This window comes from Capsicum annuum, chromosome 3 (assembly GCF_002878395.1).
Source record: "Capsicum annuum cultivar UCD-10X-F1 chromosome 3, UCD10Xv1.1, whole genome shotgun sequence".
Lineage (NCBI taxonomy): Eukaryota > Viridiplantae > Streptophyta > Magnoliopsida > Solanales > Solanaceae > Capsicum > Capsicum annuum.
Genome location: NC_061113.1, coordinates 265,370,635 through 265,438,221, shown reverse-complemented (window position 1 = coordinate 265,438,221; position 67,587 = coordinate 265,370,635). Strand labels below are relative to the sequence as shown.

The 67,587-nt window shown below is 36.2% G+C and overlaps 5 protein-coding genes and 1 non-coding gene across 7 annotated transcripts; 2 read left to right on the top strand and 4 right to left on the bottom strand.

The window, feature by feature from the left end:
- The first annotated feature begins 7,482 nt into the window (after positions 1–7,482).
- LOC107861904 (ATP-dependent Clp protease adapter protein CLPS1, chloroplastic) lies at positions 7,483–12,157 on the top strand. Its single transcript, XM_016707286.2, has 3 exons — positions 7,483–7,827; positions 9,337–9,484; positions 11,569–12,157. The coding sequence occupies exons 1-3, from the start codon at positions 7,758–7,760 to the stop codon at positions 11,828–11,830; spliced, it is 480 nt and encodes a 159-aa protein (XP_016562772.1). The 5' UTR covers positions 7,483–7,757; the 3' UTR covers positions 11,831–12,157.
- Positions 12,158–16,132: 3,975 nt separating this feature from the next.
- LOC107861903 (protein ASPARTIC PROTEASE IN GUARD CELL 1-like) lies at positions 16,133–18,149 on the top strand. The gene has a single exon (XM_016707285.2). The coding sequence runs from the start codon at positions 16,187–16,189 to the stop codon at positions 17,819–17,821; it is 1,635 nt and encodes a 544-aa protein (XP_016562771.2). The 5' UTR covers positions 16,133–16,186; the 3' UTR covers positions 17,822–18,149.
- A 2,803-nt stretch (positions 18,150–20,952) lies between these two features.
- TRNAD-GUC lies at positions 20,953–21,024 on the bottom strand. Its single transcript has one exon. It is a non-coding gene; the product is annotated as a tRNA-Asp (tRNA).
- A 6,291-nt stretch (positions 21,025–27,315) lies between these two features.
- LOC107861902 (DENN domain and WD repeat-containing protein SCD1) lies at positions 27,316–50,212 on the bottom strand. Of its 2 annotated transcripts, none has more exons than XM_047410047.1 (31): positions 49,830–50,212; positions 48,595–48,688; positions 48,064–48,265; positions 46,940–47,081; positions 46,737–46,837; positions 45,560–45,623; positions 45,231–45,344; positions 43,060–43,280; positions 42,873–42,927; positions 42,706–42,789; positions 41,905–42,100; positions 41,665–41,794; positions 41,510–41,573; positions 41,381–41,425; positions 38,930–39,005; positions 38,733–38,806; positions 38,596–38,646; positions 38,021–38,178; positions 37,235–37,282; positions 36,276–36,333; positions 36,105–36,188; positions 34,745–35,006; positions 34,465–34,664; positions 33,823–33,887; positions 33,530–33,653; positions 32,873–33,054; positions 32,148–32,219; positions 31,905–32,065; positions 31,728–31,769; positions 28,414–28,622; positions 27,316–27,782 (listed from the first exon to the last, which is right to left on the bottom strand). In XM_047410047.1, the coding sequence occupies exons 1-31, from the start codon at positions 50,001–50,003 to the stop codon at positions 27,687–27,689; spliced, it is 3,648 nt and encodes a 1,215-aa protein (XP_047266003.1). In that variant the 5' UTR covers positions 50,004–50,212; the 3' UTR covers positions 27,316–27,686. The 2 variants fall into 2 exon arrangements, with proteins under 2 accessions (XP_047266003.1, XP_047266004.1); XM_047410048.1 differs by having other exon boundaries at positions 34,754–35,006; positions 49,830–50,211.
- Positions 50,213–50,817: 605 nt separating this feature from the next.
- Positions 50,818–57,563, bottom strand: LOC107864732 (serine/threonine-protein phosphatase 2A 65 kDa regulatory subunit A beta isoform-like). The gene is made up of 12 exons (XM_047410046.1): positions 57,154–57,563; positions 56,080–56,326; positions 55,117–55,229; positions 54,714–54,793; positions 54,312–54,453; positions 54,065–54,145; positions 52,804–52,908; positions 52,508–52,693; positions 52,074–52,166; positions 51,555–51,694; positions 51,415–51,481; positions 50,818–51,305 (listed from the first exon to the last, which is right to left on the bottom strand). The coding sequence occupies exons 1-12, from the start codon at positions 57,547–57,549 to the stop codon at positions 51,135–51,137; spliced, it is 1,821 nt and encodes a 606-aa protein (XP_047266002.1). The 5' UTR covers positions 57,550–57,563; the 3' UTR covers positions 50,818–51,134.
- Positions 57,564–59,918: 2,355 nt separating this feature from the next.
- Positions 59,919–65,842, bottom strand: LOC107865830 (serine/threonine-protein phosphatase 2A 65 kDa regulatory subunit A beta isoform-like). The gene is made up of 12 exons (XM_016712025.2): positions 65,445–65,842; positions 64,428–64,674; positions 64,161–64,273; positions 63,657–63,746; positions 63,348–63,473; positions 63,179–63,259; positions 62,126–62,230; positions 61,830–62,015; positions 61,398–61,490; positions 60,866–61,005; positions 60,716–60,782; positions 59,919–60,606 (listed from the first exon to the last, which is right to left on the bottom strand). The coding sequence occupies exons 1-12, from the start codon at positions 65,829–65,831 to the stop codon at positions 60,481–60,483; spliced, it is 1,761 nt and encodes a 586-aa protein (XP_016567511.2). The 5' UTR covers positions 65,832–65,842; the 3' UTR covers positions 59,919–60,480.
- Positions 65,843–67,587: the final 1,745 nt, after the last annotated feature.

Here is a 67,587-nt window from a genome sequence, read left to right as displayed (position 1 = left end):
AACAAAATCAATCTTGGGTTTGGTAGTTGAAAAATATCAAAAAAAAGAAAAAATAAAAAAAAAGGTTGCTGAAATCTAAAAATTTCATAAAAAAAGAAAAATCTACCATCTTGTTCTTGGCCGAGAAAATTGTGTTGTGTTGTTCTCTTGGCCAAGATTGGTGTTTGTGTGTTTATATCTAGATGTTGTTTTGTTTGTCTAGTTTGTTTCTTGTGTTGATTTCTTTCTCATCAATACAAAAGGTGTCTAAAGCTAAGTTGGGTTTAATATATTGACATTGCTATTGTGGACTTCAAGTGGTAGTATGATGAACTTGAAGTAGGCTGAGCTTGTGTGTTGTTGCTTGACTTTAAAGTGGGCTATTGTTGGTGAATTATGGTCGTGTTCTTGAAGTATTATTGCGGTGTTCATATTGATCTTCTCATCATCTCATATCTTAACCACTATAAAGACTAAAATAGATCCAAAAGGGTTGTAAGACAAAGTTGTAAAGTTGTTTGTGAAAAGACTTGCCAACATCACTTCCTTGACTTAACAACCACTTTTCCTTAAATTAAGGAGCCTTGTCGTGTGGAACTAGTAAAGTCAAGCCTCATCTTTTTGAGTTGGAAAAAGTTGAAAAGTTACAAGACTTTACTTTCCCTCCAAAAGCAAAGTCATCCATTACAAAATTGTGAAGATTAAGGCTTCAAGTTGTTGAACAAAATGTATGGACCCGTGACCAATTTCATGCTGCCACATCACCTTAATCATTGTTCACGTCATTAATAAAGCTCAATTTGGATATTCTAGTTTCTAATTATTGATTCTTAGTTTCTTCTAATTGACTCGAGAGCTAATTAGCAAGCTAGTACATTCCTACTAGGTTGTCAATTAGTCCTTTGAAGCCTTGTATTCGTGTCATCATTTGTTTGTTTGCTTTTATCGTTTGGATACGTTGTAACTCCTTGACTATAGTCCGACAAGAATTCTTTGAGTTTCAAACAAGAATCTACTCTGGACAAGAGCATACTCAAACCTTAAGGATTCATGGGTTACTAACCAATCTACAACACTTGTAAAGCTCGAGTGTGAGTGATCCGAGAGTGTGTGAGTGAGGAGAGGTTTTAAACTGTGTGAGTGAGGAGAGGTTTTAAACTAACTTATTTGTTGCTTGTGTAGATGATACCTTAACAATGGAGGGAACCACGTGTCAAACCATGGATTCTAATGAAATGGAGAATATGAGGGTCACTCTTGAGGCGATGACCCAAGCTCTTAAAAGGTTGAGTACGGAAGTGGGAGCCATAAAGGGAGCAGTGATGACTATTAGTGGGAGGTTAGAACAAGTGGAGAGTCAAAGGAACTCTCGTCCTTCTACTCCTTGACATGTTTCGTCAAGTGGACATGATAGAAATTCCTCCACCACCGTTACTCCCGAAACATGGCCACAATTGCCAAATCTTTCAAGCTCCACTAAATGCCGCAAGCCAAACCACTCATAACCCCCTAAATCGAGACTCCAATAGACCAGCCCATTCCCAAACTCTTCAAGTTCCGCAAGAGGGACTCAAACGTCAAATGCCTCCACAAAATCCGAACCCTCCCTTCCAAGCTCTACTAAACTAAAGACCACCACCTCCACAAAATCTAATAGCTCCAAATCAAGTTCCAAACGTCTAAAATCATCCCGTTCACTTTGAGAAATATGGTAGAGAGTATTATGAAGGGTATGAAGCCTTTAGCGATGCTTATATGAGGGAAAAAAGATGAGAGGGGGACGTGTGGTTTCAAGAAGATACCGAGGGTATGGAGAAAGAGAAAACCGACACCAAGAGAGAGACGTAGGCATCAATACCATCAAATTGAGCCTACCTATCTTTAAGGGTGAAAGTGACCCCAAGGTGTATCTTGCTTAGGAGTCAGCGTGTGATAAAGTATTTCAAGTGAATGATATATCGGAGGAGAAGAAGAGTTGTTATGCCATAGCTCATTTTGAAGGCTATGCTAACACATAGTGGAAATATGTCAAACGGTTTGGTAATGATTTGATTGATGGACAACCACCACCATGGTTCTGGTTGAGGTATCTAATGAGGCAACGGTATCTTCCCGAAAGTTATCGTCATGAGTTGCTTGCTAGGTTGTACAATTTTCGATAAGGGAATCGAAGTGTGATGACATATTATGATGAGTTTCAACAACTCATATTGAAGCTTGATCATCATGGAGAATAAATTAGCCATGACATCATCCGATTCAAGTGTGGGTTGAACAAAGAGATCTCCACTCATTTGACGCTTCACAAGTTTGAAGAAATTTTCCAAGCGGCTCTTGAGATTGAAAGGAAGCTTAAAGAGAGGTCGTCGTTCAAGGCAAAGGGACCATCAACCTCGGGTTGGCCGAGGAGCAAAGATATGGTTCAACCATCTTCGGGTTGGTCCAAAAATAGGAACTACCCCCCTATACAAGGCTGCCCGAGCCTAAAACAGTCCACAAATTTCCTCTCCGACAAGAAGCTCACAAGTATCCTAATCCTAAAGGGTTCCAATATTTCAAGTGCCAAGGTTGGGGACATAAAGCCAATGAATGTCTAAACTGACGCAATATGATCCTAAGTGAAGGAATATTGTATTACCTTGGTGAGGAAGTGGGTCTTGAAAAAGAAGAGAATGAGGTCGAGCCTCAAGATGGAGAGAAACCCAAAAATGAGCCACATAATGATGATGATGATGATTGTGAGGATGCTTATCCACAAGAAGAGAAGTGCGTGGCTCCAAACTTTGTAGTGAGGCGTGCCATGATTAGTAAGGTGATAGATGATCCTAGCCAATGGTAGAATCTATTCCATACTAAATGCCTTGTGAAGGGAAGTGTGTACACTTTGGTGATAGATAGTGGTAGTTGTGCAAATGTTGTTAGTGTTGCTATGGTGAACTTCTTGAAATTGCCAGATACACTTCATACTATCCTTTACAAGTTGCAATGGTTGAATAAATATGGCGAATTGAAAGTCATGAAGCAATGTGTGATACGGTTTAAGGTAGGAAACTACCATGACGAAATGTTTTGTGACGTAATACCAATACAAGTGTGTCACTTATTGTTAGGTAGACCTTGGTAATATGATAGGTCTACTAAACATGATGGGAGGTCTAATCGATATACACTTGATAAGGATGGCTGAAAGGTCACACTTCATCCACTTTTGCCTTCACAAGTGAACGAGTTGCATCAAAGGATGAGAGAATTGAAAGAAAAAGGAAAGAAATCCAAAAATGAAAAAAAAGAGGGGGAACTCGTAGGTGGGGTAATGGGGATATTCGGGGCTACCCCAACATCAAAGGGAAAAAAACATGGTGATGTTGGTTAGAAAGAAGGAGCTCTTCGTGGATCATGATAAGGAGACACCCATGCTTCTTTTGGCACATTATTTTAACACTAACCCCATTAATTCTTCTATTTCTCCTTTGATTTCTTGTGTGTTGCAGGATTATGAAGATGTTTTTCCCAAAGAACTTCCACAAGGAATGCCCCCATTTCGGGGATTTGAGCACCAAATAGATTTTATACCGGGATCACAATTGCCTAACAAATCGGCTTATAAGAGCAACCCAACGGATACCAAGGAATTGCAACGCCAAGTTGAGGAACTCCTCAACAAAGGGTATATCAAGGAGAGTATGAGCCCTTGCGCGGTCCCGGTGCTACTAGTTCCCAATAAAGACGGGACTTGGCGTATGTGCGTTGATTGCCGAGCCATCAACAAGATAATGATAAAATATAGTCACCATATTCCTAGGCTAGATGATATGCTTGATGAATTGAGTGGTTCGTGTTTGTTTTCTAAAATTGATTTGAGGAGTGGCTATCACCAAATCCGTATGCAATCGGGTGATGAATGGAAAACCGCCTTCAAGACCAAATTTGGTCTCTATGAATGGATGATTATGCCATTCGGCCTAACAAACGCTCCAAGTACTTTTATGAGACTAATGAATCATGTGAAGAAGCTTTTGTCAGAAAGTTTGTTGTTGTCTACTTTGATGATGTGTTGGTGTATAGTAGGTCCTTATATGAGCATGTAAAATATTTACAATGTGTGTTTGATGTCCTATGAAAGGAGAAGTTATATGCTAATTTAGAAAAGTGTTCTTTTGGTGTTCGAGAAGTTGTATTTCTCGGTTTTGTGGTGAGCTCAAGAGGGGTCGAAGTGGATGAATCTAAGATTGACGCTATCAAAAATTGTCCAACTCCCAAAACCATAGGTGAAGTGAGAAGCTTCCACGGGTTGGCTAGTTTTTATAGACGTTTTGTCAAAAGATTTAGCACCATTGACCGAAGTGACTAAAAAAGATTGGCCTTTCAAGTGGGGAGATGAACAAGCTAAGGCCTTCAAGGACTTGAAAGCTATGCTCATCTTGGCCCCTTTGTTATAATTGCCAAATTTTGACAAGACTTTTGAGGTTGAATGTGATGCTAGCAAAGTTGGTATAGGAGCTGTTTTAATGCAAGAATTGAAGCCTATTGACTACTTTAGCAAAAAGCTCAAAGGAGCAACTCTAAACTACTCTACGTACGATTTAGAGTTGTATGCCTTGATTAGAGCCTTGGCCACTTGGCAACATTATTTATGGCCTAAAGAATTCGTGATCCGAACGAACCATGAGTCCTTGAAGCATCTTTGGGCACAAGATAAGCTTAACAAACGGCATTCCAAGTGGATTGAGTTTCTTGAAACTTTCCTTTATGTTATTCTTTACAAAAAGGGTAAGGGCAATGTGGTTGCCGATGCTTTGTCTCAAAAACACATTCTTGTGTCTACTTTGTCTTCAAAATTGATGGGTTTTGAGATCTTAAAGGAATTGTAGCCCGAGGACCCTCACTTTGCTCCTATCTATATGGAATCCGAAGAATGAGGTAGGGACAAGTGGGATTTGGCTAGGGGTTCAAATCCTTATGCCAAGTTTGACAGTTACTTGTTTAAAGATAGACAATTGTGTGTACCCTCTAGCTCTTGAAGAGAGTTGTTTGTGAGAGAAACACATAATGGCGATCTAATGGGTCACTTTGGGGTTGAAAAGACCCTTGGAATATTGGAGGAACAATTCTATTGGCCAAAAATGCACAAGGATGTGTCTAGGATTTGCAGCCAATGTGTAGATTGCAAAGGAGCCAAATCTCGGCTCCAACCTCATGGGTTGTACACCCCGCTACCCACCCCTTTACATCCTTGGCTTGATATATCTATGGATTTTGTGTTAGGGTTGCCAAGGGCTAGAAGAGGTCGGGATAGTATCTTTGTTGTGGTTGATCGGTTTTCTAAGATGACACACTTTATTCCATACTCTACATGTGATGATGCACCTAGTGTGCCCTCTTTGATTGTTGATAATGTTGTCAAGTTGCATGGTGTTCCGAGGACCATTGTGAGTGATAGGGATTTTAAGTTCCTAAGTCACTTTTGGAAGTCCATGTGGGGTAGGCTTAGTACCAAGTTATTGTTCTCCATTTCTTGTCACCCACAAATCGATGACCAAATGGAAGTAGTAAATAGGACTTTGGGTGCTACACTACGTTCCATGATTAAGGGAAAATTGACTTTTTGGGAGGAACACCTATCATTAATTGAGTTTGCCTATAATCGTGTCATACACTCAAGTAGGGGAATGACTCCCTTTGAGTGTGTATACGGCCTCAACCCCCTTACCCCTTTGGATTTAACTCCTTTGCCAAGTGATCTTATGATTAGCCTAGATGGAAGAAAGCGGGCATATTTTATGAAAAAATTGCATGAGAAGGTGCGGCTTCGACTTGAGAAGAAAAATCAAGAGATTGCAAAACGGGCAAACAAAGGAAGAAAGAAACTCATTCTTGAACCGGGAGATTGGGTGTGGGTGCACCTTAGGAAGGATCAGTTTTCATCTCAAAGAAAGATCAAATTGATGCCAAGGGGTGATGGTCCATTCAAGTACTTGAAAGAATCAATGATAATGCCTACAAGATTGATCTTTCCCTGGAATACCAAGTGCACAACACTTTCAACGTGTGTGATTTTTCTCTAGTGGATGTGGTTGAGAATACCAAATGTCGAATTTCAGGTCAAATTTCTCTCAAGATGGAGATGATGATATGGGTGTACCAAGCTGTCCTACAAGTTCTACATGATGTCCAACAAGTTCACGACCATTCACACGTAGCCAAGCTCAGGAGTTACAAAAACTCCAAGCTATGTTCATGCAAATGGCCGTGTGTGAGTTGGTACTTGAGTCTTCCAATGGATTAAATATTTTTAAGTGTGAAGAGGAGCCTTGAAGTGTAATAAAGTTACACTCCAAGGCCACCCCTTGGCAAGGGTAGGATGGTCATTTGTTATCTCCCTTTGTGGACTAATATAAATAGATAGTGTTAGGGTTATTTTTGAGTTAATTCATTCCTATTATTAAGGAAACACAAGTCTTGTAATATTTTGAGAACTTCTCTCTCTTGTTCTTGAGAGTGAACCCAAAACTAGACAACGAAGTGTAGTAACACTTTTGTTGTTCTTTGGCTAGAAACTTGAGGGTCTTGAGGTTCATGAGTTCCTCTTGATTCAAGAATTTGGTGTAAATATCTTTAGTCTTAGGGTCCTAATCTTCATGTTAGGGTTCTTAGATTCTAGGATATTTTGTGTCAAGTTCTTATCCATTATTTTGTAATCTTGTTGTTTGTATCTTGATATAGTGAAGCCGTGTGGGGCTCTTTCTATTCACTATAGTTATTACAATCTTGTGTTATTTATCTATCTTGTTGAATATTGTCGTTGTTACCTTAAAAATCTAGAGAAGCCGAGTAGGGCCTTTGATTCTCAGTGATGTTGTTCTTGTTGTTCTCTTGATTCTTTATTGTAAGTTTGATCTTTTGTATTACATATTGAATTCTATTATGCTGACACAAATAATGAAGAAGTTAGGGTTAGAAAATCAAGCATCCACCAACCTAGACATAAAATCGAATCAAGTTAGATGAGCATCAATCATATTCTCCCAATAGGCGAACCTGTTTGTTCTCTAGTTTAACGTACTCTCAATATTTATAAAAATATTTTCTTAATAAAGTCTTTTTTTAGGAGTATTTTTTCAATTGAAAAATAGAAAGAAAAAGATTAATTAATTCTCCTATCATATATTTTAGGAGTCTCATATATTTTAGGAAGTCTAGTAGAAAGGAAAATATTAATTAATTCTCCTACAGTATATTTTAGGAGTTCCATATATTTTAGAAAGTCTAGTTAATATAATAAAAATTAATTAAATAATAAATTAAAAAATAGTGAAAAGACAGTTTTATCTAAAGAAAGTCTTTTAATGAAGGACAAAAAATTCAAATAACTTTTCTAAGGTCTTTACACTTGGAATATATTATATATATATATTATAAATATAGATATAGATACTATAAATTTTATAAAATAATCCCCTAAATAGTACCATTACCATCCTAAATGTGAGCATAATCTGAAAAGGACATTGACTTTTGACTCAATTAAGATAAGAAAATAAATAGAGGGTTGTGATTTTACTAAAGCTAATACGTGTCTATTTTCCATCTGTGTGAAGGACTTGAATCTTGAATCTAACTGTTGTAGTACCAACCACTCATTTAATTTTCTTTCTTATTTTGCACTGTATAAATTTTCAGGTGAAAAAAAAGAGAACGAATTTGTGACAGATTATAAAAGGAAGCTCAGTGATATTAGTAGCAGTATTGTACGCGTGTGGTGGGAGGTAAGAGAAATTATGGTCATGGAAACTGCCATTTGTAGCCGAGTTGCTCTTTCTCCCCATCAAATCCTCCAACCAAAACCTGGTAAAAAGATGCATATTTCTTTTTATTGGACTTGTTAATTGTTTGATTTTTTTGTATCTTTACTGTTGTTTCACCAAGAATTGCTCTTTCTTTGAGAGATTGTGGCTGTTTAATTGGGATAAGTTTGATTTCTTGAATGTATGTGGACTGGTTTCTGTTTGAAATGATGGATTGTTCTTGGTTTCCTGAGATGGAGTTCGTAAATTCTTGGGTTTTAAGTTGTTTTATGTGCATTTAGAGTGAAAAATGGAGAAAATGTTACGGTCTTTGAACTGGATTTGAAAACCCTGATAGCTAGTGATTACCCCAAAGTACTGGAAGACACACAAATACCTGTAAAAGGGTGTCAATTGGGGGCTGTCTGTGTGTTTGGAAGGGGTAGTGGTGGTGGTGAGGGGGGGGGGGGGTATGCTATTCTTCTTGCTGAGCATTCATAATACTCCCTCCCTTTCAATTTTAAGGAAGATTTTTGAATCGTGTAGTTTTAAATTACTTCCTCCGTCCAACAATTCTTGTCACTTGACACATAGGTTAAGAAACAATAAATAATAGGGGTAGTTTCACTATATTATTATTATATTTCTTATAACCATGGTGTTCAGGTCAGCTTGTGTGCACTTCGACTGATTCCACAGGATACGTGCTATCTCCCACCAGCAACATCACTATATTATTTTTTGAATATAATAAATTTAATGTTTTAGGAAATGCAGTGAGTAATGAATAGTATTTAATAGCAAGAGTAAAATGGATGAAAATGAGTAAATTATCCATTGATTTTCCAAACTAGATAAGTATTGTTGGACATGTATTTTTAGTAACATGGACAAGTATTGCTAGATAGAGAGAGTAAAGATATTTGGAATGTACCAAAATGTCCTTGTCCTTTAATCTTATGATCTTAAACATACCACGTGGAAAGTTGAAATTGAAGATTTGTCAGCAAAGGAAAGAGGCATTCTTTTTGAAATGGACTTAAATGGAAAGTAATATAAACAGATTGAAACTGAGGGAGTAGTTTAAAGTAAAGAGTGAAATTTTACTTTGAACTTTTACTAGGGCAGAAATGGGGCTGTTTTCTTCACTGAGAAGGAGTGAAATTCAGTGATAGAACTATGAGAGTTCAAGTTAAAGAGCTGACTGACTGCTTATGCCATCTTTAGCTGGTCAACCAACCATGGTTACCTAGTCATCATTAATATTTTTAGAAACTGTTGGTCATTCTTCCATTTGAAACTAGTTAAAGTTTCAAAGTTGGTCGGTTTCGAGATATGATGGATTTAATGAATATTATTTACTAGAGCATTAACTGGAAGTTCATGTATGTTATTTTGAATTTGAGACTTCCAGTGCATTCAGTAGTAGATTACTCTTTATCTAATGTTTATACAATTAGAATACGTGTACATAAGTTGGAGAACCAATGAATTGACACTGTATTCTCAATGAATCTCGATTCACATATGTTTGTAACTTGGCATAAGTGAATTGTCGGCTTATGCGATACAGGAGACAAGAAACCTCACCAAAAACAATGGGCAAATCGGAACGCGTTAATGACAATGCCTATAGCAGGAGTAGGCAAAGGTGGTGGGTTGTTGGAGAAGCCTGTCATAGAGAGAACAACTCCTGGGCGTGAATCTGAGTTCAACGTGAGGTATGGATTCTTCAAATGTGAACTATGTGCTTTTTCAATTGACTCAGGTTCTAAAGTTTACTGTTCTTTCATGAATTCAAAATTGTTTGGTTATTCTCTTTCACATTGAAGTGCTCCCTGCCAAGTGACATCTCAACTACTTCCAAAAGTGGAATACTTCCTATTCCTTTTTGTTTCTTATCTGTTAAAAGTAAAGTTGATTGGACCCATGATCATAAGTAGACAGTGAAATAAGTTGGTGGGTCATAAGAATAAATATAGAATTAGACTTTTACAATTGAAGTTAAGAAATACTAAGTCCAATCATGTTAATGTCAGATCATTGCCTCTCTCTTTCAACCCTTCTCTTTGCCAACGTTCTCCAAAGAGAAAAGGGAAGAGAATTTATTCTTTTTTCTTTTTGTGGGGTTGATAAAAGGAAGCACCCAAATGTGCTGATCATGTTTGAGTCACATCGATATATACAACCACACAGTATTTTTCATTCTTCAGTTGCTATATTTCTTGTTTGTTGGACCTGTTACTGCTCCCTTTCCTTGACTACATTTCCCTAAGTAAAAGAATAATAGGAACTACCCTGAAATGCCTTTTAATGAGGTGTTAACTTGGCAGTTATTCGTCAATTGAACAAGGTCATTCCATCTCGTTTTTCCAAATCAGGAGAAGTCTTTTAATGCTTCGTGCTCCTTCACTGTATATTGTCTTTGCAAACTGGCTTACTGTCAAACTCCAACCACTGCGGCGCATCCATATTCCAGCCTCATCTCTGCTAACCTATTTAATCACTTGTTCTTCTACCTTACAGAGAGAAAATATAATTAATTATCTAGTCCCAATTTCCACAGGGAGAAAACCACACCTCAGGTGATGCCATTCATGACCCAAATCAAAAGAATCCTTATGCTTTCAAATGGACAAATGAATTTCCAGCTACCTGGACAGTTATGTGATCTTCAAGCACCATAGACGTTTGCAGTACTTTTGGTGTTGCAAGTTACACAGACATTCCTTGCTTTTCTTTTTTCTTTTTGGTTATAACTGCAATGTATGGACTAGCTTGCACACTCTCAACTAATTCTGTAGGGTACCTGCTACCTCCCACCAACATAGGTACCGGATAACGCTGTCCACCAAGGTTTGGACAGATTGTAAGAAATCACCTATATTTTCTTGTTGCCGCTGCTATTTGATCCCGAGACCTCATGGTTATCAGCTCACTTCATTGGCCGCTCGACCACATCCGTTGGTGTATATTGCTTGATTGTTGTTCAGGTGTTGAATAAGTACTCTGTGCAACGTTACTAAGTTGGAAGATGGGAAACGAAACAGGAGAAGAAAAATTGGCAGTAATTTAAGGGTATAGGTGGAGAGCAGGAATAGAGCAAGGGTTTCCGAATAATGGTGATTGAGGGGAAAAGGGCAATCTATCTAGGATCATAAATCTGAAATATTTTCTTTAGGGAGCACCCGAGAATTTTCTTTAGGCAAGATGTATCTCATCCTAAGAAGAGAGGTGGTATTTATTTGTTTACTTGGTTATGGATAAGTTAGACAAGAGTTGAATATGGATCAGACCCCAAACAACAACAACAACATACCCGATGAAATCCCATAGGTGGGGCCTGGGAGGAGTAGAGTGTAGGCAGACAAATCTCCTACCTCATGGAGGTAGATAGGCTGTTTCCAAAAGACTTGCGGATCTGAAGAATAAGATAAGAGTAATAACAATGATACTGGTAAATAGACAAGGGAGCATGGTGCTCTAAGCTAGAGCTGCTCTCCCATAGGAAAGAGATGAATCGCTCTACTAACTACTATCCCTCTACCCTAATCCTCGACCTTCATGCTTAACTATCTAGAGTCAAGTCCCCGGTGAGCTGAAGATGTGTCATGTCAGGTCTAAGCACCTCTCTCCAAAGTAGACCAGAAAGTTTCCTTTTGATGAGCTGCATAACAAGAAAACTTCATCTGGTTATCTGCTAATATTCCTTTACCTTCTGAATTTCTGTTGAAATTGATACAAGATGTAAGATTGGAATGCAATGACTAATACTCTACTTGCACAACTTGTCTTCCTTTTCCAGAAAATCAAGGAAAATGTCCCCGCCCTACCGTGTGATGCTGCACAATGACAATTACAACAAGAGGGAGTATGTTGTTCAAGTTCTCATGAAGGTTATCCCAGGGATGACGGTCGACAATGCTGTTAATATCATGCAAGAGGCACATCACAATGGCCTGTCAGTGGTGATAATCTGTGCTCAAGTTGATGCAGAAGAACATTGCACGCAGCTAAGAGGCAATGGTCTGCTGAGCTCTATCGAGCCTGCCAGTGGAGGTTGTTAAGAAAATGAACCTGATGGGTGATTTCTTCATAAGCAGCAAGCAGCCTACTCTCTGCATAGATATTGTACATACATGTTGAGAATGGCATAGTACCTCATAACCTCTAGTCTGTTGAGCTGAAGTAGAACATATTACTGTAAACAGTATCAGCACCAGAGACCGCCGAGTTTGTTATACTAGAAACATATCAATCAATCAACCATGCCTCAATTCAAAGTAGTTGGGTCAATCCCCAAGTATGAATCCTCTATTTCTATTATGTTTTATCCACGCTAATTCATTCGTTTGCCCTTTATGGCTAATGAAAGGTATGGATTTCTTTTCCCATTGCTAAGCTAAGCTTGAATTTCTGTATGCTAGAAATAGGAAAAATAAAAGAAGTTTACTTCTGGCGAGACGAGCATTTTGTGATAAGATACTGAAGAGTGTTGGTAATGCAAAATGTATAATGTACATAGGGACATCCCATGCAGTAACAGAGCCATGGAGTTTACACGTGACCTGATAATCGGAACCAAGTTTCATGGGGATTTTAACGAATCATGCCTTTTGTTTTATTTATGCAGTTTCATTTTTCAAGCAAGTTAAACTTCCTTCTGCAAATGCCTACATGTTTTTAATTAACCTAGAGTTGAAAATCAACTAGTGATCTTCAATTAAATTTCTCTGATTACAGATGATCCAATGTGACTAAAGCAAGGAGAGCAGAGAAACTGATCTTAAGTAACGATATAAGAAAAATCAAATTATTTTTTATTATATAAATAAAGAGCTTATGTCTCGCACATTCGAAATAAAAAATTTCGGGCAAGTTATCATGATGTTGGATACTAAAATTAAAAGAAATAGTGGTTGATGCATATTAAGTCAATCTCAAAAAGCTGGAAAAATAATAAATAAATTTATGCTTAAACGTGTAAAAGGTCAATTCTTGGTTTGATTCAAGCATCAAGTTAATTAAAAATGATGAAAGAGTTGTACATGACTCAACTTGATTACGTAAGCACGAAGTCTTAACGCTCGCTTAGTGATCTCACTTTCGATACAAGATCGAAAATTTCATTATCTTTTTTATCATTTAAAATCGAAGAAAAGAAAAAAAAAAACAAAATATCCAAATAAAGACCATATCCTTTGCCACTAACAAAATTAGAACTTAATTCCTTACAAGGATATTTAACTCTCAAATTTCCTGGCAAAAGAGAAAACAAAAAATCCCGAATCATAATCTTATAGGATAAAATTTCATCTTCTCAAAACTTAATTCGCAATATTCATAGTATTAAGAAATTAGCAGTGACTGAAAAATATTAATAACCAGTATGTTGAAGAAGTAAAAATAGAGTGGAGGATCCAGGACGGATTCAAGATTTTCAGTGAGGGGTTCAATAGTACATATATGGACTAGTCGAAGGGGTTCAACCTCTACTGTTTATACATAAAAAAAAATTACCATATAAAAATAATATAATTTTCCAATAAAGGGGTTTATCCGAACTCTTTGGATCCTATATAGATCCGCCATCGGATCGCACTGCTTATAGGTGTAGTATAATATAATATGATTGATTTGGATTAAACAAAAAGAGTAGCTGAGTGGGGTGGCACAAAGAATGTTCTTGATGATGTTACCACAACGCACAAATGTAAATACCATAAAAACTACCCCTCCATTTCATAATAAATGAATTATTAGATTTTGACACATAGATTAAGAAAAAAATATTAAAAATATAAATTTAACATAACTTTTCATTTTTATTCCCCCAAAAAAAAAAAGTTGACCTTATAATACCTTTTCAAAAATTAATTGGTTGGCAAATTATAAGGGTAAATTTGAAAAAAAATTTTAATAATTTACTTATTTTAAAATATTAATAAATACCCCAACAATTCACTTATTTTGAAACGGAGAAAGTATATAGTAACAGTCTATTTTGTAAGTTGGATCACCCCCAAAATATCAAACTGTATAATTATCTCAAAAAAAATATTTGAGCATTAAATATAGCCAACTTCGACTATTGATTGCTTGAACTGCCCGCGGTCACTTATTTATTTTTTTTAAAAAAATATTTAATAATATTTATTTAATTTATGAAATTAATAATATTTTATTTATTTTTACTCATTTTAGATGAAATGAAGTATGAGTAATTATTTTGCTATATCCAACTACAATTATGGATGGGGTTGTAGCCTTGCAATTAATTTGACAGCTACTTTTGCAAGTGGAGAGAAATGAATAAAATTAAACACTCACCTCAAAATTTAATTTCAAGAGGAAAAAGTAGAAAGATTTTTTATTGAATAACAAACACCCCATGGAATAAAAAAGATTTTTTCTAGAAAGAGAAACCATGTTTCATGTAAGCCATTTGTTGTTTCGATATTTTCTTCACGAGTTTTGATTTGGAACAATGAATTTATTTGTCTGATTGTTTTAACTTTTAAAAATCTTTAACCATAAAATTATCATTTTATAATAATATATTAATTTAAAACTCTTTGTTTGTTAGAGGGAAAAATAAAAATGAGGAGGAAGGACGTATTTGAGTCAACATTTTTCCCTCAAGACGAAGTTTTTATTTGAATTGATTTATTTTAAGTATTTTTAATTTAAAATTAATTTTTAAATATTTTTAAATTATTTTGATATATTTAAAAAGTGTTTATATGTTCTTCAATTTTAAATTAAAATATTAAAAATAAGTTAAAAATCATAAGTTAAAAATCTTAACTTAAAATATTAAAAATAAGTCAAAAATTATAAATTAAAATTTCTAATTTATAATCGCTTACGGCTTATAAGCTAAAATTCAATTCAAACAGTTAGAAATTGAATTATTTACATCCTCTTCCATAAAACAAAGTGAAGATATTTTTTATGCCTTTATCTTTGAACGAGTCCCTTGGCCCTTGTACGGATGATTTGGCATAATTTGACAGAAAACGAGTCATTAAAGTAGACTTAAAATTTGATATGTTTGTCAAAATTTCAACAGGTTTTCTATATGAGCTTATCTTTAAGCTTTAGAAACTGTTTGATTTGACTACGGTTGGACCACAATTAGCAAATAATTGTCACGAGGAATAGTAGAAAAAAGAAAAGAGAAAAGCATAAATAAGGACAAAAAATGATACACATTAGAAAGAAGAGGGAAAAAGCAATTATTAATTAATTAATGGTGGCACTATTTATAGTTGTATATATAATAAAACAGAAAGAGAGCGCGTAACAGCAAGTAGGGCTGTTAAAAGTAATGGCTAAATCAATAATTTGACCTGTTAATCAAATAATTGATTGATTCAATTTACTGATTTAATGGGTTGATTATCAAGTTACATAACCCAAATTATTGTGCCATTGATTAGGTTCACGATTTGATTAGTTTTTTAACGGTGAATCGATAATTAGATCATAATTTATTAAATTACATTTTTAACTTTAATATAGAAAGTATTCTATCAAATAGATAAATTATATGTCGGAAGAAGAGTGAAGAAAATGTTATTCAAATTTGTATCAAAGTCGTGTAGTCTCGCTGAGCTAGTTTTATCTACTCTTTCTTTTTTCACCCATTTTTTTTCTAACGAAATATCCGTGTGGCTTATGAGTCTTTTTGTATGAGATCTTAGCGGTTAACCCGACAAACAACTACTAATAATCACTAACCGTTTAACCATATATTTTCTCACCCCTCCTTGGAAGCTCCTACTTTTTTGCTCCTTAGGTGACTCGAACCAGGGGTGGAGCTACAGTACCCTATGGGGTTTCGGGCCAACCCAATAACTTTTACGTATACCTTATATTTATACTACTAAATTTTGAATATGTGTATATTATTAGATACTACGAACCCACTGTCAAATAATGTTGCTTGCCCCAGTGGTTGTTGGGTCAGTGTTAAGTCTTCTTTGGCCCATAGACGCGAATTCAAAGGGTTAGAACTTGGAGGTAAGTGGTTCTTACCATCCTAAGATCTCTCTTTTGTCATCAATAGCTAATTGATCTATATCATAACGCTCTATAATGAACTTTCACGTCTCCAAACTAACAACTTTCAAAATCAAATCAAGTCGACGATACACAATTTAACCAACAAAGTTTGATGTAGTCTTAACGCTTAAAATCATCGTTATAACATTCATACCTCATAAAGTTGAAATCTTGATTTCACCTCCAATGATAAAATGCATAGATTTCTTTTGATCCCAAATAAAAAATCTCAAGCTTAAAATTTGATCAAAGCATTTTCTTCTCAAATACATGTTTAGCTAATATACCTAAATAAATACCAATAAGAATATCGAATACCAAGCAAAACGAGTAACAAGCTTCTTTCTCATTTTTAAATGCATTTGTTTGGATTCAACAAGTCTGACGTGAACCCCCTCCCTTCCTTTTATTTTCCCTCGTCTTTACCCTTTTTCCCTTCTCCTCCTCCTCTACTTATATTCACTTCTTACACTCTCTTTTCTTCTCAATTCCTTTCTTTTCATTTATCAATTTCCTCCCTACCCAATAATAAAAAAATGGCAAAATTTTGCTTATTTCTTCTTTTTATTTCTCTTGTTTCTTTCCCCTCTGTTCTCTCTCGTTCCTTGTCATCCTCTTCTTCACATCCACACTCACAAATCTTCGACGTTGCTACATCTCTTAAGAAAACTGTTCAAGTTCTCTCTTCACAAGATTTTCAACAAGAAGCAATTAAGAGTACCCATTCTAATTCTTCTTCATTTTCTCTTTCAGTTTATCCTCGTTCCGCTCTTGTTAAGCCCAGCCATAAAGATTATGCAGCTTTAACTCTCTCTAGACTCGAACGTGACTCAGCTCGAGTGTCTTCACTCAACATGAAGCTCCAGCTTTCGCTAAGTAACTTTACTCATTCGGATCTTAAGCCGGTTCAGACCATGTTACAGCCTGAGGAACTTCAGGCTCCTATTACTTCCGGAGCTAGTCAGGGGAGTGGTGAGTATTTTACTCGGCTCGGGTTGGGTGAACCGGCCAAGGAGTTCTATATGGTGCTTGATACTGGCAGTGATATTACTTGGGTTCAATGTGAGCCATGCTCCGATTGTTATCAACAGTCGGATCCAATATACAACCCGTCGGGTTCAAGCACATACAGTCGGCTATCTTGTGATGCAGCTCAGTGTTCGGCTCTTGATGTTTCGGCTTGTTCGACTCAGTCGTGTCTATATCAGGTCTCGTATGGAGATGGCTCGTTTACTGTAGGAGAATTTGCTACTGAAACGGTGTCGTTTGGGAGGTCTGGTTCGTTTCCTAAAGTTGCTATAGGTTGTGGCCACGATAATGAAGGGTTATTTGTTGGTGCTGCTGGCTTGGTTGCTTTAGGCGGTGGCTCTTTATCTCTACCGACTCAGATCAAAGCGTCGTCGTTTTCGTACTGTTTTGTCGATCGAGACTCTCCTTCATCGTCTACGTTGGATTTCAATTCGGCTCGACCCAGTGACTCCGTGGTTGCCCCGTTGCTACGTAACTCGAGAAGGAGCACTTATTTCTACGTCGGACTCACCGGAATCAGCATCGGCGGGCAGATGTTGTCAATTCCGGCGTCGGTGTTTCAGGTGGACGGAAGTGGAAATGGAGGAATAATTGTTGATTCCGGCACGGCGGTGACTCGGTTACAGAGCATTGCATACAATGCTCTACGCGACACTTTCGTGAAATACACTCAGAGTTTGCCGTCCGGCGGGCAATTCGCGCTGTTCGATACCTGCTATGACTTGTCGTCGATGAAAAGTGTGAATGTTCCGACGATTGCATTTCATTTCTCCGGTGGCAAAACGCTGTCGTTGCACCCGAAGAATTACCTGGTACCGGTGAGTTCGGCGGGAAAATTCTGCCTGGCTTTTGCTCCGACCGAAGGGTCGCTGTCAATTATTGGAAACATACAGCAACAAGGGACACGTGTCAGTTATGACCTGGCCAACAATCTTGTTGGATTTAGTCCCGACAAATGTTAAGTCGAAAATAAAATGTACTAAAGCTCCTCTACCTCGACAAAGTTTAGTATAGTATTAGTAGTTCGTAGTAGTAGAATTTTGCGTGGGGGTGAAAAAAATTTAGCAGCATCTCCAGTAACTGCTTTTTATCAATATCAATTATTATTGTAAAAATATTAAAAGCAGTACTTTATTGGAAGAGCCAAAAAAAAAAAAAAAATAGAAAAAGGAAAGGAGCAAATAAAGGGTAGGTGATGGATAAGAAGTTATTTATGAGCGGTAGGGTTGCTTTTTATTTTTATTTCTAGAATTTTTAAACTATGAATGAAATGGGTTGTAGTTTTTAATATTCACAGGAAATTGGTAAGGTGAGACATTGAAAAGTAGTTGGCAATGGAAATGGTTCAATGTGAATTTGTGAAGTTCTCTAGAAAGGGCCATCGACTGGTGAGACTCTTAAATACTAGTAATATCCAACTTCTACTCCCAACTTTAAATGGAGTAAGTACTATACTTTTTTAAATTGAAATTTTGTATATGGACAACATCAGACCACTTGGGGTGCATTTTGGAGGTATGTTGGAATAAAATAATTGTGCCTGAAATTTGGGGAAGTGCATCAGCATTTTTAACAAGAAGCTAAGTTTTGTGATCAGTCATGAGGTGGTCTCTTCCCAGTTCCCACTGTAGTCTGTGTGGTTTCTGACTTGTTTTTTTCTTTGTAAATGGGAAAAGAGTAACGAAACATGGACACAAGCCATGATGCCCAAAATTGCCTTTATCCTAGTTTTGTTTTTGCACTTAATTGTGAATTAGTGACTGATTCAAAACATGAATATTACTAACTTTTGAATCGAGATTTGAAAAGGTGGAAGCTCCCAGGGTTCACAAAAAAAAAATAAAAAAAATACAAATTTGAAATATATGTTCAAAGTTACTTACATTATTTCTTTAAGACACACACAAGTGTTATATGGTTAGGACTCCAAACTACCGAGTTCAGCTCTCACTATGCACAAAGCTTGGAAAATGATCAGATCACAAGAATTTATTATATGTAATCTTACTCTGCATTTCAACAAGAGATTGTTTTCACGGTTTGTACCCGCAATTTTCTGATTACACGGTAAATTAAATAACTTTATCGACTAGTTCAAGACTTTTTTTCAATAATCTGTCGCTTGCGACCACTCTACCATTCTTTCCTTTCATTTGGGGTGATATCATTAATGCTCAAGTTTTAAGTGATTCCACCAATAAGTTCAACTACTATAGTCTATATTATGGATATGTCCACAATTTTACATTTTTCGTATAGATGGACATGACCAAATTCTGCCACAGTGAGTTTAATTAGTGACTAAGTAATTGATTTTTAAACACAAGATCATCACTGATAAAGTCATCATAGAAATGGCAAAGTGGTCTTATTGGAATTGAATTGAGGTGGTTGAAGGGAGTTCACATGCTTAAGATTCATTATTAAAATATGGGATAAATACAAGAAGAATCTCTCCATTGGAGGAGACAATGTGTGGATATTGTCACTTAAGAAGTAGGCCATACATGCCTTTAAGTAGTGGGATCAGATACTATAAATGACTTGAACTCGTCGTCGGTAGCCTTTCAATTTTAATGTCTTAATCTGCTTTATCATTATATGCCCATGTTCAATCACAACTCGACATGTACCCCCAAAATTAGTTGGCAACGATTAAGACATGCATGAGAAACACTAACCTAGCTACATGGACCGAATGATGAACAGTTAAATATTCTCCGTCGAAAAATTATACCCTATATAAAGACAAAATTACTTTTCATATGTATGTATTATATTCTTAAATATTTTTAATGAAATTTTTGATTCCGCCATTGACAAGGACACCTTGCGTGAGAATCAATCCTAGGATGATATTTGTAGTCCCAAAACATGCATGTACTGTCAGCTAATCGTATGTCCATTCCTTCCTTTTTTTTTCCTGTCCATTATTTGCATGCTGTCAATTTTTGTCGATTGGTTCCCCTCGATCCGTGAAATGAAAAAGTAAAAAACAAGCCTCACAAAATAAAGTTGTTCGTGAAATGGATCATATTAACTCTGTCCATCATAGAGTAATTTGAAAGTCTAGCTCGAGTTATATTGCATTTCGGATACTTAAAAGATAAGGGTAATTCCTTCTTAATTAATGTAAAGATTAATAAAAACTCTTGTAACTTTCTATAATAAATTTGTGCAAACATCCGTAAGTCATAAAAATTTATAGGATGGGAGAGTTACTATCTCATAAATGTTATACAAATGAAAGTTTCTTATAAATGCAACTTTGTTAATGAAGAGATATTCGGAAGTCTTAAAAGTTATTAGTTTCATATTAATACTAATACTGTAGTATTTTTTCCAACAAAAGTAACTGTAAGTGACATTGAACACTTGAAAAATGATGAAGACAGCTTGATACACCACTACTAATAGAGTAAAAATCATTTGCACTATTCGTGTAAGATAAATTAAATGACTTTCAAATTAAGTGCAGATAGAGTGCTATGCATAAGATTCTACAGTTGTGCATCAAATTTAATTGCAGCAACTAGAGTACAAGTTTTGTGATAGCCATAGCAACATATAGCTACTTCTATCACATCCAAGAAGTCCATAACTGCACATTTCGTGTAACGTTTTAAAAATAGAACCAACATTTTGTGATATTTTTTTTTTCAAGACAAATTATGACAATTATATTAGCTTCTGTTTTTTCTTTATCAATTGTTATACACAATTTCTTCATTGTATATATTCCATGTCCCATCTTGAAGGTAAAATATTTCCTATCAAAGGTTCCTAATCATTTTCATTGTGCTTCTACAACAAGAACCTTCCTCCTAACCAAATCGTAACGAAATGTAGCATAAGTCCCAAATAGCTTGAGCAACACTAAATTCTCAGAATAAAGAAAATCAAACCAGTGTGGATGAATTTCTGTGTTTGCAAAACTAATAGTAACACAAGATTTAAATGTACATGTGAAAAAGGTAACTCAAATTATAGCAGAAAAAAATGTGCAAAAAATTTGAGAACACAAATAAGAAAACACATCGAGCTTTGATTAGAAAGAAATTCTAACTGTATATCGAGCATTTAAAAAGATAAACGCCGTTGCCGGGGATCGAACCCGGGTCACCCGCGTGACAGGCGGGAATACTCACCACTATACTACAACGACTTTGTTGTGGTGGTTGATGCTTAGATTTTATTAAAATGTAAGGCATATATGGATACCATTGTCTCTGCAGATGAACTTACTTGAAGGTTAGCACATTCAATCCGGGGGAGGATAGGTGTACACCAACCTTATTCCTAACATGAAGCAATTTGGAAATGAAAATAATAGAAATGAAAAAGTTGTGATCAAAGAACTATAGGAGTCATTTTAAATTCTTAACATGTAAAAATAAAATACTCATGAGATTTGACATAAAAAAATTCTTAACATGTAAAAATAAATTACTGATGAGATTTGACATAAAAAAAAAAAAAGTTATAATGAGCTATATAAATAATTTTACTTGGCGTTTGAGATATTCATTTGTTTAATAAATTGACATTTTTACTTTACAATGTTAAGTATAAATGATATCAACGCATGTTGCTAGCTAGTTAAATTGACATTTATAAATGATATCAATGCCTGTTGCTAGCTAATTGACTTCTTACAAAGAAACCAATATCACCGTTAATATATTTCCGTGTTTGGTTCCATAACTTTAATAGTTTAGGAAATTATGATGTTTTTCAGGAAACTTTTGTAGGTATATACTTTAGTGAAAAAACTGCTTTGTCACATAAGAGAAGTTATGCTTTCTAATGCTCTTAATTTTATTTTATCATAATTTTCTCTAAAGTTGAAATTTAGTTACTTGTTGGACATATGAGTGAAGTCTGAAAAATGGATATACAGTTCGAGAGATGTTTGAATTGAATATTTATAAATATAATAATAATAATAACGAGGGTCTTAAAAAGTCCAAAAATAGAGAAGTTTAAGAATGTGAATTAGATGTTGCGAAATTTAAGGTCAATAATCTTATTGTTGATAGGACTTGAGGATCAATTTATAAAAATATTCACGCTGTAAAATAAGCTGCAGTTAACATGACATCTCAATAAAATTAGTGGTCTAAAATTAAATTTTAAGAAAATACGTTAAATATGTATCATACGTACAAAAATAATAGACCTTTTTGTTCTTGCATATTACTTTCTTTTAGTATAGTATTTTTGTTCTTGCATATTACTTTCTTTTAGTATAGTATTTCTTAAAAGATAAAATTTTTAGCTTCATTATCTTTTGTAAAAGTAATTTTTAATTATAGTTAATAAGATATTAATTATTTGCTTGCAATACATTAACTTGGATATTGTTATAAAAACTTTATTTAGTAATATGAGGTTTAAGTTGTTTACTTCAAATTTCTAAAATATTTCTGAAAAAAATATGAAGGCTTAACTTTTTCCTTTTTTTTTTTTTTTTTTTTTTTTTTTAATATATATACTTTTTTACTTATTTGTTATCTTCACTATTATTTCAGACCTAAAACAAACGTTTTACTAGCTTCACAAGTGAGCAATTGTTAAATAATGAAAAGAGAGTGTGTTATATTAATAAAGACTTTTACACAAGAAGTTTTCATACCACATATGATACGTCATCAAACATTGCAAAGTTAATAAGAACTTTGAACAGATTGCCCGAAGTTAAATCTAAATCTACAAGTGGTAAACGTTGATGATCCCGTGAATTTTTTTAGTGAGACATCATTCATAGGATCAAATATATCTATTTTGATATTGCATAGTGATTGAATCTGTCTTTGAAGGCACTCTCAGATCACAACTCTTAAAAAACAATTATATTGAAAAGTTGACCATTGATTCCATAACTCAACTAGCATTAGATGTTGCAAGAGAGTTGAGTTACCTTCACGAAAATTGTTCACCGAAATAAAGACTATAAATTTGATTGTTGACAAAGAAGGGTGAAAATATAGACTTAAAGAGTGTTACAAATTTGCTTTATATCCATAGGACATGACTGCTGAAACTAGCACGGTGTGTTACATGACTTCTGAAGTTCTTGTTGGTCTACCATAATGTGATGTCTATAGTTTGGAAATTTATTTGTGGGAGATGTACTGCTACTCAACTTCGTACAGTGAACAAAATCCTCATCTATGTAGAAGGCTTGAAATATCAACCACTTGCCCAAGTGCCCTAGAGCCTGATCGATATAATGAAGCGATGTTGAGATGCAAACTAAAAGAGGTCAGAGATTCAGGTTGTGGTGCTCATATTGGAAGCCATCAGCACGCAAAAGGAGCTCACGATTGTTTTAGTTTCAAGGATCATAATGTTACCTTTGGCCATTAAGCTCGTACAGTGGCGGAGTCTGGATTTTCATTAAAGAGGTTCAACCAAAAATATACAAACTAATCGAAAGGGATTAAACATGTACTGTACATGCATAAAAAATATTTTTAATCATATAAAAATAGTATAAGAACAGTATAATTTTCCATCAAAGGGAGCTCGAATGAACTCCCTGAAGCAAAGGTAGCTTGCCACTGAGCTCGTATATAGATGTGGCAGACCATTGATCTATTTTTTTTAAAACAAAATTATAGAAATCAATCTTTTTAACTTCTTGGCTTGCAAATCAATGATAAAAGTTTTATAAACTTGTCACCGAACTCATATGAACCTGTACTTGACATTGCAGCTCCGCCCTAAGCTACAAGCACATTCAAAAGGAAATTGAAATGCTTTACTTGAGCAGAGAGTCTATCGGGAACAATCTCTCTTCCTTCACACGATAGGATTAAGGTCTATGTACACCATCCTCCCCAGACCCCGCTTGTGAGATTAAAATATGTGTTATTGTTATTGTTACAAAAATAATCTTTCCACTATCTCTATTCGATCATAAGATAGTTGACATCAATCAACTATGCATGAACGTGGAACTAACATGGCCCTTGACAGACAAATTACCAAAGATTAAACAAGGTGCCTAGTGGGGAGGAATTCCACATATTTCTCTCATACATTTCCAGAATTATTAATTCATATCTATTAATAGTCTTATGTCAACTCAGATCATCTAAAGCTCAAGAACTCTCTCTTCTTTCAATACATAGAGAAGGCGTGACGAAAGAGATGGGGCGTGTAGGTGCAAAACCCATTCATCAGTTCCAAGTTCAACCCCAAAATGTCCAACACCAGTGACAGCCTCATCAAGAATACACTCAAGTGGAAAGTTTTAATCATCATCAAGCCCATGAAACCACTGATGAAATACATCCACAATCCATTGAACCTTTCCATGAAGATCTTTATCCAGAAGAAAGTCAAGATGAACCATCACAAGAACTGACATTGCAAAGTGAATCACAGGAAAATCAAGACTCAGTACAACAGCAACAATATGTACAGGTAGCGAGTAGGCCTGTGACCACACAGTTCTCTCAGCAAAATGGAAACACTCAGGGGCCGAGGAAGCAGCCTAAGCCTCAATCAGGTGCTCCAAGGTCACCACTACAGCCTAGCCAACACAACAGCTTTCCTGTTCATGACCCTCAACCTCAAGCAGAAGCTTTTCCTCCGCCTCAGTCTCAACCGTTGCCACATCCCTTCCCACCTGCTCAAGATTACTATGAGCCGCACAACTTTCCTCCTACACAAGAAGAACAAGAAGAAGCGCACGCATTTCCTCCAACTGTGCCACAGGCCTTCCCTCCTTCTCAGGACTATTATGAACCACACGGCTTTCCTCCTACTCTAGAAAAGGCAGATTTTCCTCCAACTCCTAATAAAGCACATGCTTTTCCACCACCTCATGTTGATCCCCAGTTATATCCTTCTCAGGCTAAACCACAGGCATTTGTGCCTCAGAATCATAATGTGCCAGCTTTTGCTAGTTCTCAGACTCAAGCAGGTACTAATTTTCCACAGCACGGTTTAGCGCAAGGTTCACAAATAGGAATGGGTATGGGACAATACCCACAAGGGACGCCATCAGCATCTCCCATGTCACAGACTCCCATGATCGGAATCCCCTCAAAGCCACTTATTCCAACTGAATCTCGGAAGACTGGATTGTTTGGCTGCATGGAAAACCCCACAAATGGTAAACAGTTTTTTTTTAATCTCCTTATCTCATGCACTCAAGCCCACACAGAGAGACAAAGGAACGGTTCTATTTTCTAGCAAATGTAAAAGTTTCAATGTGATTTACTAGCTTAGTGCAAACTTTCAGCTCTCATCACAGCATTCTTCCCCTGCTTGACATTCGGACAGCTTGCGGAGATTGTAGACTCTGGACATACTAGTAAGTGATACACAGATAAGAAAACAAAAATGAAAATGCTGACACTTTACGGCAGTCATGGTCCCTTCTGAATTTCCTTTACTTTCATAAAAATCTTCTATCAACCCTCAATACTCTCACTCCTTGTCTCTTTTTTGTTTGTGTGTACTATAGCTTGCTAAGTTGCTCGGACTCTCCAAAAATGTTGCCGCACCCGTGTCGGATCCTTCAAAAATACACTATTTTTGGAGGATCCGACACATATCCGTAGACATTTTTGAAGAGTCCGAGCAACTTAGATAGCTTGTACCACTAGCGGCTTAATCTATGGGGCGATTTGTTGGCTCATCGCAATCCCTTGCATAATGTCATGCACCTACCGCACAAAGTTGAGGAGCCAGTATGGACTAACTGAATCACCAGCACCTGACTGGATAATCCACTGTCTTTGTGAATGCTGTGCTCTCTGTCAAGAATATCGAGAGCTTCACCTCAGAGGCCTTGATCCTTCAATTGGTACTTCTACTTTCAACCTTATTTTTATTTATTTTTTATCACCTTAAGTATTAAGTTGCTACCTCCTTTATCTGTTTCACAGTTACAGTTGTCATAGTTCTAAAATATATGGATTATTCTTCATTAACAGGATGGCAAGGAAATCAGGCACGGAACAGAACATGCAGCTACAACAAGCTACTATGGTTCCTCCAGTTCACCAAGCCATGAGCATTTATGTTGTGCTTATCTCCGAATTTTGTTCTGTATTTTTACTTCTCAGATCTTTGTTTATATGAATGTTACTTCCTTCGCGATTTGTAATTCTCCAATGGGAAAGAGAAAAATAAGGAACCAACACTGCTAAATTTTCAAATGTTTCTGGGATTTTCACAATGAAGAATTACTTTTTACTGTAAAGGAACTTTCATGGTTCATCAGATAATGCCATAATGGTAGCAAGCTAGCTTTAACTAAGTACTTTAATTAGGTTCGCTTTCCACTAGTAAACTTAAGTACAACTTATAGATGATACTATTCTACTTATGAGGATTGTTTTGATCTCTTTCCTCATATGAATTGTCTTGGAGTAACTATAGAAACATTGTTTACTTACAATTCACCGCAACTCTCAACCAAGTGGGCAACGTCCATACTCTATCTCCTCGAAAACTCTCCTATTTTGTTCCTTCCATGGTACCACAATAGTGCTAGTGGGCAACATCCGAAGCTCTTCGATTTCTCCTTCTTCTAGATTTTTGGTTGGATAGTGCCTCCTTTATTGTGCGTGCATCACTCATTGCATCCCAAGATATCTCAAATTCTCACATCACAAGTGATTTGTAGTGTAAGAGGAGATGGTCCACCTCTTCACTGGAATATTTTGAGATGGTATCTTCACCCGAATATACAAGTAGTTTGCCTTCTCCTCAAATTCTCAACTGCCAAAATTGATCCAGGGGATCCAAACCCATAACTATCAAAACGCGACTCACCCAGACCTTTTGACAATATTTCACCGAAAACAATCCATCTCTTCATTACTATTCCGTCCCCTTCCCCACTCTCCCTCCATGAGTCCTGACTAGCATGAGATGTACTCTACTTATAAAGCATTTCAATAGGACATTGAAATTTAGCTACCTCAAGGTTTTTCCTGAACCTCAGTTTCAAAGAACTCCCCTCATGTAACCTGATCCTTTTTTTTAAAGGTCCATTAGACTTATTGGATGGAACTTCCAGTCATCTCGGTAGAAATTTGAATTTTTTTCCAAGTTAATGCAAGATAAAAGGTTTTCGGTTTAATTCTCCATGCGATGTCCTGGGACAAGGTGGCACTTGCCATATTTCCGCATGGGACGCGTTAACAGATTGGCCGACAACAGTCCCTTGACCAACTCCAGATAGAATAGAAGCATGCTCTACGGCGTTCTAATGTCATCTGCTTCTGGTTTGAGATACTGTAAACGTTTGGGAACATACATATTAATTTACCTTGCACCACTTGTGGCTCGAAATCCATGATGCTTGTTTCTTCATTATATCATATTCTTTTGGGAGTTAATCTTGAGAATATGCTTGTTTTCTTCATGTCTTTTAATTTGAATCAATTTAACATATTGGCATACATTAGTATTAAAAAAAAACAGTTCAATGTTTCAGGGCAAAAGCAAAGAGAGATGCTGGACTTTTAGTGCCAAAAAAAATTTACAGAAATAGTTGCTCGTCATTCTTAGAAGGATGCCCCTATAAATTCATCGAGCTAAATGTTTTGAAAGAAAGAAATTTTGTAAATCAGATAAATGTTCAAGAATTCATAAGAGTAAAAGTTTATCTATCCTTTTGAATACAGATCTTATCAAGACATACACGGAATACATGTACAATACTTGCACATAGTGACTAGCGGAACCAAACAGAGATCTTATACACACAATCCCTTGGTAAATGCAAGAGTCACCCTTACCATGTGAGACAGAGTTCACCAGCTTAACCTGGAGCCTTCTTGATCATCAATTAAAACCTTTTCAGATGTTTATAGTAGCATCCCACAGTCGAAGCAATCCATTGCGTCCACCACTACAAATCCTTTTCCTTTCAAGGTCAGAAGCCACACATCGTACCTGAAGATAAAAGATGATGACATAAAAAGTTAGAGCAAATTATAAATCATTTAATACTGCAGCCGATGTTTTGCAAGGCAAGAAAAACGAATTTAGAAAAGAAAAAACTAAAACAGGAATAGCGGAGACTGAAGAAAAGTGTTTTCTGGTGATCAGACGGACCGCCGAAGTTGCTCCACTAATTCAAAAGTAACTCAAGTTCATACCTCAAAATTAGTGCCTGGGAGCATTTTTAAAATTATTATAGCTCGCTCCTTGATTCATAAGATGTGTTTTTTTATGAATGTCAACTTAGAGAAGGGACTAAAAAAAGTTTATGACTGGTACAACCAAAAACGAAAGAGATCATGGTCAACGAAACTCTCTTTCCACACCCCAATTATGAGTTATTATCTTTTCCTACCTAAAGTATCACCATCTATGTATTAAAACACATCTAGTTGAGTCGATTGTGATAGTTCTAGAAAAAAAGGAGCAACTCATAATTGACCTAATCAGCTTTGAGGTGTGTTTTACTACATAGATGGTGATGGTTCAGCTAGGAAAAGAGACGAACAGATAGTTGGGGTGTGAAACTTGCGAGAAAGTATAATTCAGATGTGTTCTTGACCATTATCTCAAAAAGACATACCATTGCAGCTGTTTTCTGAGGAGTTCTGTAGAGCTGCCATCCGGCCATCTTTGAACCAGCATTAGAGAAGCCACCTAGCCTCTCCTGAGGACGGTGAAAGAGAGACATTGAATTGTCGGCAGCCCCTACTCCTAACCAGTGTTCCCCAGCATCGATGGACAATATTGAAGCAGTATGGATAGTGACATTCTTTATGCACCTTAGGCCACCTAGATATAAAAAGAACAGTTTTACTTATTCAAACAACCAGTTCATCGCCCACTCATCCCTGTGGAGCACTCCAAATATCAAATGTCCAGGAAAGCTAGAAGCATGCAACAACAACAACAAACCCAGTGTATTCCCACATAGTGGGGTTTGGGGGGGTAAGATGTACGCAGTCCATACCACTACTTCAGGAGAAGTAGAAGGCTGTTTCTGATAGACCCCCAGCTCAAGACAAGGAGTAATAAATAAATACTTAATAAAGCATGGAACAAGATGTCAAGACATAAATACTCCACCCACAAGGAATAATAAATAAAGAATAGTAAACACATTCGTAATAAAGCATGCAACAAAGTGTCCTAGCAAGAATAATACATCTACCAAGTAACGCCCTACCCCAACGACTCAAACTGGCACTAGCCTTCTACCTTAATCCGCGTCCTCCAGATCTTCCTTTTCCCTAATAGTCTCATTTCGAACTCTATCACCCTATTAAGCCCACACATCCAACGCAACATCCGCATTTCCGCCACCTTCAATTTTCGAATGTGAGAGTTCTTGACTGGCCAACATTCCGCTCCATACAACATGGCCGGACGGACTGCCACCCTGTAGAATTTGCCTTTAAGCTTGGGCGGCACCTTCCTATCACATAACACCCCCGAGGAGAGCTTTCACTTCATCCATCCCGCCCCAAAACGGTGGGAGACATCCTCGTCAATCTCATCATTCCCCTGGATCATGGATCCCAGATACTTGAAACTATCCTCTAACCCACCGTCTGGGAATCCAATCTTACTATCACCTCGTCTTCCTGCCTCACGTCATTAAACTTGCATTCCGAATATCCTGTCTTGCTTCTGCTCTCAAGGGTCTGTCTCCAAACCTCTAATTTATCATTCCCCCCGCGTCTCATCAATCAAAACATCATCATCTGCAAAAAGCATACACTAAGGCACCTCTCCTTGAATACGCCGCGTCAACACATCCATCACCAAAGCAAACAAAAACGGGCTAAGAGTGGAACCATGGTGCAACCCTGTCAAGACAGGGAAATGCTCTGAGTCTCCTCCCGTCGTTCTCACCTGAGTCTTAGCTCCATTATACATGTCCTTGATTGCTCTAATATACGCCACCGGTACCCCACTCACCTCCAAGCATCTAATAGAAGCATGATGTATATAAAATATTGCGCGATTGTGTTGCTTGATAAATTTTAAATTTTAATAACACAACTGACAAATGACAATCAATATTGAAGATGGCAGCCAGTAAAAAAGTAAACCCCATACATGTGCAGAGATCTAAGATCAGATTGCTCAAATGGATATGTAAAGTCTGATGTGTTAGCCATGACAGTTAATAAATCACAATCAGTTTCAATTCATTGAGAAAACTCTGAATTCTCGTGAAGGTAAGAATACCTTGAAATATCAAACTTGTCGCATTACAAGTCTACATTAAAATGAGGATAGGTTTCTGATATAATGTCGTTACAGCAAAAAAATACTCGGGGTAATCCAACAATGGGGCCTGGGAAGGGTGGTGTGCAAGAAAAACTTCCATCAGCTAAAAAATTTATTTAACGAATACAAGTTTTTTAAACTTATGACTACGATTCATGCTTCCCAGCTTTAGAATGTCCCAAAAAATTTGAACAATTCCATAAATCAAAATCAACAAAGAGAGTTCCGGTTTCTTTTATAACAAAGAAAGAAAAGATAGGTTGGGCCTAATGTTATCAAAAGTGAAAAACGCAAAAAAGCTCTAAGGTCCGTTGGGGCTTTAAGCGTAGATAACACGTGGGCTTTAATGGAAAAAGGCGCAAATGGAGAAAATTTACAAATACATATTGTTAGTCCAAGACTAATAATTAAGAGCATGAATATATAGGACAAAGAAGCTGACAAAAATTGTGATTAACTGAAATATCAATTGTTTAGTGTCGCCTCTTTAGGAGACGATTATTGGCAACAAGCATAAGTATATCCTGGAAGCTTGATAATGACATTGAAGCGCACATTAAGCGAAGCGAAGCACTCCATGTTTTGTGTCTCGCTTCAGGGCTTAAGAGTGCCTTTGACAACAAAGGTCGAGAGGAGTTGTACTATCCTTAATATTACACAGGAAAGATCTCACCTTTGTAAAAGAGATGCCATTAATAACTTACAACATATTACTCTCTCCTCTTCAATTTGTTTGTCATACTTTCCTTACCCTTACCTCGTAGAGATAGAGAGGTTGTTTCTGAAAGACCCTCGGCTCAAGTAATGCATATCAAAGCAAGTTTGGAAAAAAATTACAGGAGAAAAGAATACCTAACAAATAATAGGAAAAACGAAACAAAGCCGGCAGACAAGAAACTACGAGACTGATGCTAATAAAAGGAGATTAGTTTCTACAGCAACAACAACACACCCAGTGTGTTCCCACCCAATGGGGTCTGGGGAGGGTAGAATGTACGCAGACCATACCATTACCTCAGGTGAAGTAGAGAGGTTGTTTCCGATGACCCTCGGCTTAGAACCAATAACAATATAACAAACACAAAACATAAATGCTTATAAACTTGTACAGTATGCAAAATAAACTAACAACGCTAACCACAAAGATCATACTAGAGCCACAAGATAATACTAAAAACTATATATCCAAAACCATAGAAATCACTAAATACCACGAACAAGAAACTTCAGACACCAATAAAGAATGCTCCCCTATTGTTACCGACGTACTCCCACCCCCTAACACTCTACCCTAATCCGCATCCTCCACACCTTCCTTCCTATCAAAGGTCATGTCCTCCGTAAGCTGTAACTGCTCCATATCATGCCCAACTCATGAAGGCGTCACGGACTATTTGTCTGAACAATTTGATTTGCCAAACTCCATGAAGGAGTCAGGATTCAGATGTTTTTAATGAGTAGTTAGGAAGAAGGGGAAACAGCTTCACTATGATGAAAATAAACTACAATGGATGGATTTACATGCAATTCAATGTTTTCCCAGTTACATTAAACTACGTATTACTAATTGTCCAGTAAGTTGGGGACAGAGTGGGTATTCAGAGGAATTAAAAATCAATTTTCATGAGAGACGATGCTTACCATCATCATTTTCCCAGAACCGCAGAAGACCATCGCTTGAACCTGAGAGCATTTTTATCATGCTTTAGAGCGTACCATTCAAGATTTTGATCAACCAACTGATGAAAAATAATAATACCCAGAGAAACAGTAAAAGGAAATTCAGAATAGAATACTTCTTTACTTATTGATCATGACCTGTTATTATCCCTTTGTCCGCTGAAGAATACTCCACACATAAAATTGGACCAGCATGACAAGCTAGCACTGCATCACATTGTCCTCTAGAAACAGACCAGATTCGTGCCGTCCAATCATCACTACCTGTTATCACCGTGTCTCCAACCATTCTAATTGATCTGTTTGAGATTACAAGTTCCATTAATTATCATATAAGAGCAGCAGAAACGAAGAAGATAATAAATCTGAACCCTCTCTGACCTTATCCATTTTGTATGTCCCATAAGCTTGTGCATTTGCCTCCCAGCACGAACATCCCAAATGTTTGCAACCCTTCAAATGGAAATACATAGAAGTCAGTCTTGTGCTAATATACTAACGAGTCATTTGATTCACGAGTAAGTTATCAGGTTTATAATGCAGGGATTGTAAAGCAGTAAATAAAATTTTATGGATTCCATGTGGTGCATAATAATGCATGGATTATTATACATTAAAAAACAATAGTAACACATAGATTACTGTGTGGGAAAAGCCTACTTTAAGGAAATCTTTGTTTTTAGATACTCTTATCCACGTATTGCTAATACAAATCCCTATTCCACATTCTATCTCATATAAAAGTAATACACAGAGTCCAGCATAAGTTATTATAGTATTAGTACTACTACATTTCATTTTCAATTTGAACTCCACAAAAAATTTTGCTCAGGTTAATACCAGAAATAAAACATCATGTTAATCATGTGGAGATCACAATAGTAATACAAAGTTCTAACCAGGAAATAAACGCCGCACAAATAGTGCAGAATTTTATAAGTAGATTAATTTTCCATTCCCTTCAAAATTAGAAAATTAATTTTCCTTTCCCCTCAAATTTAATGACCCCTAAGTATAACATTTTAAGTGGTAAAAAGCAGATTTACATGATATTTTAGATGAATACAATGAAAATATTGTTTAAAATGCTGATAGAAGTAACATACGCATCTCGGCCTGCAGCAGCTAAGACTCCTGTAGAGTCGTCATACTCCATGCAAAGAACAGCACCAGAGCAACGGCCCACCGTAGCAACACAAGTATCTGTTCTTACATCCCACATCTTTACAGTCCCATCATGGGCAGCAGTAAGGACACGTTCACCTGAAAGCATGCGCACATAGCTGACCTACAAGAAGAGATAGTGATTTGGTACAATGATGAGTTCACCAGAAGGGTTACATTTCGTTACATCTACACATCATACGCAGATGATAAATGTAACTGGACATCTTAATGAGATGCTTAAGAAGAAATGAAGTGGGAATTATTGTCATTAGTGAAATGATAAAATCAAGACTGATAAAATTATGCAAGAACTATAGAGATACCAAACAACTTAGGTTCCTGCTTAGTCTATATTCCATTTCAATACCATTTCAGTTCATTAGCAATGGCACAAAACTGTACAGTTCAGTTTGAGATTTTACTTTTCCTTAATGTTAAATTACACCACATTCTGCGCTTGCTCATTGCTTTGAAGTTCATAACAAAAAAAAACTACATGCCAAAACGCAAGAAAAACTGCCAATCAAAGAGACATTCTCTACAGAACATCGAACAAAAGGATTGAGTACATCCAACGTGAAGAGATTGAATGAAACCTGTGCATTGTGGCCCTTCAATTCTTCAAGTAGTTGTGTTGTTTGTTTATCCCATACAAGAATAGAATGATCATCGGATCCTGATACCACCTTTCCTCGGTCAGAACTAATTGCCCTAACAGTCCTATAAAGACGACGGATGAAAAAATTAAAGAAACTAAAAGAAGGAATTGAGAAATTCTCTCTTATATTTAACTTAAAGTGGGGAAAATGAAAGAGATAATCAAACTATTGTGATAGTTGACAACAATAAGCTAATCACCAGCAATGAGAAGAAAGTTCATATAATCTACCTTGTGTGCCCTTTCAGAGTAGCCCTAAGTTCAGCACCACGAAGGCTAGGATCCCAGATCTTAACCTGCATAATTTTTGCAGAGCAATAACTGAAACGGCAAAACAAGAACACACACTTGAATTTGCTACTGCTGCTCTCTGTCTCTACAATATAATCATATCACACAAAATAGGTAACTCATTTAAGCACTACATGGTTGACTCTTGTTTCTCTTCAATATTAGTTTTCCATGTTCCTATGAGAGCATTAAATGCGTGCAATTTCTAATGGGAGGGTATAAACAATTGGTTTAATAGAATATATATTATACACGCATAAACAAACAAATGTGCCGGTGCGCAGAGTGTGTGTGTGGTTGGAAGCTACAGCAGAAGGAAATATGGATGGAAATCATTATCATTATGGCTCAATATCAAACTAGTTGGAGTCAGTTCCATGTGTCATCTGTATTTGTACTTCTCTAATGAATCCATATCATCCCAATATTCAATAAAGGCAAATTAGGAATTTCTAAAACTAGAAATACGGTATCTCACAACTAAATAAAGAAATTATTGGGTCTTACAGCATAAGGCACAAACTGGACCACGAAAAAGATAATTATAAGCAAACATCCAAACTCAATAATTCGTATATTTACCATGCAATCTGTGCTTCCACTAATAAAGAAACCGGCATCCTCTCGGTCGCCAACTAAATCCCAAACCTCTCTTTTTGTCACACAATGCAGAGCAGTAACAGCACCACTATGACCCCTTAATGTACGGATGCTGGTCTGCATTTTCTTTTGTCCAGCTGCTGATAGATCTTGTTTTCGAGAAGTCCCATTCTCGCTTGAAGCTGAAATTAGTAGACAAACAAATCTCAGCATGCAATATAGAGAGGAAACACAATGGGCATAATCGAAGGAATCTACATGCCTAAGTTACCACTATCAGAAGTCCAAGTGCCAACACGACCGAAAGACTTGGCTCTTATTGACGTATCCCTGCTGAACATGCTCTGGACCCAGCTTCTTCCGATACCAGATGCCTCAGCAGGTTGTTGAGCACCATCAGATGCATCCTGTGCTCGCGGGGAAGGCAATCCCAAGGTAGATGCAGATTGTAACTTAACTGAGTGGATTCCCCAGTAACCAACAAACATAAGCCGGACATGGGACAAATATCCACGGAGTTTTATCTGACAATAAATTAGAAAAACAACAGATTAAGAAAGAAAGATTAGCAACATCGAAGCCTTTCTTTTCTTTTCTCGAAAACTTGTTCTCAATTTAGTGTCAAGTGCTTTGAGCAAAAAACATGCTTAAAGCATGCAAATGCTACCAACTTTTACTAATATGGACCTACAAGGCTGTAAGAAACCGACAATGGAATAACAATGTGGTCCAGAAGTTCCACAGGTAGTGAGCCAAAAATAAAGTAGAGCACATCTTCGTCAACAGCTAACATATTCTTCAGTGATTCTCATAGCGCACGTAAAAATAACATAATAATCTGCGTGACAACTTGTGATTATTTTAGTAATTTTTAACTATGACAAATAAGTCGTGGGTTAAAATCAAATGAGAAGACCAAAAACTGTCACCCAGTAAGAGGACTCCTGCATTACGGATCCAGGATAAAAAGGGAGCTAACTAGCCTGTCTAATTTATTTTTTTTTGTTGGTTGTACTTACAAAGGGTGTTATATGATTGGTTTTAGGAGGAGAGATTCCAAAAAAGAAGCATGGGGTGTCACCAAGGCGGATTGGTCACTACTTGAAATGGAGGCATGCAATATATTATCAGTTTCTCCTTCCATGGCTCAATGAGAGACTCAATATAGTAAAGAGCATTCAGAAATTCACTTATAGTTTCTATATATATATATTAACATCTAAATGTCTTTATATGGCAATAATAAGTGTATAACTTGATAATAGCAAATCAATTTCTTTTTTATAACTATATTTCACTGCTGTTTGAGCCAAAAATGCACAAGGATGCAAGAAGTATGCCAAAAGGTAGAAAACCTATCTCTAGGAAAGACACGACACTAGGTGTATAATTGATAACAGCAAATCATCTTTTTTATAAGGTGTAACAGCAAATCATATTGTGTTAGATTTACACAACTACAGCAAGAAACAGCTAGAAATGCCATAGGCTACCTTCCGTTTTTACAAGTAATAATAGGCAAAAATTAACATGGCAAACTTACAGAAACATCTCCACAGCATAACAGCAAAAGGGAGAGAGGAGGGGACTAAAGGCATGAGAAAGAGTCTAATATAACTCACGATGTGCTTGTACCCAATGTTGTTTTTTCCAGCTATTGTTTCAATCATGTACCATGCATCAGTGTCATGAAGTCCAAGGCCAGCCTTCAAAAAAATAAGGGAAGAGAAAATATCATCCCAAAAGCAATTGGGTGGAATAACTTTCTACTTTACAATGGGGGTAAGATGTACCATGTGAGTAGCCACAACAATGAGCTGTGTTGTCACCAACGTTGCATAATTGGTTGACCTGACAAAAAGAGAACATAGATATGAATGTCACATAGTCATCTTTCTCCTCTATTTTTTCCCTTTTTTAGTCAAACCTAAGTAAAATTGAAAATGGCAGCAACCACGCCTATAGGCTTGTTAAGGAAGTGATGCCAAGACCATGGGACTGCATTGTTTCTGGGGAAGTAGTGCATAAGCATCGGTTTAATCTAAAGTATCATATTACTCAGACATAGGTTGAAGATGTTTCACAGCTTAGTAGTTTCTTTAACAATATTATTGGATACATGAATAACAATAATAGAAAACTTGACAAACTACAATAAGAATGTAGACCAACAAAAAAAACATAGGCTTTTAATGGCTTTAAAGCACATGCAAAGCATGTTTCAACAAGTACTACAAACATTTCAAATGCTTTTCTTCACCGACATACGGGGAGATTTTTTATTTTTTTTGACAAAGGTAATGAGAATTTATACCCAATATTTAAAAATTAGGCACGTTGTAACATGTGCACCGTCCCATCAACTCTCCCTTGCCTTAATATCTCTCAGAAGAACCTTCTTTTTGTAAAATAGTACCTGTAAGACAAATTTTCTTCCTATATTGTATTGTCACTTAGGCAGGTTACTTCATACAAACTTCTTATCTTTGATTCTGTGGGAATTCCTTTTATGTATGAGATGTGGAATTTTGAACTGTCTACAAAATATATGCTGCAATTCAGCTTATGACACGTATTTTGTAGTTTACATGTTTAGCTTCACTAATTCATCTAGGGAAATTATTAACAATCCAAATAACTGTCATTGAAAAGGAAAACAAGGTAAGACTTGTTAATATGCCAAAATGGAACATTCAGATCACTATGGGTGTAATATAAACTTGTACAGCGGATAGAAAAATAAATTGCTTACTTGCTAGAATAACGGTCCAGAAGACAATCAAAGTATCCTTCCCAGAAACTGCAAAATGAAGGTGGAGATGTCAGTCAGAAACCTCATACAGATTCCTCGAACTGTGAAAGACTATCAAAGAACAAGGAAAAAAGAAAAATTTTAAACAACTTATGAACCTCAGTCTTAGTTCCATTTAAATAACCACCAGACAATATATAAAGACACCCTTGTAATCTAGGCATGGTGATTACTAGGAAAAAGGACAAAGTTCACCCTTTAACCATTGAGTTAAGCTAATTGTTCAACGTTCCAGTTATTAGTTAGTAGAAACTTGTGGAAGCTAAATTTTATAATCTAATCAATAATTCTATTAAGATGATCAAAATAAAATTTATGATGAATCTCTAAAGAAAATATGAAGGAAATAGCATCTGGAAATTCGAAGAACATAGGGGTGAATTCCAGAAAGAATAGTTTGATTGGTCATATATTTTTTTATAACTGAGAAATACCAAGGGCCAAAAAAGCAAGTTCTGAAACTCGATAGGTAGTGGGCCCTTCCTCGACCCTCATCCACTTAAATACTACTAGGTTTTTGTTTGCAACAAGGTTCGAATCCGTGATGCGCGCTAACCCACACATCACGCATAGGCGCCTTTGATTGGTCATATATTGACATGTTTAATCTTATTGTTACCATAATTGTTCTGTGTAATTTAACATGACACCAGAAAAAGACCTCAACTAATGACGTATTTTTTGACACATCGAATTATGATGTATTATTAGTTGACAGAAACACACCGTAGCTCCTCCCAGATAGAAAGAGAACGAAGATGTCGTTGAACATAGTCCGAGACATTGTTCATATCCTTCTTGTACATTTCTGCTGAGACTTCCAGGGCATCTCTGACAGTTGCCATGTCATTCCTAGACGTAGCAAGATTAATGGTTGTTTTCAGCTGCAGTTACATAAAAGTCTGTTAGACAAGTGGAGTCCATGAATGCTCCTGCTGAGCTCTTGGCCAACTAATTGAAAGAGGGAATACTTAGGATTGTAGCTTGTATATTTCTAGTGACAGGTAAGGTCTGGCATAGAATTGTAAATCAAATTATTTTTCAAAAAAAAAAAGAACTGTAAATCAAATTAAAATGTCATCTCAGAAGGGTTGCTGAAGAAAATTGTCACCAGTATCACTTCAAAGTAGGAAATGAAATTCGCAAAATAAGTCACATTGCATATAAGATTATTTTTTAATCAACGTATTAAGATGCTCTTCTCCCTTTTATCACTTTTTCCCAAATGAAGTAGTCAGCGATTGTCTCAAATACTTCAATCAAATGAAAAAAAAAAAAGCAGAGTTGAAGTGTCACTTTACCAGTTCTTTGACTGCAATAAACTGCTCCTCTGACAATTGACAGTTCAAACCCTATGAATGTGTGGAGCAGAGCGCGCAAGTCAGTGCACAAAACATGTCAAATGATTAGATAACAACACTGATTTGAAGCTACGTACTGAATGAATGTGCTCTCTTATACATTCAACGAAGCCACTACCACCAATTCCTTCTGCATCCGACTCAATCAATGCTGATCAAGAACACAAAAATATTCAGCCAATTAGCCTCTTCTGCTCTTGCTAGGACAGCAAAATATAGAATATACCAGCATTAACCATAAAAGCAAATAATTCTGGGATATTATGAAAAATACCAAGGATAGTTCCATATTCAAAGGAGGAAAGAGGATCATCAGTTTGTCCCAAATTCACAAGGCGTACCCACAATCCCTGTAAGGAAAAGCAAATGCAGATATGGAATTAAAGCTCTACCTGAAAAGATTCTTTTCTCGATAACCAATAAACTAAGAGGCATCCAGGAGGCCACAGGAGTGCAGGCACATGTACAGAGCAGACAAAAGAAACCTAGATCCTTTTCAGGCATCGGAATCAAAATCTTAGGCAAGAAAGCTAAATATGATAGTCAACAACAACAACAACAACAACCCAGTATATTCCCACACAGTGAGGTCTGGGGAGGGTGAAATGTACGCAGTCCATACCGCTACCTCCGAAGAAGTAGAGAGGTTGTTTCTGATAGACCCCCGGCTCAAGAGAAGCTAAATATGACAGTCAATTTTAATAATTTACAAGAGCTCTTTCGAAAGCCCATAATTTCCCAGGTGACACAGAGAATCAACTAGAATCAACAATGACGCCTCTGTCTCAAACAAGTTGGGGTCAGCTATATGAATCCTCACTGACCGGGCTTCTAAATTTAAGTTGGAAACTCAATTAGAGTCGAAGACTCAAAATTTGTTCAAGCACAGTTCCTTGCCTTGGAAGCCGACATTAAGAGATAGATAGGGTAGATGCACACTATCCATCTGCTGAGAACTAAATGGATTTTAAGTAGCATTGTCAAACTAGAAGGAACTGGCTAGTAAGAAACGAAGAACTTTAACTTCTCTTTAACTTTTTGACATTTGAAACAGAGAGGACACCTACGTATTTATCTATGGGAAACTCAAAGTATTTCTGAGAAGCATTAAAATATTAAGCAGAAATTGCCTTATGAGAATATAAATGCTAGAGTGTTTGCTGTTCCTGAAGAAACCAAAGACGCTACAAATACTAAGAAGTTCAGGTAGCATCGTTTATTAAGAAAATGCTACATTAACTATAAGAATAATAACCGACTATTTGCCTTTCCTATGAAATCATTCTAGACACCATGTAATATGATCAAAGTTACGGAATGACCATGAATATTTGGTCTCTCCAGAAGCATATATAGACTTCACACTACATGATCAATAATAAGTGTACCATTACCTGTCTTAAGTTGTTGTACTGAGGCTAATTACTGCATATTTTTACTAGTCCAGTAAGTTTTCAAAGCACTGAATCTGATAAAAGATCATGCAATTTAATGCCAAGCCAGGAATGTATGTACAATTGGCGAACGAATTGTATTATAAGAAATACATCCCCAGTTTTAATGTGAAGAGGGAGCTCTAATATAAGTGGAAATAATAAGACAGCTTTAATTTCTTTTTCTTTTTCGGATGACCAAGAAAGCAGTTGTTTCAACTTCAAAACTCAAGAATAATGGCCCTACCCCGCTATCCTTCTCCACTTATAGGCCCGAGTCAATAAAGAACCAATTCCTGATCTTGTGATCTGTGCCTGGCACTCATTACCTTTTGCAAGCAAAGGCCTGGCAGCACGACAGCTATAATTTCTGCTTTTTTCTTAAAACCTTTTTGATAAGATTATATTATTTGAGAAAAAAAGGACAATCTTTTTCCTTCTTGTAAAACCAAGTACACCTCCTATTTAAGTATTTTATACAAACTTCAAACACTGATGGAGGATAAGTGAGTTAACGCCAATGCACGCCCTTACAAGTTCAGGAAGAATCTGTGTATGCCACTAAATGAATGCAAATGATTGTCTATCCAAGAAGATAGAGAGGCACGGGCAGGAAAAGGGGCATGAACTTTTCCTGCTTATGAAACAAAGTGAAAAGGAAGGAGCAAGATCAGCACTAAAAAAACAGCCTTTCCTTCTCTGCCTGATATGAAAGAAGGAAAGGAACAGATCTCATAAGTGCAAAACAAGGATCAAGGGTGCAATAAAAGCCATCTTTTTCCGCTCTACCAGATACGAGAGCAATAGCATAACAGATATCATTTTCATCAAATCCTAGCAAACAACATTAAAAGGATGCATAATTTTTATTTTTATAAACTGGTAACTTTAAAAGGATGCATAATTACTTGACATGGAAAGTAAATAGGCACACCACTTACCCTTCAATTTTGCCTCATGATATAAATTTATTGTAAAAATAGAACAAGGAATTTAAGGATAATAGAATACAAGTCAGTAGCTTCCACTTTTATGAACTTCCGCTCCATATGGAACAAGTTAAGATGCATGTAATATTAAATGAAAGCAATGGAAGTTATAAGGACAGATGAGCTCGGTGTAATGAGGAATAGTATTACAAATTTCTAAACTACCCTTAAACTGGCAGTGCTTCTGCAATCTTCATTTTAAAAGAATCTGCTATAGATATACTGTACAACTGAAGAGAGAATATATAGAAGGAAGCATTTGATAAAAAAAGTTGGAGAATTTAAGGGTAACAAATACTTCACCTGAAGCTTAACTTTTATGTCCAAAACCATACGTTCCCTCTCTGCCTGTAAGGAAGAAAAAAAAAAAAACAGGGCTCAGAGAGAAAACATAGTGAATCACAGACATCACAAGCAAAATATGGAACGTACAGCTCGTTCTCTGGGGCTTAGACTTTCGGCCTTTGAATCATTTCCAGCATGTACTGAAAGTGAACTGATGTGATGGAGGAAAAATTATATAATATTCATCTTAAAGAAGCAAAATGATGTTAATATCCGGGAAAAAAACAAAACATAACACATACCTATTAGTATGCCTCCCAGAATATTCAAGTGCTCCACTCGCGGCTGCAAGAATCTGCTTCCTCTTTTCCTCCTGCTCTTCTGTTCTGACATTTGCAGGAAACCTGTCATAACAGTATTTGGCACCTGATCCTAGTTTTTTTTGGAGCAAAGAGGGAATTTACATCAGTGTTGTATCCATCCCAACAATCCTATGTTCATCAGACATGATTCAGCCACACCACAGAAATAAGAAAAGATACCTGAAATTCCCACACCTGGATCAGATATAGTTATGATCTCTAACTCTGCCATAAGTGAAGGAAGAACTGAAAGAGGATTTTGACCCCTGCCAATTGCATCTTGTAACTTATCTAGGAGATTATTATTGTTTTCTTCAGAACCAAGACCTCTCTCCAAATAATCCAAGAAACCCTGGGAATCTAAAAACTGACTTATCTGTTGGCATAATACAAAGAAAATAAATACAAGAATTTGGTGACACCACAAGCAATAACCATACAGAAAGCACATGGAAGTATAGGTGTATTATGTGTGCCCTGTGTAACATACATGTACATATATATTAGAAATAAAGCAGGTGGATGAGGTGAATTCTTTTTCATTATAGGTCGAGCTTTGACAAACCTCGTCACATTCACCTGTACTAATATCACACAAATAGGCTTACAAACCAAAAGAAGATAAACATGGATGTTGGAGTCTCCTTACTTTCCAGTTCTAAGCTAAGTCATCAAGATATTAGCCTTCAATGCAGTGATGAAATTGAAATGCAAAATCAATCTTATTTGTTTGTCCATTACAAAAATAAACTGAATACTATCAAATATTCAACAACACCCAGTGTAATATTATCCAATATTATACATATTACATATAGGACAAACAAATTTATATTCATCAAATAATCCATCCTAAATTCCAACAGGCCCTTTTTGACATGTTGACACATGTATATCTTATAAAGGACCAAATATTTATACTACATGCAAGTTAAATCAATTTGTATGTCTACAAACACAAGATGGGCACTTTGACATCACCATTGGATCAGGTGGCTGGTTTGTTGACCGAGAGCGCTTCTTCAGGAAAGCCTGAGAGTTGAAGACCTGTGTTGCGGTATTTTCCTGATATAAAGTGATGGATAATGTTATTTTTCAGTTGTACTTTCATATGATATATCAATTAGTTAGAAGTATAAGCTTCTTACTATAAAATTGCGGTAGCCACCAAGTATTGATGCAAAGAACTTTAAGAATGTAAATCTGCAAATGGAACAAACACCAGGGGCTTAACATGTTATTTTATACGAAACCCTACCTTACAACTTCAAGTATCCTCCATGAGAGACAAATAAAAGCCACCACCGATATTGTAAAATGACACACAAGTATCACCTAAGTTGAATGTTGTGTTCTTCTCCCCATGGTCTGTTGCCACCTCGTGGGTACTGATCGGAGACATTTGCTCGACTAGCCTTCATTTGGTCTATTCCAACAACATTTGGATGCAACAACTTCATAACCTCACCACGCAGGGTGCTATATTCTGGCTCTGGTATGGGAGGAATCTCCTCTGTTGTAGTGATGCGATTATGCTCAAGGTCCACAATTACTACCTAAAACATCAAAGAAAGCACAAATCAGAAAGTTGGATAAATTGTAAATTAAGTCAGAGAAATAAAGAAGCTCCAAGATTCAGCATGATACTGAAAGGAGATTCTAGTTCACCACCCTTCTTTGGTAAGTACACGATTTTTCTTGATGACCCAAAAACCTGTATTAGGACATAACCTTTAAGACCAACCGCATCTTTCAAACCACAGGATAATGACGCAAGGCTCAAACCTGTGAGGGGTTTTCAAGGGTCGGTATGGGTCGGTTACTAGTCAAAACCAAAATCAAATCAATATAATCGGTTTTAAAATTATTAAACCCAAACCAAACTAAATATAATATATATTTATCGGTTTGGTTTACTTTGATTAAGTTGTTACTATAAATAAATTTTGATGAAAACATATATAATATTTAAAATTATTCATTAAAAATAACATTATGTATGCATGTGTGTGTATATATAAAAAAAAGATTATCGGTTCGGTTCTATCGGTTCGGTTCAGTTTGGTTATTTCTTCGAGTTTTTTTTAACAAAACCAAACCTAATATTTTCGGTTTTTAAAAGTGTAAAACCAAACCAAACTAAACCAGATAAAATTAGTTTATTTAATCGATTTGGATCGGTTTTTACCCAAACCGGGAACACCCTGTGACCTAAGTCACAACTTCCTCAACCTTTGTCAGTTGAACTAAGCCTCAGGGGCTTGGTAAGTACCACTTTTATTAAAACACTTATTAGACTTGCATTATTAGTCGGGGGTCTATTGGAAACAACCTCTCTACTTCACCTGAGATTGTGGTATGGTCTGCGTACACTCTACCCTCCCCAGACCCCACTATATGGGAATACACTGGGTATGTTGTTGTTGTTGTTGTTGTTGTTAGACTTGCATTATTCAAATCAAAGAAAGATAATCCACTTAGAATTTTTTTTCCTGACAAAGTAATGAAACTATATTAATCAAGGGCACAAAAACACTTAAATAAGAAGTATATCAAAAATTTCTTCATTCTATAAACTGATTGGATGCCTAATATACCTCCACCACCAGATAGAGAAATGAAAACAGGAAAGAGAAAAATGATTAAAACACCAAGTCTAGTGACGCTAGCTTGATTTTCTTCTGAGGAATAAATATCTTACAAGTAAATTAAGCGAGCTTTTCCTATAGATATATGAGCTTCTCCATCAATTTCTCTTTCTCATTCGTTTTCTTTTCACCTTAGAGAACAGCAGAGTCAGCCAGTTAAGGGTCAATAGTAAGCAAACTGGAGCTTTTGACCATTATTTTGTGAAGTGGTGGTTCTGGTAAATGGCAGTATCCTATGCATGAACAACCTAATCGAAAGAAAAGTGAAATTAAGAGTTTGTTCGAAGAATGTAGTTTAGAATTTACCAAGAAACGACTCCTACCTAGTAGCTATAAAGCTTGGATCTGTTTCGACCCTGGCCCATACTGGCTCGAGCTTGGCATATCTGAACCCATGCAAAAGTTAATTAAAGTCACTCCAGCCTGATAACTAGCTGGATTCACACTACACCACTAAGCTACCTATAATTTCCCCGATAATGTCTCTCATATTAATATGAAGTAAACTCATATCAAACTAGTATTCTTATCCAAGCAGATATTTCTTGAGAGATTTCTATGACCTTTAAAATATCACGAGACACTTCCTCTTTTGTTTAAAAAAGAAAAAGAAACAGGGAAGAACAGCACCTTCTTTATATGAAACTTAAGTACAAGTATCACTTTCTTGGTGCTGGTTTGCCAATAAAGTTACTTTTACTATCAAAAAGGGGTAGCGCATGAAGCACCATAATTAATCAACATTGAAGACGACTGTTAATCTTAAAAAAATAACTCGAGTTATTTCATTACTGAATGAAAGAGATGAGGAGAGTTAAATGTCTACTATTAGAAAACAATCATATTATGTGAACTTACACCATCCATCGTAAGCCCATAAGTATCCACACCAGAGTGAAGACCCATCATGTACGGCGTAGGAGCATCAATATAGTCTACTCCACTGAAAAACAGCAATGGAATGTAGACATGCTTCAGCACAACAAACATCAGAAAATCAGATGACAGTCCGTGGAACCCTCAAAACATAATAAAGTCCTTGAGGCATATTACGTAAATATACATACAAACATGTAAACATACATACATACATAAATACAAAGATATAAAATGAGAAAATGCACAGGATAGAAATTGGAATAACAAGCCATAGATCCTAAAATATTCTATAAACCAGTAAAACACACCTGCCAACGAAATGGATATATTAAATGGCATATGGCTTCTGATACAAGTGTTAACAAAGAATACCTGCAAAATCAGTTAAGTTGAAATTAGGAAACATGAAGCCCAACAGCGTAGGATCAGCTACATAAGGAAAGTAGGTCGGAGTTCCTTAAAAATATGGTTTCAGTACAATATACTTACTGATTATTTCATTATGAAATATATATAGTTACCAATTTTTAAAATAGAAAAAAGAATCAGCTACCCATGGTTAATTGCTTGCTAGTATTTGCAAGACCTCAGAAGACAGAGACTGAAAAGACTCCTAAACAGAAAAGCTGAAAGAACGTTGAAACCAATAACAAATACATTGAAGCACCTAAAGTCACCAATTAGGAATTTTTTTGCGCCAAAAAATAAAAAACAAAAACAGGGACAAGGACAGAAGACATAGAATCTAAAATCTTGGAAGCTTATTGCAGCATATAATATTTTGTATCTCCAAAAGATCTTTAAAAAAAATTTCAGCTCTCTTTTCTGATCCAAAATTCAGTTCTACTGCACACAAATACATTGTCTTAATAAGGTTATAGCAACAGTTCCAGCTCTCCGGAATAATAAGCCTCTTCATTTTTCAGCAACATCAAAATAATCAATTCACAGGGCAATTAATCTTGTTCCATAAGTCACATTACCAACAATTTCAATATGTAGTCAAAAAGTACTGCTCAATCAACATAATAAACAACTACAAGTTTACATGAACCGGGCTTTATTAATATCAATGATTCTGCCTTGCCAAGCACAAGATATAACAATTCTCACATCAAATATGTATCAATAGAAAGAAATGAGTCAAACATAAATGAAAGGCTGTGTATCTAATTGCTTTTATAAATAATGATGTATTTTATAAATTGTATAACAGCACTAAGAGTGTGTTAACTACAAACTGTGCCAAGCCCTGATCATATCTAACATGGAATCGACATCATTTCCTAAGGCCATGTTGCACCAAAAAGCTAGCATAGAGCTGGTTATCTAATTCTTTAAGCTGCTAAGATCAAACCAAACTCGGCAATGCACTGCTCATTTAAAATGTAAAGGAAAAGAATACCAACAGCACTACATATAAATCGAAGAAATTAAACAAATTTAGTTATGGTTTCCCAAGAAATGAAGAGCAATTAGGAATACATGTTCGATCGAAGCAAAATCCTTCTCTCGAGCAAAACAGCTGTAAATAATAGGATTACGTTGTCCACATCCAAACACTGCAGCAAAGGCTGAAATGATATCTGTCATCAAGTAAAATATAGTCAATCCTATACTGAATCAGCCATCCAGTGAGACACCATAACCGGGAAAACTCTCAAGAAGATAAATGCTAGTTAACTTACATCAGCATGAGGAAGGCCCTCCTTTGGTGGAACTTCAACAGAGAGAAGGCTGTTCTCAATAGCAAATAGCACCCTATCTTTTCCAGGTGTTGGCAAGGGCACATTGGAGACTGAATATGCAATAACATCCCACAGTGGCTTGCTGAAATTTTTGTACAGCTGGCAACATTAGTGCAAAGGATGATAAAATGGAAATTCCGCTTTAGTTTGAACTTTGAAGCAGTATAACACCTTCACAATAGGAGGAAAAAATGCAACAAAAAAAAAACAACTACTCGTTGCAATCCATATATTTCTCGGAGTCAAATAAGAATCAGAAGTTATATAATTGCTCTTCTAAACCAATTTTCGTGCACATGCAAGCAAAGCAAAAATACAACCCTTGATCACAACTGTGTAGGGAAAATTACAAGCCAGGAAAGTAGGTAAAAAAGGGGGAGGAAAATAGGTGGATCAAAGAAAAGATTTGTTTCTCACTCTCTCCGCCTCACTTCCTCTTTCTGGTGTGAAACCAAAATAGGTAGAGGAGTTTCCTCAAATTCGCTTTCTCCCTTTGTTGACAAGCAACAACAACACCACATACACAGTGTAGTCCCTTGTTGACAAGCATAGGGTAAATATCGTTTTCTCAACCTAACGAAGCAGTAAAAGATTCCCTAAAGAAAACGATTTCACCCCTTTGGCTTGAAGTGATAGGAAGTTATATATAATCGCCACAAAACAAGGAACAACTCTTTACCATATATCGCCCGACCATAAGTTCTTGGAACAATTAACAACTTGTTTTTCTGGGTAACGTTTTGTAAGTCTTTACACTGGCATCATGAAGGTATTAAGGTTTTGAAGATAGGAAAATGAATCAAAATCTCAAGCTACCAAGATTAGTAACTGCTAATTCCGGGACCAGGAGAATAGAGAAAATGTTGTCTTAGTGTAAGGCGCGAATGTTGGTGAAAAATAATCTTAAGCGCAGTTTATTTATTCTTCATTCATAAGAAATGGGTTGCAAACTCTGCGAGAACTAGATACAAAGAATACATTTTTATCATTAAAAATTGATGTGCAATATATGTGTCAACAGTTAGTGGTTGTATCATAAACAAAAAATCTTTCTACATCCATACCTGCTTCCGGAGGAGGAGAAACAAAGCACAAAAATTTCCTCCAGGGCATCTCGTAGGATTTGAAAACTGGGAGAACGTGAGACAAGACAGATGCATTTGTCAGCATATGAATTTACAGGAATGCGGTAAGCTTCAGCAATATCCTCGCAAACAGGATCCCGAAATGCAATGCAGCTGACATAGATCTTTGACGCATCACCCTCTGTATCCATTAACACTAATCACAATACAATAAAAGAAAGAAAGCGGAAAGACTAAACCGACAACAGCAGAAGGCAAACAAAAGAGATAAATTTTTCTTCTAATAAAATGACCTTAAAACAACAGTTGAAATCAAATCCTTCTCGTTATTAAATGAAGACATAATACTTTATCAGAAGATCAGCAATACAGCTCTAACCTGTATAGAGGGAAGTTCAAACGTCCAAACAACACTAACCCAGCCTAGCATTAGTATGTTGAAGGGATTTGTACACAATCAACGACATTCCAGAAAGAATGGAATAAATTATGTGAAAGCAACTAGCATACCAGTCAAAACAATAGGATAACTCCTGGGGAAAGTGGATGGATCATTTGAATCAAAACCCGACCCATAGAATTCCACTCCAGCTGGTAGAACACACTGCATTCGAGAACAGCAAAAAATGACTCGTAAAGCAAATAAATAATCTTTTAATGGGAAAGGATCTTGCTACAAATTCGAGAAACAGATTGTAAGAAGCTTTGAGATCGTAACTGATACAACTATCCTGTAATTTGTATAGTTTGAGTACCTTCTTGGTACTTTGATTGTCGAATCATGTTACATTGTCCAACAAAAATGTAACAGTTGTAATTGTGCACAGGCTGGTGTATAAACACTTCTACAAGGACATATTCTAAAAGCGTAGGATGCATTTGTCTTGGTCCTTTTTTCTTTAAATTCCAGATTAACCACAGCTTATGAAACAATTCAAACTAATTTCTAGCTTAACACTAATATCCTAAATAATTCAAACCTTTTCCATCATTCCCACTTAGTGGGAATATACTGGGTACGTTGTTGTTGCTTTTCCATCATTCCCAACACATACAAAAGTTGCAAATGTACTCCCTCCATTCACTTTTTTTTTATAACTGCGGTGTCTGGACCAGCTTACACGCACCTCGACTAATTCCACAGGATACCTATCACCTCCCACTATAGCAACAGGTACCAGGTAACTCTGTCTACCATTGCTAAAACAGACAGGAAAAAATCACCTAGCGTTTTGTCTTAGCTGGGAATTGGTGCTCAGCTCAACCCACGCCATTGACCACTAAGCCACACCCTTGGGTGCCTCCCTCCATTCACTTTTACTGGTCACATTTTGCTTCTCCAAATTCAAACTATATGAACTTTGTCCAACATTGTAATATATATATTAAGAATTGCAACTTAAAAACAATGCCAAATTTCAACAGAATCCCAACTTATAATACTTTTCCTACAGTTTTCAAACATCTAAATTTCATATTTAACCCGTGATTGTACTCAACCTCAAGAGTCTATTGTACGCAACCTCACCTTGCATTTCTGCAAGGGGCTATTTCCACGGCTTAAACCCATAACTTCCTGGTCATATGGCAATAACTTTATCGGTTATTCCAAGGCTCCCCTTCCTAAATTCTATATTTAAATTATTAAATCAACCTAATTTAACTCCAACTCCTAAAATTAGTCAAATTGAGTCTCGTAAAATCACGAATTGCAAGGCAAAAATGATATTGTTGTGAGTACTTACAGTAGGAAGTTGAGGAGGAGGAGGAGGGTAAAGAGTGTGATTGGAAGGAGGATACTGATCGAGAAACGACGGCATATACATAACCCCTGCGCCATGGTAACCTCTGTTGCCATCCAATGTACGTATCTCTGTACCGATACCACATACTACGAAATACTCGAAGATCCTAGCCATTACCAGATCTTCAATTGTTTAACTCCGATCTGATAATGATGAATACATTGCATTCATTTGATTTGAATTTTGAACTTGTCAATTTTTACCAGTGTCAAATATATTGAACAATTGAACACCTCTATTGTTTTGCTCTTGTTGGGTCAAGACTCTAGACTAGCAACTAATAGCCGTATATAGATTTTTCTTTTGTAGCCACTTTCTAAAGTAAGGAGAATTTTGTTTTTGTAGGTTATTTATTTCTTTATATGTACTTTTTTAGTTTTATGGATATATTTTTCTTATTTGAATTTCTTATAATTAAGATTAAAATAATTAATCCGACTGTGAATACAAATAAATTTTTATCTTGCACATGTAGAATTAGAATGTAAAAAATTCTGATCAAGAGTGACGTACTTATAAGTAGATAAAAAACGTGTTAGACGAACGACTACTTCTATAGCTAATTGCCATTCAAATTTCTCAAACCTTTGGATCTTCAAATTTAGACGTGTGATTTTGACTTCAAACTCATATATGTAAAGTTAATTATGAGATGAATAAACTCTTAAAAATTTCGTAAATCTGGTTTTTTATTTTAAGGGTCCTTGCTTGACTCATTGTATTCTAGGTGATCGTATTATTATTTTTATTTAATTATGTAGGTTAATCAGTCGATTATGATTCGCTTGATCTTACTTGTAGTGTCATTATTAGTATACAACCTTACTCATAGTCCTTCCTTGTCTTTGAGTTCAAGTACATGATATGTAAAATTTAGATATGCAGAATGCATCAGGTAGAAAAACAACCCCACAAATGCATTCACACACTTAAAATTCCCAATAGCAAGTAGCCAACAAGTCAGGAACCACCAAAACATAGCCAAACCAAAAAGCTTGCTTGCCAGTATGTACACTACACACTAGTAAAATATAGTTACATGCTCGTTGGAAGTTCAAGAGATCTCTACTGTCTAACCTTTTAGAGGCATGGTAAAATAAACTCTAATGGAAATGCTACTCTTTATATATCTGTCTTTGTCGATGCATCTAACGCCTTGCAGGAGAATGCCAAATCCGATATTAGATGATAAAACTCTGTTGCATCTTTATTCACCTTTATGTTTCACTATCAACAAGGAGAAATCTAGTTTTGACCTATCACTTGATATTTCCAATTCCAACATAAGGATCCTAGTCCTCTTTGATCTTTCACTTGATCGATTTCCTGTAGAGCTTCCTTGGCAAAATACACAACTTCAGGATCGCTATCCGCTTTGAGTTCATACAAACATGGCCGAATTGATTTTTCCACAGCCTGCAAGGAGCAATGTTCATATTAGTGTTACTCTGTCAGAAGTTCATAGTGTGGTCTCCTTTTTCACATCTATGTTTTCAGGCAACGGTAGAACGAAGCTGGCACTTACAGATTGATCAACAACAGAAGCAAGAGACTTCAACACTTTTGCCACATAGGACCTACAGTTAGGTACACTGGAATATGCCTTAAGAATTATCCTGAATGACTATTGAATAGCATTGAAGAACGAAGAACTTGATGGTTAACCTGTCTTTTGATGCAGCAAGTGTAACTGGCAAAATCTGGGAACAAGTAATCTCTGAGCCCATTACAGGGGCAAGATTTAGAAGAGCGTCAAGCACATTCATCCGATAAAGAGAATATTTGTCATTAACCACGTTCAGGACCTGTAATGAATTAGTACTCGTAAAAAGCTCTCAGAAGAAACAAAAGCTATGACCACAAAGAAGAAAAGGAAAAAAAACAATGACGATGCAACATCCTGCTATCAGACAAAAAATGGAATGCATTTATTGAATTGTATCAAATAACCTGTGCTAAGTTGTTCAATTCTGGATATGAAGTAGACGAGACGTTCCAAGTATTATGACACTCTTAACAAATTGCATAGACAATGAAACTGATGTTTAGTTCCTATTAATTTGTAAGAAAGCTTCCGTGGTAATGTCAAGAACAGAATTACATTTTTTGTCCCTTTACCAATAATTAACTGCTAAATAATTGCATCAGCAACAAGAAACAATCAGCAGTAAATGACTGGAAAACCTGTGGAATGATATGCGCTGATGCCCATTCTTGACCAAACATCTCTGCTAGACGCTTAAGATTCTGTACTGCCGCCTCTCGAACTGCGCAAACCTGCAAGTTAAAAATAATAAGGAACACGTAGAAGAAGGACATCCCACGATCTTGACTGAATCTAAACTCAATCCTCCTCCAAGAAACCAACTTATAGTACAACTTCATAGCTTTCTTTCCAGGCACTGGCTTTCTTTCCAGGAGTTAGAAGATGTAAAAGTGGCCAACTAATGACTCTTTCCGTATTCAATGACCACTCTCCGGGATAAATTACACAAGTTACTGTTGATAAGGAGATCATGCTCACTTGAACAAGTGATAAACAAGAAAGTTTATTTTGTGACAAATGACCATCTAACGCAGCAAGAGACCTAATTAGGAAAAGACAGCTTCATGAATACCTTATCTTTTAACCATTGAATGCAAAGAACACCAAGTACATCATTGTAAATGCCAACACCCAGATGACTCGCCATTATAGGGATGAACTCTATTATTGCATGACGAATCCTCCAACTGTGTCTAACCGCTGTAAGTTCAACAATATCTGCCAAAAGTGTTTGGGAGAGCAATTCAATTCCGATCTCCTGTAAGAGAGGAAAATGAGGGCATGGGTGGTAAGATTCAGATGCCAACAAGCCCTCAGGCCATGAAAATGAGCTTGCATACAGATTATTGATGGTGAATCATAGCTAACCTGGTTTATTTGGTCAAGCTTACTGGTAATGTTCCAACGAACTTCAGAGGAACTATCTTTCAGAAGGGAGTGAAATACTGGGAGAAGGTGCTCAATGGTTGCATCCTGCAATAAGGAGTACAGAGACAATAAGTTCCTCTTTGCAATATGATTGACCAAATACAGATTCGACTTCCTAAAGCAAGTTAGAGTATATTCAGAAACTTGTTTCTCATGCTGTTCAAAAAGAAAAAAACATACATATGTCATCAAAGACAAGCTAAAAATCCACACAGGCCATGAGACCTAAGAAATCATTTTCCAGCATAAGCTGCTTAAAATGTAATCACAGAGAAATTAACAACTCTATCCAATAATACTGGTAGCTGAGTTTCTTGGGTCTGAGAGAAGTGAAATGAGAACAAGAATTACACCAGATTAGTCCACCAAAAGACTTGGCTGGCCTTGTATTTCATGTCAAAGTCTATCCAGGTCAAATCTAATACCTTATACAGTTAGCTCAATATGTTCTGCTGTTTGTTAGAGACTTCACACAGAAGTAGCCACTTAGAGCTTTTGCCTGCTAGAAGATTCAATGAATCAACATTCACTTGGAAACAGAATTACATCTGACTCTTATTTCTATTCTTAACTGGGGATTCACGACATGCAATAATTGTTAGTTTTATGGTGCATGAGTGCAGCACTTGAAGAACATAGGATGCGCACGCTTAAAGTTCCACAGACATAAAGTTCTGGATTCAGCAGGTCTACAAGGTTGGTGACCAATTTAAAAGATCTACATCAGATGAGCAGTAGGCACTTGCGTACACATAAACTAAACGTACGGAATGTCTTGTAAAATGCACTTTGGCAGCTGCTGAGGCCCTGTGCCAGCAATCAGGTCAAAGTGAAATTGGTGCAGAAGTTGTGGTAATGTTGTCTGGTGCTCTATCTAGTGAAAGGCTAAAACGTATTAGAAGGATGTGTTTTCTAGATCAGCAAACATATTGAGACACATTAACATAAACAGAGAATCAACTGGATAAAACGTAATCAAAAACTTTTCTGAAAACAAAAGAAAAAAGAACGAAGCAGACTTCATTTTAACATATTGAAGCACCTTGGAAAGAACACGTTACACCAGGACAACAATCAGAATAAAAATGGATAGAAACTTAAGTTACACGTAGAGCAAAAATTTAATATCTTAGTGCACATGTACTGTGTGGTATTGTGAAATGATAGGCTAATCAGATTTAACAATGTCAAAAGTTTGTACCTTTCCTAAAATAGGAGCCAGTCCTACAATATCTGAAGACACAGCAGCACGAACATAATGGGAAGAATCTGATGATAGTGCCTGAGACAAAATAATGTAACTCTTATAAAAAAATATTGAAAGCTCCTTTGATCAGTTAATAGACAGTCTAAGGAAAGGAAACAATGACGCAACAGAGAAACTGAAAAAGAACAAGAAATAGAGTATGACACAGCAAAAGACAAAAGGAGCTCCATAAGTTTTTAACCTTGACACAAGGAAGGATATGCTGGAATGAAATCTCAGGGCTCAATCTCTGGCAAAAGTTGGTGACCTTACCAGCTCCAGTTTTGCGCACTTCAACAACTTTGTCACGAACTAGATGAACATATGCCTTGACAATGACCGTCCTTTCAAATTTCATAACTCTTGTAAGTTTGTTTCGGACAGAGCAAATTTGATTGACAGTTGAAAAAAGAAAGAGAGGGAACTAAAAAGTACAAGGAAAAAGACATACGTCTGAAAAGAGCACAAAGAGATTTGGGGAAATGATCTTAACAGCATTTTCAGTTCACGAAAATAAACAGATGCTTCATTTCAAAGGAAGGTTAATGACCATAAATGCAAGGGGGATGTTTATGGATCTACTTAAAGCACCATAAGTAACTACCTGGTAAGTTCTGGTCCAACTGCGTCACATAGTTCAAGAAGTTGATCTGCAACCATGCAACGAACTGGCCAAACTTCATCCTGTTAATGTGGATAAGAAGGTAATGAGAATATGTTCGGGCCACCAGTATCCAACTATAAACTGGTAAAGAAAAGTAGTGTTTGGTCAGAGGAAAATACTATATTCAGTCATATGCAAAACTATGAAAGTAGGGACTGAATCAGAAATTGTATTGGCAAGGACTGAGGTCTTGTCGATACATTGACTAAGAAATTAGGACACTCATTATCAATTCATTGAGACTTCATTTCATCGATGTTCAGGAAATGTAGGACTTGCAATATACAGTACATGGATATAACAATGCCAATCAAAAAAGTCATTCAAAGCTTATCGAGCCAACCTGTGCAGATTCAACTATGATAGGGAGAAGCTCTTGTACAAAAACTGATGGCTCCAATAGCTTCCTTAAATTCGCACAGCTCTTGACAGCAAATGAACGAACAGAATATTGATCTGAATAGAACCAGAATCCAGCTTAATCACAATGATTAAATTGAAAAACGAAAGAACAAATTTGGCTCAGCATGGAGTGCCAACTATTGACCACCAGTATTCTTCCTATGGTCAATCACATGAGAGTAATTCTTAGATAAAGAACAACTAAGGCTTGTCATCACACATAAGAAATGATCAGACTTTTGGTGCTTCTTTCCAGAAAAAAGAAACAAGGAAAAATTGAAGCTATCATGAAAATTACTCCTCTTTTAAGACAATTATATGCACTCAGAACTTAGCATTGATATGATCCGTATGCTTATAGGGTGTGATGAAGAGAGACAAATTCTACGCCTTAACCGGATTACATGCAATTTACTCTTACCAAAATATTCCAACTTAGCAAGACTTTTATCTTTTCTCATCTTTCTTCCACTATCTAATGAAGAGGGTTACAGAAACATCCCAATCATAACTGTGTTTTCCGTAAACTTCCATTTTAGATTATACTTCAATTTTACAAGCAAATGGAACACCGAAATGTAAAATGAAACCAAACTGTTATTTGCTGGATGTCACATTGATGGAGGCCAACTGCTAGAACCAATTTATTAACCTAAGGAGAGACTATATGAAATATGCAGTACTTAAGAATTCTGTCAATCATATTAGTTTCCTTAAACACTATATAGTTATTCTTGGTATAAAGGAATCAAAGTGAAGCAGAACCAAAAGAAATGCTTATTCTTCAAGGAATCTGAGACCAGTAATAGTTTTTCATCTAAACACAAACTACTTTAAGAACGCAAATGGAATTTGTCAAAGCTAAAATATTAATCCCCCAGAACACGTTTGGAGAAAATCATACCATCCTTCGTCAGATCCTTGATCATTGACATGATGTCATTCGACAGATAGGGTCGTTCAATAGTCGCAGCAAACTTTTCAAGATTTATTGCAGCTGCTTCTCTCACCAAAGATTCGTCATCATGGCAAAGTTGTCTATACAGAGTCCTAAGTTCATTTTTTACAGGCTCTGGGGCGTGCCGATAAGCAATGTGAATTAATCCGCATGTTGAAATTCGATCAGTAAACCACTCCCCATCAGCCAGTCTCTGATTAGGCGAAACCAAGAAGAGAAAGTCTTTATGTCACCAAGTACTCAATCTTCAGGATCACAAATAGAATATTACTAGATTAAATTACATATTGTAATTAATAGATAAAAGGATGAAAAGGGAACTGCTAGCATAATAAACAGAAGTATCAGGCTGACATACATCCTTCTTGGATCAAGTTCATATTTACATGTGTTGCAATATCTAGAAGAACTTTATTTTTACTGTATAATTGAGATAATACCTTTATATAAGATCTTCATAGTGATGCACAAATTCACCCATTTAACCTGATATTCTTTCTGTTGGAGCTATTTCAAGGTGAAGATTACTTTATATGGATGGTAGATTATCAATTTCTAGAATTCATATCTTCGTTGAGTGAGATATCTAGTAATTTTGAACCCAAGCAATATCCTTCAAAAGCAAGATTCGCTACATTATCCAACCGTCCAACCATTATTTTAAGGAACATTGATCCTTTCCTTCATTTAAACCCTATCAATCTTTGGATACAAGACATAAACATCTTTCTTTTTTTGGATAAGGTTTATATATGACGTGTTAACTGATATTAAACAAAGTAACTTTCTTTTTTCAGTCTGTTCATCATTAAGTAAGAACGCAAAGGAGCATCAAGTACCTTAATTACTCCATAGAATCAGCATGTCTCATCTTCCCATCTTATTAGTTTCAGATAATTCATATGCATATTTTAAACAATCTTTATATATTTACGACAAGTATTTTGCTGATGCATGTACAGAAGAGCCATGAAACAAAGGCAAGTACAATTAGAAGATAAATTAAGAGAGTCAACTAACCTCCAACATTGGAAAAAACGATTCAATCATGTCTGATTGACTCATCTGACTCCCTATTTTGCACAATATCTCAATCGCCTTGTCCCTGACACAAGTCTCTTCAGTAGTACAGAAATATTCCAAGGGTGGAAGTAACACACTAGCATGTTCAATTCCTCCGACATATGGAATAAACAATCCCAACTGTTCAATCATTCTAAGAAGAACTTCTTCTTCATCATCATGAGTATTCTCAGTCAGAAATGGAATCAGCTCTGTCCGAGTTCTCTCTGCACCAAGTGCCTGGGCAATATCAGACAGATTGTTCATGGAATTCAATCTATGCCGGTAGTTTTGGATTTTCATTTCATCACTTAAAACCGCAACATCGTAAATGGTTCCATCATGTATCGTCATGGTCAGTTGCAATACCTGTGTCTGCATATATTCAAGAAACTGGAATTATTTAACCATACAAAAATAGCCATCCTTCAAGTAATGAACAAGATTTCAGTTATTGACAGAGATTTTTTTCAGAAAGCAAGTAATCAACCATTCCCTAATAGCAACACTGAGGACTAACAGACAAAGGGAAAAGCGAAAAAAATTAATTGATACAAAAACTTCATATTCCATTTTTTATTTTCTTGTTGAGTCAAAGAATTCTCTGATTATGACAGTAAAAAATAATAGGAATTTCTCTTCCTGATGACCCTTTTTAGATCCTTTGAAGTTATTACAAGATTAAAGACAAACACAGTAGTCAATCACAAAGAATTTGCGCGATTAGAAGTAGATAAAAACAGAGATTTTGCAACAACAAAAGGGAGAAACAATTAAGTTGAGGTTAGGGCACTAAATAATACTACAAGAAATTAAGCCAAAAAAAACAGCAATTTAAACGAAGAATTCATTTCTGAGTTCATTATGTTATCTTTGATCCATCACATTATATTATTCATTCATTTTCTTGACAAGAATAAGAATCCTACTCCGTTAGATAAAAATAAAAATCCTCTTCTGTACAATTATCAATTGTATAAAAAAGAATTCAGTAATTTAAGGTCGATTGCATATTAAAGTAGCATTCATATTTCAGAAGAAATTGAAGAAGAAGAGAGAGGGAGAATATTGATACTTGTAAAAAATGTGAAGTGTGAAATTATGAGTGAAAGTTGATGGGTGATTTTTCTGTTTATATTCAACTACTTTCTCTTCTGTTTTTCTGTTTCTGTTATTTTCCCGCTCGAACAGAGCTACGCGGGGTGATACTGCAAACTACACACACGTGATCACTATGTAATTTTGGCGGCGATTTATTTATTTATTTCAACTTAGTTGAACTTTAAACTCAATAGATCGAACTTGTACGACATTAATGTTGTTGGGTTAGAATAATGCGGGTTTGCATGCCTTTAAAAGTGAATAAAAATAATATTTTACATTTAAAAACATTTTAAAAAAAACAATAAGAAATCAACCCCATCCCACCACCTGATCAATTAAGAAAAAATTCAATCCCATCAGTATTTTCCAAATTTTCTTTTAGATTCTTAAAAAATTGAGACCATTGTTTGTTTAGCTTGGTTCAAGAAAGAAGTGTGGGTATGGGTTGACGTGAAAATTTAAAAAATCTCCATCGATAAGATTGAGAAACCTTGAAGAATAATAAATGGGTATTGTGAAGTTGAGTAATTCAAAATTGTGATTGTTGGGTTCAAAGTATATGAAAAATGTGAATGAAAAATAGAGGAAACCAAGTGGAAGGAAAAATAGAGAAGAAAACACTAAAATAGAAAGTGTACTCTAAAATGGAAAGTCTACTATTTCTCCCACATTGGTGGGAGAATGTGACTTTCAAATATTTATATTAAGAAATACTTATTTCACTTGATAGGTGAGACAAGAAATAAGAGATGCCTCACACTGTCGTTGTCGCTCAGTCAGCTCGGCTTCGGATTTGGATCGATCAATCAAATGATCGATTGATGAGATCTATTTATTCGACAAAAAGATGCAAATTTTGGATGAATAGACATGATCTTTCAGGAAAGGTCACACCTTAAGTGAACCATTGCCACTTTTCTAGAGAGGCATATGAAGGCTATATAAACCTGCTTTCATCCACAGGTTTAGACACGAATTTTCTGAATTAAAACTCTCTTCTTGTCTTCAAAACATTCTTTGTGATCAATCAAACTGTTGAGTGAGTTCGTTGAATCCAACAATTTAAGGTACCGCTATTATTCGGATTGAAGATTATTCCTTAAGAACACTCCGTGAAGTCGGGTGACTTGGCCTTACAAATTCTATTTCATCCATTTTCTGAAAATAAACACACTTCTTAGATAAATTATTCATAATCTAGTGTTGAAGGTGTTAAGTAACTTCAAAAGTGTTCTGTCTTAGAGTTGTAGTTGGTGTTGCATGTATACAGATTCTTGTACCCGAATATACACCATAAAATTAACAGTGATAGGGTTCATTGAGTAGTGAAAATTCTCAAGCGGCTAAACTTTGTAAATTTCGACCATTTGTCTATCAAAAACAACCTATCTACTTCACATTTGAGGTAGTGGTTCAGACAACGTACACTTACCCTCCCCAAACATCACTTGGTGGGAATATACTGGATATGTTGTAAATTTCGAATCATTTCCTAAATAGGGATCCTCGTTAATTTTTTTAATGGGCAAACAACAGAAATATTAGAGGTTTGACCCCTGTAATTACAAAACACCTCCTAAGTTTCCGAGATAAAGTTTTTGTAAATATCACCCTTATATTTGACGGTCGTGAGTGTGTGTGTGAGTAATTGAGTAATCTTTTGATATTATATTTACTTACAACAACATACCCTGTATATTCTCACAAAGTAGTATTATATTTACTTTAAGTTTAGTAATAGTCGTTTGATCTTACCTAATGTCATTATTAATTTACAAGCTTACTCATAGTCCATTGGCTTTGAGTTCTACAAGTACATGATGTAGAATTTTAGAGATGCTGAATGCATTCACACACTTAAAAGTTCCAAAGGCAAGTAGCCAACAAGTAGGAACCACCAAAACATAGCCACCCAAAAATGTTGCTCAGTAAAATATAGTACATGCTTCTTGGTAGTTCAAGAGATCTCTACTGTCTAACCTTTTAAGAGTCATGATAAAATGAACCCTGAATTGAAATGCTACTCTTTATGCATCTCCATTTCTTTATCAATACATCTAATGCCTGGCAGGAGAATGCGAAATCTGATATCTAAATTTAGATGATAAAACTCTGTCAAGTCTAGTTTGACCTATCACTCGATCGATTTCCTGTAGAGCTTCCTTGGCAAAACACCCAACATCAGGATCCTTTTCGACCATTCACTTGAGCGATTGCCTGTAGAGCTTCATTGGCACAATCCACAACTTCACGATCGATATCCACTCTGAGTTCATTCAAACATGGCCGAATTGATTCTTCCACAGCCTGCAAGGGGCAATGTTCATTTAAGTGTTACTGTGTCAGAAGTTCATAGTGTGATCTCCTTTTTCACATCTATGTTTTCAGGCAACGGTAGAACGAAGCTGGCACTTACAGATTGATCAACTACAGAAGCAAGAGGCTTCAACACTTTTGCCACATAGGACCTACAATTAGGTACGCTGGAATATGCAAGCGTTAGAACTTGGAATACGCTGGAATGAATATTGAATAGCATTGAAGCATCAAGAACTTGATCGTTAACCTGTCTTTTGATGCAGCAAGTATAACTGGCAAAAATTGGGAACAAGTAATCTCTGAGCCCATTACAGGGGCAAGTTTTAGGAGTGCATCAAGAGCATTCATCCGATAAAGATAATATTGGTCATTAACCATGTTCAAGACCTGAAAAATAGTTATTACTGTTAGAAAGCTCTCAAAAGATATAAAAGCCATAACCACAAAGAAGAAAAGAAAAGAAAAAAGAAACAATGGCGATGCAATCATCCTGCTATCAGACAAAATGCAATGCAATTATTGAACTGTATTAAATAATCTGTGCTAAGTTGTTCCATTCTGGATATGAAATAGACGAGATGTTCCAAGTATTAGAATAACACTCTGATAAACGCATAGACTAGTGGCGAACTGATGTTTAGTTCCTATTAATTTGTAAGAAAGCTTCCGTGGTAATAGTGAAGAACAGGATTACATTGTTTTGTCCCTTTACCAATATTTAACTGCTAAATTATTGCATCAGCAACAAGCAAAAAATATGCAGTAAATGACTGGAAAACCTGTGGAATGATATTCTCTGATGCCCATTCTCGACCAAATATCTCTGCTAGGCGCTTAAGATTCTGTACTGCCGCCTCTCGAACTGCACAAACCTGCAAGTTAAAAATAATAAGAAACACGTGGAAGAAGGATATCCCACGATCTTGACTGTCTATACTTGATCCTCCCTCCAAGAAACCAACTTATAGTATTACTCCATAGCTTTCTTTCCAGGCACCGACTTTCTTTCCAGGAGATGGAAGATGTGAAAGTGGCCAACTAATGACTCTTTCCGAATTCAATGACTACCTCCGGATAAATCACACAAGTTGCTGTTGATAAGGAGATCACACTCACTTGAACAAGTCGTAAACAAAAAAGTTTATTTTGTCACAAATTTACCATCTAAAGCAGCAAGAGACCTAATTAGAAAAAGTCAGCTTTATGAATACCTTATCTGCTAACCACTGAATGCAAAGAGAGCCAACTACGTCACTGTAAATGCTAGGACCCACATGACTCGCCATTATAGGGATGAACTCTATTATTGCATGACGAATCCACCAGCTGTGTCTAACCTCTGTAAGTTCAAGAATATTTAACAACACTGTCCGACAGATCAATTCAATTCCGATCACCTGTAAGAGAGGAAAATTAGGGTAGAGGTGGTGAGATGCAGATGCCAACAAGCCCTCAGGCCATGAAAAGGAGCTTGAATACAGATTATTGATGGTGAATCATAGCTGACCTGGTATATTTGGTCAAGCTTACTGATAATGTTCCAACGAACTTCAGAGGAACTGTCTTTCAGAAGAGAGTGAAATATTGGGAGAAGGTGCTGAACGGTTGCATCCTGCAATAAGGAGTACAGAGACAATAAGTTCCTCTTTGCAAAATGATTGACTAAAAACAGATTCGATTTCCCAAAGCAAGTTAGAGCATATGCAGAAACTGGTTTCTCATGCAGTTCTAAAAGCCACACAGGCCATGAGACCTGAGAAAATTATCCAGCATAAGCTGCTTAATATGTCACCATAGAGAAATCAAATAAGAACAAAACTGGGAGCTGAGTTTCTAGGGTCTGAGAGAAGTGAAATAAAAACAAGAATTACACCAGATTAGGACACTTAGAGACTCGGCTGGCCTTGTACAGGTATCTCGGTTTGTTCTACCGTTTGCTAGAGAGTTCACACAGGAGTAGCCACTTAGTGCTTTTGCCTGCTTGAAGATACAGGGAAACAGAATTACACCTGACTCTCTTAATTCTATTTTTAACAGTGGATTCAAGACATGCAATAATTGTTAGTTTTATGGTGCTTGAGTTCAGCACTTGAAAAACATAGGATGCGCATGCTTCGAGTTTCAAGGACCTAAAGTTCTGGATTTAGCAAGTCTGCAAAGTTGGTGACCAATTTAGAAGGTATACATCAGACAGGCAGTAGGCACTAGCATGCACATAAACTGCAGTACGAATTGTCTTGTAAGAATAAACTTTGGCAGCTGCTGAGGCCTGTGCCAGCAATCAGGGATGCAGAAGTTGTGGTAGTGTTGTCTGGCGCTCGATCGAACGAAAGACTAAAACTTATTAGAAGGATGTGTGTTCTTGATCAGCAAAACATATTGAAACACATTAACATAACCAGAGAATCAACTGGATAAAAGGTAAGCAAAAGCTTTTCTGAATAAACATTGATAGGAACTTGAGTCACACAGAGAGCAAACTTTAGCATCTTAGTACACATGTACTGTGGGATTGTGAAATGATAGGCTAATCATATTTAACAATGTCAAAAGTTTATACCTTTCCTATAATAGGAGCCAGTCCTACAATATCTGAAGACAGAGCAGTACGAACATGATGGGATGAATCTAATGATAGAGCCTGAGACAAAATAGACAGTCTAAGGAAAGGAAACAAGAGACAGAGCATGATACAGCAAAAGACAAAAGGAGCACCATAAGTTTTAAACCTTGACATGAGGAAGGATGTACTGGACTGTAGTCTCAGGGCTCACTCTCTGGCAAAATTTGGTGACTTTACCAGCTCCAGTTGTGCGAACTTCAACTACATTGTCTTCAACTAGACAAATATATACCTGGAACAATCCGCCATCCCTTTCAAATTTCACAACTCTCGTAAGTTAGTTTGGGACAAGCAAACTTGATTAACATTAAAAACAAGGAAAAAAGAAAGAGAGAGCACCAAAAGATTTGGGGAAATAATCTTAACAGCACTTTCAGTTCAGAAAAATAATCTTAACATTTATGTTACTTGCTACAAGTAAAAACCTGGTAAGATCTGGTCCAAGTGCGTCGCATAGTTGAAGAAATTGATCGGCAACCATGCCACGAACTCGCCAAGCTGTATCCTGTTAATGTGGATAAACAGGTAATGAGAATATTTTTCTGGCCACCAGTATCCAACTATAAACTGGTAAAGAAAAGTAGTGTTTGGTCAAAGGAAACACTATGTTCATTCATATGCAAAACTGTGAAAGTAGGGACTGGATCAGAAATTGTATTTGCAAGAACTGAGATCATGTTGATACATTGACTAAGACCTGTAGAAGTATGAATTATGGAAAAAAGAGCAGTCATTGTGATTTTTGTCAAATTAATCTTTGATGAGCAAAAAGTGTTAAAGAAATTAGGACAGTCATTTCATCCAACAATTCATTGAAACTTCATTTCATCTATATTGAGGAAATGTAGGACTTGCAAATATACAGTACATGGATATAACAATGCCATCCAAAAAGTCATTCAAAGCTTATTGGGCCAACCTGTACAGACTGAAGCATGATACGCAAAAACTCTGTTTTAAAAACTGATGGCTCCAATAGCTTCCTTAAAGCTATACAGCTCTTGACAGCAAGCGAACGAACAGAATCGTGATCTGAATAGAACCAGAATCCAGCTTAATCACAGTGATTTAAGTCGGAAAAAAAAAAATTGGCTCAGCATGAACTGCCAAACTACTTTAAGAAAGCAAATGTAATTTGTCAAAGAGAAAATACTAATCCCCAGAACATGTCTGGAGAACACCATACCATTCTGCAGCAGATGCTTGGTCATTGGCATGATGTAATTCATCAGATGGAGTTCCTCAATAGTCTCAGCAAACTTTTCAAGATTTTTTGCAGCTGCCATCCGCACCGAAGGTGTTTCATCATCGCAAAGTTGTCTATACAGAGTTCTAAGTTCATTTTTTACAGGCTCTGGGGCGTGTGGATAAGCAGTGTGAAATAATCCGCATGATGAAATTCGACCAGTAAACCACACCCCAGCAGCCAGTCTCTGGTTAGGCGAAACCAAGAAGAAAAAGTCACTCTGTCACCAACTACTCAATCTTGAAGGATCACACATAGAATATCACTACATTAACTTACACAGTGTAATTAATAGATAAAACGATGAAAAGGAAACTGCTACCATAATAAACAGAAGTATCAGGCTGATATATATCCTTCTTGGATCAAGTTCATATTTACATGCGTAGCAATATCTAGAAGAACTTTATTTTTACTGTATGATACTCTCGCAATAATACCAGAAGCAAGATTCTCTACGTTATACATTTAGCCGTCCAACCATTATTTTAAGGAACATTGCTGTCCACATGGCATAGTTAATTCACACCTTTCCTTTATTTAAACTCTATCAATCTAGGATACTCGAAATGAACATCTTCTTTTCTTTTTCTTTTTTGGATAAGGTTATATACATCATGTTAACTCATATTAAACAAAGTAACTTTCTTTCTTCAGTCTTTTCATCGTTAAATAAGAAAGCAACGGAGCATCAAGTATCTTAATTACTACATAGTAACAGCATGTAGCATCTTCAACTCTTATTAGATTTCAGATAATGCATATGCATATTTTCAATAATTTCATAACTAATAAAACATAAGAAATAACAAGTCTCAGGCAGTTTAACCTATACTAAACTATACAGTGAACCAATCTTAAATATTTACCGACAAGTACATTGCTGATGGCATGTACAGAACAACGATGAAACAAAGGCAAGTACAGCTAGAAGATAAATTAAACCAGTCAACTAACCTCCAACATTGGAATAAACGATTCAATTAAGTCAGGTTCATTCATCTTACGACCTATTTTGCACAATGCCTTAACCGCCTTGTCCCTAATAGAAGCCTCTCTAGCAATACAGAGATTTTCCAGGGGTGGAAGTAACACACTAGCATGTTCAACTCCTCCGACATATGGAATAAACAATTTCAGCTGTTCAATCATTCTAAGAAGAACTTCATTATCATCATGATCAGTATTCTCTGTCAGAAATGGAATCAGCTCTCTCCGAGTTCTTTCTGCACCAAGTGTCTGGGCAATATCAGACAGCTTGTCCATGGATTTATATCTAAGCCGGAAGTCTTTGCTTTTCATTTCATCAATTAAAACCCCGATAGAATATATGGTTAGAGCCATCCTACGTAATGAACAAGATTTCAGTTATTACAGCAACAACAACAACATATCCAGTGTATTCCCACATAGTGGGGTACGCAAACCATACCACTACCTCAAATGAAGTAGAGAGATTATTTTCGATAGACCCCCGGCTTAGGACCGATAGCAATATAACAAACACAAATCATAAATGCATATAAACTAGTATAGTCTGCAAAATAGTACTACAGCCACAAGATAATACTAAAAACTATCTATCTGAAACCATAGACATCACTCAACACCACAAACAAGAAACTTCAGACACATATAAGAACGCTCTCCCATTGTTACCGACGCACTCTCACCCCCTAACCCTCTACCCTAATCCTCGTTCTCCACACCTTCCTATCAAGATTTCAGTTATTGATACTGATTTATTAGAAAACAAGTAATTAAGCATTCTCTAATGATGACTTCTTCTTGATGGTCATTATAGATTCTTTGAAGTCATTACAAAATTAAAGATAAGCACATAGTCAATTACAAAGAATATGTGCAATCACAAGTACATAAACGCAAAAAAAAAATCATAGTAAATCCTCATAAAGCAAGTGGACAAAAACAGAGTTTGCAACAGAAAAAGGGAAAAATAATTAAGTTGGGGACTGTCTATGGCGGCACTACATTACACAAAAATTAAACAAAAAATAACAATTTAAGCGAATTAGTTAGTTATATTTCTTCATTTTCTTGACAAGAATAAGAACCCTCTCTGTTACATAAAAACAAAAATTCGCCCAATGGCCGTCATCAACTACATAGAACTCGCTCAATGATCAGAAGTAAATAGAACTCAGTAATTTCAAGGAAGACAACTAATTTGAAACTGATGCATATATTTAAGTAGAATTCACATTCTTGACAAGAATAAGAACTCACCTCTGTTACATTTTTTTTTTTAAAAAAAAACTTCTAAAAAGATAAATGCAATAATGTTGATCATCAACTACATAGAATTAAGTAATTTGAAGGAAGATAACCGACATGATATTCTAGAAACAATTACTAATTCTTAGAGAGAAACTTCCAGATGTTACACTGGCCAGCAATTTTCACGAAAACTGAATGAGTTTCTTGAACTGCAAGCTGAGAAGAAAGGGAAAAAACTCAAATGGAACGAAAGAGAGAGAGATTGATACCTGTGAAAGTGTGGAATTATGAGTGAGAGTGAAAGTTGTGGAAGTTGATGGGTGATTTTTCTGCTTATATTTCAACTACTTTCTCTTCTGTTTTTCTGTTATTCTCCCGCGCAAGGCAAGCTACACCCCACGTGGTCACTATTTAATACTACTATTTTAGTTTTTATATTATTATAATTATAATAATAATAGTAATCGTGTAATAATAGAAACCTTTTTATTTTTATTTTTTAAAAGGGAGAAAATGGCTAACCATCACCCCCTTCTACTCGACTTATTACTGTCATTCGAAATTTTGTAACTGGCCTTTTCAAGAAAACCAAATACTATAAAATGTTTAAATGGTCGCAAATTTAAAGTTAGACCATATAGATGTCAGATGAGGCGAGTTAAAGGACACCCCTCATCTTAACTCTGACAATTCAAAACTGATCAATACAAAATCATGTAATTTGTCCTCGTTTATGCATCCCACTGACACTAGCCTAACGCCCTGTATGCCTCCTCAAAATTTAGCCATAAAAAATAATTGAGAAAGAAACTTACAAATATGACTAGGAGCGTGGGGTGGTGGGATGGAGGCTTTGTGGGGG

What these genes read in the sequence shown, in the direction of transcription:
- LOC107865830 (XM_016712025.2), bottom strand. Translation starts at nt 65,831, where the DNA reads ATGGCTCTAACCATATATTCTATCGGGGTTTTAATTGATGAAATGAAA. An exon ending in CGTTTATTCCAATGTTGGAG is followed by an intron (nt 64,675 to 65,444) that starts GTTAGTTGACTG and finishes TCGCCTAACCAG; the next exon opens with AGACTGGCTGCTGGGGTGTG. An exon ending in ATCTTACCAGGTTTTTACTT is followed by an intron (nt 63,474 to 63,656) that starts GTAGCAAGTAAC and finishes GGATTGTTCCAG; the next exon opens with GTATATATTTGTCTAGTTGA.
- LOC107861903 (XM_016707285.2), top strand. Translation starts at nt 16,187, where the DNA reads ATGCATTTGTTTGGATTCAACAAGTCTGACGTGAACCCCCTCCCTTCC.
- LOC107861904 (XM_016707286.2), top strand. Translation starts at nt 7,758, where the DNA reads ATGGTCATGGAAACTGCCATTTGTAGCCGAGTTGCTCTTTCTCCCCAT. An exon ending in AATCCTCCAACCAAAACCTG is followed by an intron (nt 7,828 to 9,336) that starts GTAAAAAGATGC and finishes TATGCGATACAG; the next exon opens with GAGACAAGAAACCTCACCAA. An exon ending in GAATCTGAGTTCAACGTGAG is followed by an intron (nt 9,485 to 11,568) that starts GTATGGATTCTT and finishes TTCCTTTTCCAG; the next exon opens with AAAATCAAGGAAAATGTCCC.
- LOC107864732 (XM_047410046.1), bottom strand. Translation starts at nt 57,549, where the DNA reads ATGACGATACATGATGGAACCATTTACGATGTTGCGGTTTTAAGTGAT. An exon ending in TGGCTCCTATTTTAGGAAAG is followed by an intron (nt 52,909 to 54,064) that starts GTACAAACTTTT and finishes TCCTTATTGCAG; the next exon opens with GATGCAACCATTGAGCACCT. An exon ending in CTTCTGTTGTTGATCAATCT is followed by an intron (nt 51,306 to 51,414) that starts GTAAGTGCCAGC and finishes TGCTCCTTGCAG; the next exon opens with GCTGTGGAAAAATCAATTCG.
- LOC107861902 (XM_047410047.1), bottom strand. Translation starts at nt 50,003, where the DNA reads ATGGCTAGGATCTTCGAGTATTTCGTAGTATGTGGTATCGGTACAGAG. An exon ending in ATGGGCTTACGATGGATGGT is followed by an intron (nt 43,281 to 45,230) that starts GTAAGTTCACAT and finishes TTGATGTTTTAG; the next exon opens with GTAGTAATTGTGGACCTTGA. An exon ending in GTGGCTACCGCAATTTTATA is followed by an intron (nt 42,790 to 42,872) that starts GTAAGAAGCTTA and finishes ACTTTATATCAG; the next exon opens with GAAAATACCGCAACACAGGT.